General features: G+C 41.4%; 1 protein-coding gene across 50 annotated transcripts; it reads left to right on the top strand.

The window, feature by feature from the left end:
* The first annotated feature begins 16,133 nt into the window (after positions 1-16,133).
* On the top strand, positions 16,134-54,539 carry LOC106583293 (uncharacterized). Of its 50 annotated transcripts, XM_045705513.2 has the most exons (26): positions 16,134-16,253; positions 23,359-23,527; positions 24,661-24,846; positions 25,354-25,500; positions 26,101-26,227; positions 26,475-26,558; positions 30,319-30,402; positions 32,451-32,534; positions 33,102-33,185; positions 33,790-33,873; positions 34,204-34,287; positions 34,863-34,946; positions 37,683-37,766; positions 38,158-38,241; positions 39,008-39,091; positions 40,056-40,139; positions 40,695-40,778; positions 40,945-41,028; positions 41,314-41,397; positions 42,178-42,261; positions 43,959-44,042; positions 46,248-46,331; positions 48,305-48,388; positions 49,271-49,354; positions 49,827-49,945; positions 51,665-54,539. In XM_045705513.2, exons 2-26 carry the CDS (start codon positions 23,483-23,485, stop codon positions 51,836-51,838), a joined length of 2,394 nt encoding a protein of 797 aa, XP_045561469.1. In that variant the 5' UTR covers positions 16,134-16,253; positions 23,359-23,482; the 3' UTR covers positions 51,839-54,539. The 50 variants fall into 50 exon arrangements, with proteins under 50 accessions (XP_045561469.1, XP_082823651.1, XP_082823650.1 ...); XM_082967525.1 differs by lacking the exon at positions 26,475-26,558; XM_082967524.1 differs by lacking the exon at positions 33,102-33,185.
* Positions 54,540-64,508: the final 9,969 nt, after the last annotated feature.

Genomic DNA, 64,508 nt, shown 5'->3' with positions numbered 1-64,508 from the left:
CTGCACCCCCCACAGCAACTTTCCCTAGCCTCCCCCATTTCTCCTTCACCCAAATCCAGATAGCTGATGTTCTGAAAGAGCTGTAAAATCTGGACCCCTACAAATCAGCCGGGATAGACAATCTGGACCCTCTCTTTCTAAAATTATCAGCCCAAATTTTTGCAACCCCTATTACTAGCCTGTTCAACCACTCTTTCGTATAGTCTGAGATCTCCAAAGATTGGAAATCTGCCACGGTCATCCCCCTCTTCAAAGGGGGAGTCACTCTAGACCTAAACTGCTACAGACCTATATCTATCCTACCCTGCCTTTCTAAGGTCTTCAAAAGCCAAGTTAACAAATACATCACCGACCATTTCGAATCCCACCGTACCTTCTCTGCTATGCAATCTGGTTTCCGAGCTAGTCATGGGTGCACCTCAGCCACGCTCAAGGTCCTAAACGTTATAATAACTGCCATCGATAAGAGACAAAACTGTGCAGCTGTATTCATCGACCTGGCCAAGGCTTTCGACTCTGTCAATCACCACATTCTTATCGGCAGACTCAACAGCCTTGGTTTCTCAAAGAACTACTTCTCAGACAGAGTTCAGTGTGTCAAATTGGAGGGCCTGTTGTCCGGACCTCTGGCAGTCTCTATGGGGGTGCCACAGGGTTCAATTCTCGGGCCGACTCTTTTCTCTGTATACATCAATGATGTTGCTCTTGCTGCTGGTGATTCTCTGATCCACCTCTACGCAGACGACACCATTCTGTATACTTCTGGCCCTTCTTTGGACACTGTGTTAACTACCCTCCAGACGAGCTTCAATGCCACACAACTCTCCTTCCGTGGCCTCCAACTGCTCTTAAATGCAAGTAAAACTAAAAGCATACTCTTCAACCGATCGCTGCCCACACCTGCCCGCCAGTCCAGCATCACTACTCTGGACGGTTCTGACTTAGAATATGTGGACAACTACAAATACCTACAGTAGGTGTCTGGTTAGACTGTAAACTCTCCTTCCAGGCTCACATTAAGCATCTCCAATCCAAAAATAAATCTAGAATCGTCTTTCTATTTCGCAACAAAGCATCCATCACTCATGCTGCCAAACATACCCTCGTAAAACGAACTATCCTACCGATCCTTGACTACTGCGATGTCATTTACAAAATAGCCTCCAACACTCTACTCAGCAAATTGGATGCAGTCTATCACAGTGCCATCCGTTTTGTCACCAAAGCCCCATATACTACCCACCACTGCGACCTGTATGCTCTCGTTGGCTTGACCTCGCTTCATATTTGTCGCCAAACCCACTGGCTCCAGGTAATCTATAAGTCTATAAGTCTTAAAGCCCAGCCTTATCACAGCTCACTGGTCACCATAACAGCACCCACCCGTAGCGCGCACTCCAGCAGGTATATTTCACTGGTCACCCCCAAAGCCAATTCCTCCTTCGGCCACTTTTCCTTCCAGTTCTCTGCTGCCAATGACTGGAATGAACTGCAAAAAATCACTGAAGCTGGAGACTCATATCTCCCTCACTAGCTTTAAGCACCATCTGTCAGAGCAGCTCACAGATCACTACACCTGTACATAGCCCATCTGTAAATAGCCCATCCAACTACCTCATCCCCATGCTGTTATTTATTTTATTTATTTTGCTCCTTTGCACCTCAGTATCTCTACTTGCATACTCATCTTCTGCACATCTATCACTCCAGTGTTTAAATGCTATATTGTAATTATTTAGCCACCATGGCCTATTTATTGCCTTACCTCCCTTATCCTTCCTCATTTGCACACACTGTATATAGACTTTTCTATTGTATTATTGACTGTATGTTTATTTATTCCATGTGTAACTCTGTGTTGTTGTTTGTGTCGCACTGCTTTGCTTTATCTTGGCCAGGTCGCAGTTGTAAATAAGAACTTGTTCTCCACTAGCTTACCTGGTTAAATAAAGGTGAAATAAAAATACATTTAAAAAAGTACTTTGTTGAAGCACATTTGGCAGCAATTACAGCCTCGAGTCTTCTTGGATATGATGCTACAAGCTTGGCACGCCTGTATTTGGGGAGTTTCTCCCATTCTTCTCTGCAGATCCTCTCAAGCTCGGTCAGGTTGGATGGGGAGTGTTGCTGAGCAGCTATTTTCAGAGATGTTAGATCAGGTTCAAGTCCGGGCTCTGGCTGGGCCACTCAAGGACATTCAGAGACTTGTCCCGAAGCCACTCCTGCGTTGTGTTGGCTGTTTGCTTAGGGTCATTGTCCTGTTGGAATTGTGAACCTTCGCCCCAGTCTGAGGTCCTGAGCACTCTGGAGTAGGTTTTCAAGAAGGACCTCTCTGTACTTTGCTCCGTTCATCTTTCCCTTGATCCTGACAAGTCTCCCAGTCCCTGCCGCTGAAAAACATCCCCACAGTATGATGCTGTCACCACCATACTTCACCGTAGGGATAGTGCCAGGTTTCCTCCAGACGCGACGCTTGGCCAAACAGTTCAATCTTGGTTTCATCAGAGCAGAGAATCTTGCTTCTCATGGTCTGAGTCCTTTAGGTGCCTTTTGGTAAATCCAAGTGAGCTGATTGGTGGAGTGCTGCAGAGATGGTTGTCCTTCTGGAAGGTTCTCCCATCTCCACAGAGGAACTCTGGGGCTCTGTAAGAGTGACCATCGATTCTTGGTCACCTCCCTGACCAAGGTCCTTCTCCCCCGATTGTTCTGTTTGGCCGAGTGGCCAGCTCTAGGAAGAGTCTTAGTGGTTCCAAACTTCTTCCATTTAAGAATGATGGAGGCCATTGTGTTCTTGGGTACCTTTAATGCTGCAAACATTTTTTGGTACCCTTCCCCAGATCTGTGCCTCGACACAATCCTGTCTCGGAGCTCTACGGACAATTCCTTCGACCTCATGGCTTGGTTTTTGCTCTGACATGCATTGTCAATTGTGGGACCTTATGTAGACAGTTGTGTGCCTTTCCAAATCATGTCCAATCAATTGAATTTACCACAGGTGGACTCCAATCAAGTTGTAGAAACATCTCAAGGATGATCAATGGAAACAGGATGCACCTGAGCTCAATTTCGAGTCTCATAGCAAAGGGTCTGAATATTTATGTAAATACGGTATTTCTGTTTTTTATTTTTAACAAATTTGCAAAAATTTCTAACAACCTGTTTTTGCTTTTTTTTATTTCATCAGACATTTTTTATTTCATCAATAAAAAAAAAAAGGCTGTAATGTACCAAAATGTGGAAAAAGTCAAGGGGTCTGTATACTGCTAAATGACGTAAATGTAAATTTAAAAATACTTTCCGAATGCACTGTACACTGCTGCTACTGTCTATCGTGTTGCCTGGTCACTTTACCCCTACCTATATGTACAGTACATAGCTTCATAAATGACTTTGTACCCCTGTACCCCTGTACATCGACTCGGTACTGGTACTCCCTATATATAGCCATGTTATTTGTTGTTGTTATTCACTGTATTTATTCCTCATGTCATTATTTCCATTTTTAACTTTAACATTGCTGGAAAAGGACCTGTAAGTAAGGATTTCACTGTTAGTCTACCCCTGTTGTTTACGAAGCGTGTGAAATACAATTTCACATTGCACCCTGCATCACACAAGCACACAAATTGACATAATCTGCACCCAGCGAGCATTTGTTGGGGGTTAACTGCCTTGATTACAGCAGAACGTCAGATTTTTCAACCTTGCCAGCTCAGGGATTCAAACCAACGACCATTCAGTTACTGGCCCAATGCTCTTAACCACTAGGCTACCTATATGTGAGCTATATTCTGCCAGTGCAATAGCCTGGCCCTGCCACTTTTTTGTAAACTGGGGGATAGGCTGGAAAAATATAAACACTCAAATTCATAAACAGATTTATATACAGTCTAAGATTAACTAAAACAGCCTTATAGATATTCAGTTATGATAGGCAGGGTCCAACTGATTTTGCATTGCTTTTCAATGGAATGGAATTGGAATTGACCTTGATAATAGTAATAGTAGTAGTAGTAGTAGTAGTTGTAGCAGTATACACTGAGTGTACAAAAAATTAGGAACACGTGCTCTTTCCATGATATAGACTGACCAGGTGAATCCAGGGGAATGCTATGATCCCTTATTGATGTCACTTGTTAATCCACTTCAATCAGTGTAGATGAAGGGGAGGAGACAGAGTAGTAGGTTCCAGGCGCACTGGTTTGAGTGTGTCAAGAACTGCAACGCTGTTGGGTTTTTCACACTCAACAGTTTCCCGTGTGTATCAAGAATGGTCCACGACCCAAAGGACATCCAGACAACTTGACACAACTGTGGGAAGCATTGGATCCAGACAACTTGACACAACTGTGGAATGCTGTTTACCTTGCTGATATACTGTGCGTTATTTAAGCAATAAGGGACGAGGGCGTGTGGTATATGGCCAATATTCCACGGCTAAGAGCTGTTCTTTTGCACAACGCAACACAGAGATGGATACAGCCCTTAGTTGTTGTATATTGGCCATATACAACAAACCCCGAGATGCCTTATTGCTATTATAAATTACGTTGGTAACCAGTTTATAATAGCAATAAGGCTCCTCAGGGGTTTGTGATATATGGCCAATATACCACGGCTAAAGGCTGTGTCCAGGCACTCCTCATTGCGTCGTGCATAAGAACAGCCCTTAGCCATGGTATATTGGCCATGTACCACACCTCCTCTGGCCTTATTGCTTTAATATAGCATAGTGGGATTCGTAAGCCACGCCCCAGTGGGCGGAACTATGTATGTTGCTAATGCACTGGGACACATTTTATTTTTTTATACAGAGATAGGCCTCTCATTTACAATGGGTCTGCGGTGGTTCTGTGTATTTATGGTAGTATTTGAGACAAGTGTAGGCTTTTGCAGTTACTTTTGTATTTGGCGTTGCGTCGTGCATAAGAACAGCTCTTAGCCCGTGGTATATTGACCATATACCACACCCCCTCGTGCCTTAATGCTTAAATAACGTACGGTATATCAGCAAGGTAGAATTCAATGGCTATAGTTGATTCTTACATGTGCTATTGAGATGCTTTTGAAAGCAAAAGTCGAATTGAAAACATTATTGGCATTATGAACATCGAATTCAACAATAGCAAGCTAGCTGATGGGTTGGGTTATCTAAACGAGTAAATCTGCAAATCTGTTTGTTTGGTTACCCGGGCAACTACTGTAGCTATCAAACTTGCTAGCTACTTCAGTAGCTGTTGAACACATTTCTAGCAGAAAATGTGTTAAATTATATCCATGGTATAAAAGGGATAATCAACTCGGGGCTCTATTCGTCCTCTTGAAAATAATGCAACTCCGTGGAAGGTCAGTTCCACTCTGCTAGCACATAGTGGAACACACCTTCCACGTCGTTCATTATTTTCCATAGAACGCATAACGTTATCCCATATTGATTAACCCTTCCATAAAGTCTTTATCCACGGTCGCAAGTAATATCACCACATCTGTATGTGCATCTCACGGGGCGGGACAAAATCTGTCCCCCAACTCAAGGGTTCTTTTTTATCTCCAAGTCTAGGTCCAAAAGGCTTCTTGATTAACAGCTTCTAACCCCAAGCCATAAGACTCCTGAACAGCTAATCAAATGGCTACCCAGACTATTTGCATTCCCCCCCTTTACGCTGCTGCTACTCTGTGTATTATCTCTGCATAGTCACTTTAACTCTTCCTACATGTACATATTACCTCAATTACCTCGTCTGTACCATGTGTCACAAATACGATTTGATTTACTATGTAAAAAGGAATCATGTCAAGGTTCTTACCACCACCTAGTGGCTTCATTAAACAGGCAGCAGATAAGGCGTGTGCCTGGCTACAGGTCGCTATAGTATGTTACTGTTTGCTATCAGCAACATGCAGCGTTGTAAAATATAGAGCGACATCTCTAGGCAATAATTAACATCTTTGGGACTAGGACCTAGGCATAAGGCTCACAATCACCTGATAACCTACTGCATGTGCACTATTAGCCTTATAGTATAAAGTTAAACTGGTAACACTAATCCAGCCTACTGTTCTAATCATTTATAGTTTATAGACCTTTAATTACATGGCTTTTGATTGGTAAATTAATTGAATGTAACAAAACATGGAATGAACAAATTGAATACTAATATTATTCAAATTCAATGAAAGATAGGGCTGGGGAAATGTAACCAAATTTAGTTTCATAGACAGAGCTATAGATTCAAGTATTGACATATTTCATAGCCTACATTGTTTACACACTCTTGTCAACAAAAACATAGAATTCAGCCCTAGATCTTGGGTTATGATAGGATAAGGCACTTGCATAAAGCTCATAAGGCAAAACATTTTTTTTTTCAAATCTATCTATGACCATTGACGAGCAGGACTGGCTTTATTTTGGTTTATTCTGTGCAGCAGAATGTAGACTATGGTTTATTCTGTGCAGCAGAATGTAGACTATGGTTTGTTCTGAGCAGCAGAATGTAGACTATGGTTTGTTCTGAGCAGCAGAATGTAGACTATGGTTTGTTCTGAGCAGCAGAATGTAGACTATGGTTTGTTCTGAGCAGCAGAATGTAGACTATGGTTTGTTCTGAGCAGCAGAATGTAGACTATGGTTTGTTCTGAGCAGCAGAATGTAGACTATGGTTTGTTCTGAGCAGCAGAATGTAGACTATGGTTTGTTCTGAGCAGCAGAATGTAGACGATAACACATTCGATTAAACAATTATGTGTATTTTGGTTGCACTTACATTTCTGAAGTTAGACATTATTTCGTTGTTATTAAAGGCGATCGGCACTATTTGCACCTAAGTGGTCGGGGTGCACTATTGCAGACAACCTGTAATGTCCAAATGCCTTTCTCTCTCTGTCTGTAGTCAAAGCGAAGAAGTCCGATATGCTCAGACTTGAGGCACATCAATTATATCAGAGTGCAGACTTGATATACAGTTGTGGCCAAAAGTTTTGAGAATGACACGAATATTAATTTTCACAAAGTCTGCTTCCTCAGTTTGTATGATAGCAATTTGCATATACTCCAGAGTGTTATGAAGAGTGCTCAGATGAATTGCAATTAATTGCAAAGTCCCTCTTTTCCATACAAATGAACTGAATCCCCAAAAAACATTTCCACTGCATTTCAGCCCTGCCACAAAATGACCAGCTGACATCATGTCAGTGATTCTCTCGTTAACACAGGTGTGAGTGTTGACGAGGACAAGGCTGGAGATCACTCTGTCATGCTGAATGAGTTTGAATAACAAACTGGAAGCTTCAAAAGGAGGGTGGTGCTTGGAATCATTGTTCTTCCTCTGTCAAACATGGTTACCTGCAAGGAAACATGTGCCGTCATCATTTGTGCTTTGCACAAAAAGGGCTTCACAGGCAAGGATATTGCTGCCAGTAAGATTGCACCTAAATCAACCATTTATCGGATCATCAAGAACTTCAAGGAGAGAGGTTTAATTGTTGTGAAGAAGGCTTCAGGGGGCCCAAGAAAGTCCACCATGTGCAAGGACCGTCTCCTAAAGTTGATTCAGCTGCGGGATCGGGGCACCACCAGTAGAGAGCTTGATCAGGAATGACAGCAGGCAGGTGTGAGTGCATCTGCACGCACAGTGAGGTGAAGACTTTTGGAAGATGGCCTGGTATCAAGAAGGGCAGCAAAGAAGCCACTTCTCTCCAGGAAAAACATCAGGGACAGACTGATATTCTGCAAAAGGTACAGGGATTGGACTGCTGAGGACTGGGGTAAATTCATTTTCTCTGATGAATCCCCTTTCCGATTGTTTGGGGCATCCGGAAAAAAGCTTGTCCGGAGAAGACAAGGTGAGCGCTACCATCAGTCCTGTGTCATGCCAACAGTAAAGCATCCTGGGACCATTCATGTGTGGGGTTGCTTCTCAGCCAAGGGAGTGGGCTCACTCATAATTTTTCCTAAGAACACAGCCATGAATAAAGAATGGTACCAACACATTCTCCGAGAGCAACTTCTCCCAACCATCCAGGAACAGTTTGGTGACGAACAATGCCTTTTCCAGCATGATGAAGCACCTTGCCATAAGGCAAAAGTGATAATTAAGTGGCTCGGGGAACAAAACATCGATAATGTGGGTCCATGGCCAGGAAACTCCCCAGACCTTAATCCCATTGAGAACTTGTGGTCAATCCTCAAGAGGCGGGTGGACAAACAAAACCCACAAATTCTGACGAACTCCAAGCATTGATTATGCAAGAATGGGGTGCCATCAGTCAGGATGTGGCCCAGAAGTTAATTGACAGCATGCCAGGGCAGATTGCAGAGGTCTTGAAAAAGAAGGGTCAACACTGCAAATATTGACTCTCTTCATGTAATTGTCAATAAAAGCCTTTGACACTTATGAAATGCTTGTAATTATACTTCAGTATTCCATAATAACATCTGACAAAAATATCTAAAGACACTGAAGCAGCAAACTTTGTGGAAATTAATATTTGTGTCATTGTCAAAACTTTTGGCCACGACTGTACTGTAGGTCTACCCAACCCCAGAGTTTTCCCTCAGAAGCCAACTTGAGGGAGAAAAAAATCGGAATGGTTTTGATCATGGACATGTGCATGTAATTATAATTGCGCCAGAGTAGGCTGGTGGGAGGAGCTACAGGCAGACAGGCTCATTGTAATGGCTGGAATGAAGTTAATAGAACGGAGTCAAACATGTTGTTTCCATGTGTTTTTTGTGTTTGGTACCATTCCATTGATTCCATTCTAGTCATTACAATGAGCCTGTCCTCCTATAGCTCCTCCCACCAGTCTCCTCTGCACTATGCTTATTTAAGCAATAAGGCACGAGGGGGTGTGGTATATGGCTAAGGGCTGTTCTTAGACACGACGCATCTCCATGGATACAGCCATTAGCCGTGGTTATATTGGCCATACACCACAAACCCTGAGGTGCCTTATTGCTATTATAAACTGGTTACCAAAGTAATTAGATCAATGTTTTGTCATACCCATGGTATACGGTCTTGTATACAACGGCTGTCAGCCAATCAGCATTCAGGGCTGGAACCACATAGTTTATAAATACCTTTTTTAATGGCATTTTGAAGAGGAGCGGAAGTGAACTCTGGAACCCCAAATAACTTCCGGTGAGTTTGTAAACAACAGCTAGCTAGCTAGTTTAGTCTAGTTGTATTCTAAATTACCATAGTATTCACGGGCGTGAGGTCCTTACGTCCGGGGACAAATCTATTTTTGAGAACTAAAGTTTATAGATTTCCCAAAGAATTTATCAAAAATACACACACATACACAGCATATTAAATAACACAATTTAGACAAACTAAGAAGAAAAAAACACGCTGCAGCCCAGGCGTCCACTCTGGTTGTGGGGAATTATTCTTAGCAACAGTGGCAATGTATTAGGCGAGATCAGTCATGGGACAAAAGTACAACACTCATCACCAATGATTGCACAAGTGTCCCCTTGACCTGCCAAAAGATCGTCAAGAGTCTCTCTGTTTTGCAGAGCCAATTTACACAATTCTTTTAGCATTGCCAATTTTCTCTAAGTCTCTAGAGATCTCCCAAATTTGGTCTATGGCACATGCATATTGACTTTCACAGGGAAGAGAGAGAACAGGTGTTATAACAGTTTCACACTAACCTTGATTGATAAGAATGAGATTGTGGCAAGGTTAGCCCAAGCTACAATCTAGTGGCTCTCCTCAAAATTTAGGGGCATAGCTCTGTCTCTAGAAGCCTCTCCTTCCCAAATCTTTTATTAGAACTATTGATGATAAATTATCCAACCCACATTTTTAATGACAGTCCTTAGTGCTTCATGTTGGTTCTATCACTTTAATTTAAAACCCTCAACTTAGCACACACCGATACTGGCAGAATGTACATTTACATTGACATACAGTATATTCTTCTGATATTTCTAGCATTAACTATTCTCATCACTTGTGGTAATGACAGACTGGTATCTCAATGCATTCTTAGTCTAAATTACTATAAATTTCACAGTGTGCAGACCTCCACAATCAAGCTGATACCTCAAATAAACAATTTTGGATAAGCCTAAATCAATTACGGCATGGTTAACTACCCCCTCCCTCATTACACCATGTGCATTTTCAACGATTCTCTTGTCGTTACTTGCTAAACACCATATGTATCTTGCTATACATATAAATAACACCCCATATTCAAAAACACCTCGTGTTATTTGTAGTGGCTGCTCGGTAATCTTTAGTTGTTCACGTCCACATCGCAGTGCAGCAGCCCGAGAGGTACACATATCATGTTCTCAAAGAAATCTCGGTAAACTTTAGTAGGTGACTGACACTAGAGAGTCAGGCAGACCATGGGTTGCAAACACCTGGCGCAGTTCCTTGATGGTTGTTGTCACTGTGCTCATGATCCAGGCTGCATCACATCCGGATGTGATTGGGAGTCCTATAGGGCGGTGCACAATTGGCCCAGCGTCGTCCATGTTTGGCTGGGGTAGGCCATCATTATAAATAAGAATTTGTTCTTAACTGACTTGCCTAGTTAAATGAAGGTAAAATAAATACAAATAATGTGAGCCTCCAGCCACTTGGAGTGCACGTCCACCATGACAAGGAACATGGGACCCATAAAAGGGTCAAGCCACTCCTACGGATGTAGTGGCGCGGGCAGAGCCATCTTCTGGTTGATTTGACATTCAGAACAGGTTTTTACTTTGTTTTCTAAGTCTTGATCCATGTTAGGCCACCAGATGTAAGATCTGGCTAACCTTTTCATCCGGGATGCACCCGGGTGAGCCTCATGAACCTCATCCATGACTTGTGAATGGCCAGGGGGCAGGACGACCACTCTGGATCCCCAGAGTATGCAGCCATCTTGCACACTCAGCTCAGTTTTGCGCTTTGCATACAGTCTCAGTCCATCATCCACTATGACAGGAGGCCAACCATGCATAAGGAATCTTTTTACTTGGGACAGTATTTAATCTGTTTGACATTGATAGGTGAGTTTGACAATCTCTCCATTAGGAAACTTGTCTCAGGAGGCACCACTGTTTTTTGTTGTTGTTATCATTCAGAAGTGTATGCCACAACTGGGTAGGTTCCTTTTATTGCATGGTCCCGTGTGGCTCAGTTGGTAGAGCATGGGTTGTGGGTTCGATTCCCACGGGGGACCAGTACGGGAAAAAATGTATGAAATGTATGCATTCACTACTGTAAGTCGCTCTGGATAAGAGCGTCTGCTAAATGACTAAAATGTAAATGTAAAATTGCAGTGTTACTGTAATAAAGAACGTTTAGAGATAGGCCTGTAAATCATGGTTTCAGGGCAGCAATGTACTGGAAATTCACTGCAAGTTGGGTATCAATTTGAAGTGGAAAAACATACAACAAAGAGTTATAGTATCTAGATATAACAGACTGTTTTCCTCTCAGGTCTCAAGTCAATGACAGTGGTGGTCCAATAGAGAGAAACACTGTAGCACCAGCATACAGTGTCAATCACAAGAAACGTTGATATCCCATATTCCTTATATTCCTGTACATCCCCAATAGTTGCTTAGAATCTCTGGCTTCTAAGTCGACTGTTCATCAGCATCCATGGGATGGCAGACACTCAATGAATCATTGCGGTGTAATCCTGAACTTCGAAAAAATGAAATCAATTCATCTGTGCAAGTATCAAAGCTCTTCAGCCACTATTCCTCTTTCTTTTTTTTCTTCTTAATTTAATCCGACTACATCCATATTTTTTCATATTTGATTGGATAGGATAGAGAGGTAGGAAAGTTAAAAGGAGAGTACTGATTACCTACATTGACGATTCTTTGCCACCAAATGATTACAATCCCAAAGAGAATGGAGATGAGACAAGGAGTGACAACTAGGAGCACAATGAGACTAAAAGAGGGAGAGAAAGAGAGAGACAGACAGACCCAATGTTAGTCCATATAGCATGGTGTAACATGTATCTTTCCCCCCAAAATCGGCCTAACAAGTGCCTGCCCTTCACTGATTAAATAAGAACATAATCCCTAGCTCTAAAATTATTAAACTCAAAACAGCTGAGACATACACAGAACTTTGCATTGTTGTTTGTTCAACTCAATAGTACATCATTAGTTCTCAAATGAACTGACATTTAATTGTTTTTCTACTGGAAGATGGGATGTATTTGGATGAATTGGGACTGAAAAACAACACCTCTCAAAGAAATATGTGAAAACATGACCTGCAATAGGCTACGCATAGGAACAGCTGTCAGGTATTTTAAGCAGATCTACTGGAGCAGTAGAGCATCAATCTTCCTCCTTGGCCAATCCTGCATCATACTGGGCAAGTCAGAGTGGGTGTGAAATGTACATTAAATATTGTGTGGAAGAAGGACGGGCTGAATAAAGAGAAAAAAATGCACAAAAAATCCATAAATGTATCATTCTTGTGCAATTTATATAGGCTACATTGAGGTTTTTCTTTCATTATTTTAGGCTATCTGACAGTAGTGTGTAAGCCTAAACTTTAGGGCCCAAATGTACAGCGGCAAATAGCCTACAGGCCACTCGCTAAATACGTTTGTTAACGGGCAGAAAAAGTCCACGGAGGCTAACAGGACAATGTCGGAGTTGAACGGCCAGTGTACCCTACTGGCTACACCGCGCGGTGAAACACCGAATCATGCAACAAAAAAAGAAGAATACGTTTTAGATGAATGTGTTAGTTAATGTAGAGACAAACGATTATGCATATTCTTTTGTCATACAGTTAATTTACGAAAATCGCTATTTAGGCAGCTAATTGACTACCTAGCATTAGCCAGCTAATTAGCTTTATGGGCGTTGAGTAAGTTCTGACATTGTAATTCGTGTTAGTTAATGGTTTAGGGACTCCTGAGAAAACCAGCAAACCAGGCTGTCGTCTTGTGAAACAGACTGTGGATGTAAAGAATCTAGCTGGCTAAAGCATTTACTGCCTTTCTGATATTTGCCATGCAATGCAGCTGAAGTAACATAGCTAGCGGTACCTAACTATTTTCTTGCTTATTGTGTAGTGGAGCATAAAAATCCCTGCATGCCCTATGGATATGTAGCTAGCCATGTAGCTGATCTAAAACGTTTGGTAAAAATATTAGTTCAGAACAGGGGTTTTAATTGCTTCCACCAGTTAATCATTCATCCCCAAGAAATTGCAGAAAATGACTGTTAAACATGACACATGTCAATATGCAAGTCGTATATACATGTAGTTATTACCAAGCATGAGTTCCCCACATTGTAGCCTATACATTTAATATGTTCACTTATCACGTATATACGGTTCAAGTATAAATGTCAGTCATATCCAATACCAAGAGTATCAAACTCCATTATTTGAATGATGCTGTGTCTACATGTATGTATTACAATTATACACTTCAACAGTGTTTACCAATCTTGCTCCTGGGACATCAATGGCTACACATTGTAATTATGCGATAGACTAGAACACATTATTTAACTAGTTAAAGGCTGATTTGTAATTCATATATACAGAAACAGAATTTTAAAAACAGTACATTGCACTCCCTATGCATCATGTAAATACTCTAAAACAGGTTAATCAGTATCTAATTTCCTTCATCTGCGCTGATCTGAGGACACAGGATAGGTGTAGTATTTCATCAAATGAGAGACTTAATTTCAACCAGTAGATAATGTGAACCAATTCCAGAAGAGAATGTGATACACTTTATTGAAATAAGTTAATTATCCAAGTGTTATGAATACAAAAAACATGCATTATAAATTTTATAATTGTATAATTATTTTTATTTATTTTTATTTCATCTTTATTTAACCAGGTAGGCCAGTTGAGAACAAGTTCTCATTTACAACTGTGACCTGGCCAAGATACAGCAAAGCAGTGTGACAAAAACAGCAACACAGAGTTACACATTAACAAACGGACAGCCAATAACACAATAGAAAAGAAAAATAGAAAAATCTATGTTCAGTATGTGCAAATCTAGAAGAGTAGGGAGGTAGGCAATAAACAAGCCATAGGGGCGAAATAATTACAATTTAGCATTAATACTGGAGTGATAGATGTACAGATGATGATGTGCAAGTAGAGATACTGGGGCGCAAGAGGGTAATAATATGGGGATGAGGTAGTTGGGTGTGCTATTTACAGATTGGCTGTGTACAGGTACAGTGATATGTAAGCTGCTCTGACAGTTGATGCTTAAAGTTAGAAAGGGAGATATAAGCCTCCAGCTTCAGTGATTTTTGCAATTCGTTCCAGTCATTGGCAGCAGAGAACTGGAAGGAAAAGCGGCCAAAGGAAGTGATGGCTTTGGGGATGACCAGGGCAATATACCTGCTGGAGCGCGTGCTACGGGTGTTGCTATGGTGACCAGTGAGCTGAGATAAGGCAGGGCTTTACCTAGCAAAGACTTATAGATGACCTGGAGCCAGTGTGTTTGGCGACGGATATGTAGCGAGGGCCAGCCAACAAGAGCATACAGGTCGCAGTGGTGGGTAGTATATGGGGCTTTGGTGACAAAATGTGATAGACGCATATTAATGCCAAAATAACATGCAAAACAGGCAAGCTCCCCCAAAAATCTATAATTGTTTTGCTAAAAATGTGGGGCTCATAACAGGTGGGGCTCTGCCCCATCTGCCCTGAATGATGGGTCGCCACTGGTGTGATGATTGTGAGGCACAATACAAATTCGACAGTCACAATATGGGGACTTCAAATAGGTCTATCTGATTTATTTATTTCAGCATCTTGAGAGAATGCGGAGTTAGATAGAACCACAACCACCAGTGAGCTGAGATAAGGTAGGGCTTTACCTAGACTTTTAAAAATATATATATTTTTTTACCTTTATTTAACTAGGCAAGTCACTGGAGTTGGGAGGAGTGTGGAAAGTTGAGCCAAAGGGGTAAATTGAGCCACCCTTGTTTATAGGAAACCATAGCCTACACAAAGGTATCATTTGAACAAATATTTAGGAAGAGGTAATAATTTCTTGGAGTCTGTGAAGGAAGAAACCACATTGAAAAAGTGGAAAGCAAGTTAGGTAAAAAACACTGGTAGGTAAATTGAGCCAATGGGAATAAGGTAAGAGTAAGTGAATTGTGTTTGGGAAATAAAGATAGACATGGTTTTAAAAAGGTGGTCATTTTTTATTACATTTTTTTTATTTCACCTTTATTTAACCAGGTAGGCTAGATGAGAACAAGTTCTCATTTACAACTGTGACCTGGCCAAGATAAAGGAAAGCAGTGCGACACAAACAACAACACAGAGTTACACATGGAATAGACAAACATACAGTCAATAATACAATAGAAAAAGTCTATATACAGCGTGTGCAAATGAAATATAATATTTCATTCATAACAGAAATTTGTAGGCGGCTTAATTTACCCTGTCCTGCGACTCAATTTAGCCCATAACCGGGGTAAATTGTGCCAAGAGACAAGTGTTTTTTGGACAAGCTGTTTTCAAAACTGTTATGTTTACATGAATTCTGATTATTTCTAGGGATACACAACATCCTGAAATATATATAGATGTCTTTGTTAGAAAGAATACTAGAGTACTATTCAGTGATGCTGAATGTAAAAAATGTATTTACCACACTCTCCCCTAGGCTATGCATTGGTCAAAGAAAATTGTAACATTCTAAAGCCAATGCTTTTGTCATCCTCTGTAGCTCAGTTGGTAGGTGATTTCAATGACAGGTAGTGTGTTTGATTCCCTGGACTACCCCTGTGTAAATGTATGCACACATGACTGTAGTCACTTTGGACAAAAGTGTCTACTAAAGGGAATATATTATTGTAGTTATCAGTTACAAAATTGGAAATTACATGCTTTGATTCACACATCCTATTGGAACTCCAATGTTTTAGCATAGCCTAAGCCTGATGATGTTTTTGGGAAGGGCAAAGGCTGAAAATCATGTTTTTGTGGAAGAAAATCAACGTGCATGAATCCAGGCAATGTTGAGGCAAAAATAATCCCGTTCTAAACTGAAATTATCTGTAGTTGAGGCAGCTAATTGATACCAACTAAAATGGAGTAACGTTTTCACATTCACCAACATGGCAGACGTGTATACCCATTTTCTCCAATCACATAGCAGGATTCTCCTCAGGGAGCACATCCGGTGGCGTTTCCTGTGTTTGTAAACTGAAAGAAATTGGAACTCGGGTGACGAGCCACGACAGACGAGGAAAATTAAAGGTAAATAACAAAAAATTACGTTTGAATATCACCAATGTTTTGTATGTTTAGTCGTGTATCAGACGATATTTGCCAAATTCGGCCTCCGCCTCTAAGCAAAAAAGAAGTGACACGACTTGTGTTAGCGTAGACAACAGGGGAGGGGGAGAACGGTAGCTAACTACAGTACGCATCGACCATTCCCTATTTATCGCGAAATCTTGCTGTAACTGCTCAGTCTTGTGCCTCGTTTGATTGCAATCCTCGAATTGTTATTTTATGTAACTAGCTGTATTTATCCGGATCTAATCACATCGAAATTGCCTAGCGATATCATATTTCGATTTGTAGATGGATGGCAACTCAAGTTTGTACGATTTGATGTGCGTGGAGGCCAACGGTAACGCCGTTATGTTAGCCCGAAACAGCTAGCGCGTATTCGCTCTGTTTTGTTTCCGTGAGTTATGAGGAAATACTTTACATTTTTGGGTTAGTCAATTAAATATTACATCAAGTAGTATTTCTACCGTAACAGTTAACTAGCATGTTTTTCACACTACTTGATGGTCAATAACCTTGCCCCGTTAACGTTACCTCGCTGCAGTGCAGCCAGGGAAAATAGCCAGCTAACTTTACTATTTGTAATAATCTGTTATGATAATCAGCTGCTAGTGTATCAAGAGGTTGCTGATGCAGTGGTTCTGTTAGAGCACCTGCGAAATTAAATATTTATGTAGTGTTAACAATGGTTGGTAAAATATATTTTTGAGGTTTCTCTTGGATCATTAGCTTGCCGGCTATGGGTGCCATTGGTTTCATTTGTAAAATGTTTTTCAACTATCTGGCTATGGGGTCGTTCCATATGATTAAAATCACTTTCTGACTGCACCCCTTTTGATTTGAACAAAACCTTCCATATATATTTGCCCATGGTATGTGGTCAGAAAGTGACTTATTGACCCTGAATGACAAAACGTTCAGGAGATAGCGGTGCATAAATGTCCATTGCATTCGTTTTTGTCTATATCAAATATTTTTTGGGTAACGATTAAGTACCTTACTGTGATTGTCTTCAATTAAAATGTTCAAAAAGAAAAATAGCTTCTTAGCAAAGAGCAATTTCTAAAGTAATCATTTTGCTAGGATTGTCTGGGAGTGTTCTGAGTAGGGAGGGGAAAACTAGCTGTTATTGGCAGAGAGGGTTGGAACTAACTCTCTTATTGGTCTATGATCTCATTTTACCTGGCCAAAATTCCAACCAACCGACATTTCAGGCAGTCGTTTTAAGCAGCGCTTGTACTTAAAGGGCATTATTGTCATCTTCACAGTATTATTCCATCCTCATAGTTTGGAAATGTATAGACGGGTTGGCCGACAACGTCACGACAATGACGTGCCCGGGTAGGCGTGCGTTATGATTTTTGATGTTCAGATAGCTAGCAACAACGACAAGAAGCTGCCTTGTGGGGAATCTTAGGTGGCTTGTTTCAGCCCATTGTATATTTAAGCAATAAGGCCAATATACCACAGCTAAGGGCTGTTCTTATGCAACGCGGACTGCCTGGCCACAGCCCTTATGCGTATATTGGCCATACATCACAAATCCCCAAGATGCTTTATTGCTATTATAAACTGTTTACTAGCGTAATAAGAGCAGTAAAAATAACTGTTTATTTATCAACTAGGTGGTTCGAGCCCTGAATGCTGATTGGCTGACAGCCGTGGTATATCAAATCATTATTTTTTTACTGCTCAAATTACGTTGGTAACCAGTTTATAATAGCAGTAAGGCATCTCGGGGGGGTTGTGGTATATGGCCAATATACCACGTCTAAGGGCTGTATCCAGGAACTCTGTGTTGTGCTTCAGAACAGCACTTAGGTGTGGTATATTGGCCATATACCACACCCCTCAGGCCTTATTGCTTAATGATACCATGCTTTGAGGCGTTTTGACTGATGCCTGTGCTAATATGACAAATTCGCTAACTAACCCAGTAACTGTACAATGTATTTGAGACGAGTGCTCGCTGTGCAAATGTGTTGGTTTTCAATAAACATTTGGAGACCAAATATAGTTTACATGTTCTCAACAGTCTATGCCTCTGTCTGTTTTGCCCCATAGTTGCACACCTGTTGGTTTTATTGCTAAACAACCAACCCTTCTATTTAAAACGCAGAAAAATCTAGTTTTTGACCGCAATTGCCATTTAACTTTAACTCATTTTGCATATCCCACCCTACCACGAAACCCATGTCTTCATCACTGAAACGGTTGAGATTGAAATCATTTGAAAGCTTACAGACAGAATTGTCAAACTTTTGTTGTCTAATAAAATTGACATTTTAAGCTATACCGTTATCTGTTTTTTATGTGTTCATATATACTGAACTAAAATATAAATGCAACATGCAATACATTTTTTTTTAACTGAGTTACAGTTAATATAAGGAATTATTTCAATTGAAATTAATTAATTAGGCTATAATCTATGGTTTTCACATGACTGGGCAGGGGTGCAGCCATGGGTGGGTCTTGGAATGTGGTAACACCCACTGGGGAGACAGGGAGGGAGACAGGCCCAGCCTATAAGAAAGAGTTTTTACCCACAAAAGGGCTTTATTACAGACAGAAATACCCCCCCCCACCCGCAGGTGAAGAAGCCGGATGTGGAGGTCCTGGGCTGGCGGGGTTACATGTGGTCTGTGGTTGTGAGTCTGGTTGCTAAATTCTCTACAACTTATGTTGGAGGCAGCTTATGGTACAGAAATGAACATTCCATTCTCTGACAACTTCTCTGGTGCACATTCCTGCAGTCAGCACACCAATTCCACGCTTCCTTAAAACTTGAGACATCTGTGGCCTTGTGTTGTGTGAAAGAACTGCACATTATAGAGTAGCCTTTTATTGTTACCAGCACAAGGTGCACCTCTGAATGATCATGCTGTTTAATTAGCTTATTGATATGCCACACCTGTCAGGTGGATGGATTATCTAGGCAAAGGAAAAATTCTCACTAACAGGGATGTAAACACATTTGTGCACACAATTTGAGAGAAATAAGCTTTTTGTGCGTATGGAACATTTCTGGGATTTTATTTGTATCAGCTCATGAAACATGGGACCAACACTTTACGGCCCAGTACATCACCGGGGCCAAGCTTCCTACCATCCAGGACCTCTGTACCAGGCGGTGTTAGAGGAAAGCCCTAAAAATTGTCAGACTCCAGCCACCCTAGTCATAGACTGTTCTCTCTGCTACCGAACGGCAAGCGGTACCGGAGCGCTAAGTGTAGGTCCAAAAGGCTTCTTAACAGCTTCTACCCCCAAGCCGTAAGACTCCTGAACAGATAATCAAATGGCTACCCAGACTATTTGCATTCAAATCAAAGTTTATTTGTCACGTGCGCTGAATACAACAGGTGCAGACCTTACAGTGAAATGCTTACTTACAGGCTCTAACCAATAGTGCAAAAAAGGTATTTGGCTTTGGGGGTGACCAGTGAGATATACGTGCTGGAGCGCGTGCTACGGGTGGGTGCTGCTATGGTGACCAGTGAGCTGAGATAAGGCGGGGCTTTACCTAGCAAAGACTTGTAGATGACCTGGAGCCAGTGGGTTTGGCGACGAGTATGAAGCGAAGGCCAACCAACAAGTGCGTACAGGTCGCAGTGGTGGGTAGTATGTGGGGCTTTGGTGACAAAACGGATGGCACTGTGATAGACTGCATCCAATTTGTTGAGTAGAGTGTTGAAGGCTATTTTGTAAATGACATCGTCGAGGATCGGTAGGATGGTCAGTTTTACGAGGGTATGTTTGGCAGCATGAGTGAAGGATGTGTTGCGAAATAGGAAGCCGATTCTAGATTTAATTTTGGATTGGAGATGCTTAATGTGAGTCTGGAAGGAGAGTTTACAGTCTAACCAGACACCTAGGTATTTGTAGTTGTCCACATATTCTAAGTCAGAACCGGCCAGAGTAGTGATGCTAGTCGTGCGGGCAGCGATCGGTTGAGAAGCATGCATTTAGTTTGACTTGCATTAAAGAGCAGTTGGAGGCCACGGAAGGAGAGTTGTCATTGAAGCTCTTCTGGAGGGTAGTTAACAGTGTCCAAAGAAGGGCCAGAAGTATACAGAATGGTGTCGTCTGCGTAGAGGTGGATCAGAGAATCACCAGCAGTAAGAGCGACATTGATGTATACAAAGAAAATAGTCGGTCTGTGAATTTAACCCTGTGGCACCCCCATCGAGACTGCCAGAGCTCCGGACACCAGGCCCTCTGATTTGACACACTGAACTCTATCAGAGAAGTAGTTGGTGAACCAGGCGAGGCAATCGTTTGAGAAACCAAGGCTGTTGAGTCTGCCGATAAGAATGTGGTGATTGACAGAGTCGAAATCCTTGGCCAGGTCGATGAATACAGCTGCACAGTATTGTCTCTTATCGATGACGGTTATGATATCGTTTAGGACCTTGAGCGTGGCTGAGGTGTGCCCATGACCAGCTCTGAAACCAGATTGCATAGCGGAGAAGGTACGGTGGGATTCGAAATGGTTGGTAATCTGCTTGTTAACTTGGCTTTCGATGACTTTAGAAAGGCAGAGTAGGATAGATATAGGTCTGTAGCAGTTTGGGTCTAGAGTGTCTCCCCTTTGAAGAGGGGGATGACCGCGGCTGCTTTCTAATCTTTGGAAATCTCAGACAATACGAAAGAGAGGTTGAACAGGCTAGTAATAGGGGTTGCTACAATTTCGGCTGATAATTTTAGAGGGTCCAGATCTGTACCGGTACCCCCTCTTTACTGGTACCCTGTATATAGCCTCGCTATTATTTTACTGTTGATCTTTAATTATTTGTTACTTTTTATTTAAAAAAAAAATACTTAACACTTATTTTTCTTAACTGCATTGTTGGTTAAGGGCTTGTAATTAAGCATTTCACTGTAAGGTTATATTTGGCATATGTGACATAAAATTGGTTTGAAATGTTTATATTTTTGTTCAGTGTGTGTTGTAGCTAAGACCCTATATGACATAATCTGAGTTGTTTGTTGTGCCTGCCATTAGTTGAGACACAGTATACTCTTGAATACAGGGTGGGTCGGTGTCATGTTTGGGCTGATAGATTTACTCAAATGTGTATAAAGTTGACATTCCAACTTTCAAAGGAGGTCCACCCATCATAGAATGTTGACTTGAGTGGGAATATCCGTTATAAATTACATTTTTGATCTATCATAGGAAACCTATTCAAATCATAGAAATAGATAATAGAATAGACAAACCCTTTTGAAGTTCACATTCGACAGTGGGTGGAGCGGCGTCCATCTTTCTGGCACTACTTGCAAAGTTTCAAGTTTCAGTACAATTTAAATGTCAATGGTGTATCAGCTAAATTTCAGCTGTCTGAAGAGAGTGGTCCGGTTTTGGAATTCATTTCTATGTTTGCAATAACACCCACCTTGAATTCAAGAGTATACTGTCTCAACCAATGACGGGCACAACACAAACACTTAAGATGATGTCAAATAGGGTCGAAGCTACAACATTTGTGAAAATGAGAAATGTAATAAAGCTTCAATTTATAAACATTTTGTTTGTTCAAGAAATCCGACTATTTTGAAAACCCTGTTTTGTTAGCTTTGAAATGATATCAAACTCAACCGTTTATCGTTTTCAGTGATGAAGACATGGACGTATCATGGTATGGTGGGGTATGCAAAATCGGTCGACTTTGAGCACCTCGCTCAATGTTTTGGCATTGCGTTGCAAAAAGTCACTTTCTGACTACTGTTTCCACCATGGGTAAACATGTATGAAAGGTTTCGTTCAAATCAAAAGGGGTGCAGTCAGAAAGTGATTAAAATCATGTGGAGGCACCCTTTTCTCAAATCTGTTAGCTATCAGCCCTTTCTTTGTCCCAAATTTATTGTAGATTTATTGTGGTCACACTTGTTCAACAGCTAGCTAACGTTAGCTATCTTTATGTACACAATTGGTATTGTTCTGTATTGGAATTGCTTGAGAATCCCATTTTGGGTATTAGCTAGCTAGATGTGTTGTGTTGGTGTGACACTTGAGCGGCTCTTTCAAAATCTTAATTCATAGCCAAGTGACCAAAGGGTTATCCTACGAAGTAGTTATGAGAAGTTAGCGAGGTAACTTTGGTCAACTCTGAGTTTAACTCAGGATAACGCGTCATAAGAAGGTGGCTTACCTTTTTAGCCAGGTACATTTCTATGGCAACGAATCCTTCAGAACTAACCGGCTCCGGGGCAGGCTGACTCCACTTCCTGAAGTGACTGAGCCACGAGTTGAGGACCATGAAATCAGATTCCCTCCCTCTGGCAAATATTGTCATCATCCCCTTCATTTGAGGATTTAAAATATTTTATTAATCAAATGTTTGTTAAAAAATAATGTTAATATCACATTACATATTTAGTAATGACAGAATGCATTTTAAACTTAATGCACAGAAACTCGTTTGTATGACTCGATTATTTTGTCATTAGGAGTGGGGAAGGGGGCTTGTGGTTGTGCATTGATAAGCACACAAGTCGGCATTTTAACAATAAGTAGTAATAAAATAAAGACAGCACTTCTAAAAGCCTATTTCACACCATAGCCTGCTGAATTTGCAAGAACTTTTTTCTTTCATTTTGATTTCGGCACAAATGAAATTGTGGCATTGACTCGTCCATGGATTGATGTTTCAGCGTTGTATCATTTAAGATTTTGGCGTTCGACAAGCCAAGTGCTACATGCATGCGCAGTTACAAGCCTGCTAGAGTTAGCGGCAGGCGGACGAGCGATATGCACCATCGTAATACAGATGAGTCCTGAGATGGAATGTGATGCTAACTGAAGCTGGTTAGCTTTAGAAAACTCTGAGTAGATCTAGCTTGCTTTGTAGGATACCCCTTTGGTGACAAAGGCAAACAAGGAGTTAACCAAAGGACTGTCTACAGTTATTATGGCGATGCTTGTTTTTGAGTAAGAATTGGGTGTTGTGTGATTTGGAGTAGTTACAATTTGATTCACTGCAGGTTTTAGCGTTTAAACATTTTTTTCTTCATTATTATTGAATGCGTTTTCATGTTTTGTCCACATCGTCCTCTTCTTCAGTTTTAGTGCTAGATGAGTGAGGTGGGTGTGGCCTCCCACCAGACTGACCATCCTGATTGACGGATTCCTGGATGACCTTGTCCCCGCCCCCGTCCCCGCCCTCACATACACCGTTCCCACTGCAATGTCACATCTGCCCAGCAGCTCAGTCCGCGATCATATGAAATGGGTTTGTTTTCCAACAAAAAATCTAAAATTTCTACAACCAACATGCCTACTGTTAGGCTACATTTATCTTTTGTCACTCAGGATGTTGTCGTCATAAAAGGTTCTCTGTTTGAAGAAGTATTTGATATCGTTTATCATTGTGTTTCATACAGTTTCTGGTGTAGCTAACTCAGCCTCTGGAAGTGTTGAGTTTTTGTTTTCTCCTTTGTTTAGCTCCTCTCTACATCCAGACTGGTTCTGTTTATACAGTGAGCTCCGAACCTATTGGAACAGTGACACGTTGTTTTAGCTCTGTACTTCAACACAATGACTGAGGATAAAGTGCAGACTGTCGGCTTTAATTTAAGGGTATTTTCATCCATATCGGGTCAACCAGTTAGAAATCACAGCACTTTTTGTACATAGTCTCCCCCCCACCCCCCAAAGTATTGGGACAAATTCACTTGTGTATTAAAGTAGTCAAGTTTTAGTATTTGGTCCCATATTCCTAGTACTCAATGATTACATCAAGCTTGTGATTCTAAACATGTTGGATGCATTTGCTGTTTTGTTTGTTTCAGATGATTTTGTGCCTAATACATTATTTATCATAAATTTATATTGGCATTTTGGAGTCACTTTTATTATAAATAAGAATAGAATGTTTCTGAAGACTAATATAGTAATGCGGATGCTACCATGATAACAGATTGACCTGAAGAAGCGCAGAATAATGAGTGAAAGTTAGATGCACAAATATACCATACACTCACCAAAAATGAAAGCCTCCCCTGTTATTGCAATGGTGGGAGGTTAGCATGTCTTGGTGGTATTATATTTGTGCTTCTAACTTTGGGACCAAATATGAAACTTTTTACTACTTTATACACGTGAATTTGTCCCAAATACTTATGGTCCCCTAAAATGGGGAGGACTAGGTACAAAAAGTGCTGTAATTTCTAAACGGTTCACCCTAATATAGAAGAAAATGCCTTTAAAATAAAGTGGACAGTCTGCACTTTATCCTCATAGTCATTGTATTATTTCAAATCCAAAGTGTTGGAGTACAGAGCCAAAACAACAAATGAGCTCACTATGTATTTTCTAAATGTCTGATAGTGGATTTTCCTGACTCAGGCTCGGTTCTGTTCCCAGGCGGGGTTGCTTGGCTGTGAGGCTGTTCTCTCCAGTATGGCCCTGATGCAGGCCAGCTCCATGGCCGGTCCGCCCAAGAAGATGATGGCTCCGCTCGGCCATGGACCACCGCCCCAGAGGGATGGCCCAGACCGCGGTCCTCAGAGCCACATGATCCTGCCATCTGGAATGAGCTGTCCACCCCTGGTTAGGAGGTTGCCGGGGCACTGCAGAGGGGGAGGAGGGGACTTTGTTGTTTGTCATTGTCACTCGCTGAAAGAACAACAAATGAGAAATTGACATATTTCACATTGGCTAGGTCTCAGCAGTAACTTGCATTTATGTAGGTCAAGCACTTTCTTACTGTGGGCTGCTAATATACCTAAATCATAGTCTTCAGTAATGATTTAAAGAGGCTGCCAGATATGTACAGCAATTGAAAAGTAGGCATGAAGGGAGTTTACCTTCTGTTTTTTGACAAAGCTTTTTTTATTTTTACTGTTCATTATTTTTCGTTTCCCAGCATAATCCCATAAAGGATTCTAAAAAATCCTGTCCTTCACATTTTATTTTATTTTATTTAGAAAGCAAGGAATATATTCTTTATTGTTTTATTTCTGTACGGTAATTTCTATTTGTACGTTCCAGGCTATCAAAAAAAAGTCAGGTCAGGCTGACTCAAAGCCCTCTTTCCCTCTTGTCTGTGCACCCCAGCTTATCCGGAAGGAGGGCGACTTCCACACACCCCGCCTGCTGGACGAGAAGGAAATGAGGGCCAACGAAGACATGCAGCTGAAAAAGAAGAACAGGAAGTCAGGAACGCCCTGTAAAGTGAGAGAGCAAGACGGGAGGGGAGGGAAGGTCAGTGCCTCTGAATTTTTAAAGCAAAATGGACTCTTTTCTGTGTTTCAGAGGGATTGTGTTATAAAAACAGACTGAAAGTGTGTTTGTGTGCACGTCTGTGGGCGTTTGGTTCTCTGTGTGCTTCTATGTGTATAAGACTGACTTTTGTCTCTAGCTGAGTTGGTGCCTTTGAGTGCACATATTTTGTTTGTGTGGGGGGAGGAGTGGAGAGGAGATGGGGTTCTCTGGAGAGGAAAGAGGGGGGAGGGGAACACAACTGTTATTGTGTGAGAGAGGGGGAGCAGTAACATATGGGGGTGGGAGGGGTTAACCCTTCTCTAGGTTTTGGGTACTTTGTCATTTAAATGGTCAACTCTTTTTTTATTTTTTATAAGGAGCTAGAAATAATGTATTACCTTTTTAACCAGGACTATTTGGACAGTACTAGCTTTTCTCATACTGAATAAACCAATGTATCATATGTTTCCTTCTATACAAAAGTGAAGTCATACTTGTAGTGATGATTTAGTAGATGTGTATCTTTGAGTTTTTGTCTGTGTGGTGTATTTAGGCCTACATTTTTTTTGACGAGCCTCTATTCTGCCCTATCCTGCATAGGTGGTTGTTGTGGATGAGAATGGTAACTGTCCAATATCTAAAGTGCAGAAAAACTTCATCTGCAATCACTGTTATGGCGCATTTAGGAGTGGATATCACCTGAAGAGACACATCCTCATTCATACAGGTATGTGTCAAGACCACAATGGCCAGCTAACTTCTGGAGGTTCTCCATTACCAGTTAGGGAGATGTTTAAAATGCCTGGCTAATACAGTTAGAAATACATAAGGCCAGCAGAAACACCAGTTTGGATTAAGTGACTGGTGTTTTTAAGAATATGAGATGGCCTCCTTGTCTAGTGTCAGATTTTCATTCACCGTTTTTGGTGTTCTTTGTGGGGACCTTTCACTAAAACTGGTACTCTTCGATTTAGGGGAGAAGCCGTACGCTTGTGGCATATGTGACATGAGATTTATTCAGCGTTACCACCTGGAGAGACACAGCCTGATTCACACGGGTATGCGTCCTCTTACCATACCCATCTCTATCTAAACAGGCTACATCTGTAGTGCTGCACTGGAACCCCAGTATACAGGGTTTTCAGTGTTTGTCATTTGGACAGTAATTTCCAGCAAAGCTCACACTTCCTTTCACCTCAACTATATGAAGGAGAGGGGTTATCATCACAAATGTTCAAATGGTTCCCCCAACACCAGTGATAGTACAAATGAAAGGTCTGCTTGGTACAAATGTTTGTAGATTGTGCAGCCTTCTGTGGTCAAAGATCCCAGTTTTAGGACAATGCTTTGCTTTATCTAGGTGAAGGTGTTGCAAGTTACCAGTAGCTTTTTGTTTGCGGTATGAGATTTTGAATAGAATTTACAGCATGGATATCAAGAAACTATGATTTTCTGAGATATTAAGTAATATTGGTAAGTAAAGTATTTGACGAGTGGCCTGCAGCATCTCCTATATTGGAAAAGAAAACTATGCTTTCCAAGTTTGCATTTTTATTTTGAAATAAACTATTTTCTTTAGATTCTAGTCATCTTGTTTTGTGGTATTTTCATTTGATCAAAATCCAGATACATTTTGTACTTAACCTAGCTTATGATCCACATTTCTTCATCCAATTGGCGACAGATTTTCATGACATATAAAAAAATCTGCTTAAATATAATATGCACATTTTCCCAAAAGAGATGTTCCCATGTACCAAATAAAATAAATACAAGTTAAATGGGTTTCCATCGCATTTTCAACTCTACTGATGGTTTTCTCACCGAAAATGTTCCATTATATAGCGAGTGTTCCCACTCTGGTATTGGTATTTAGCAACGTATTGCCTACATCAGTGGTTCCCAAGCTTTTATAGTCCCGTACCCCTTCAAACATTCAACCTCCAGCTGCACCAGGGGCAGCGCGCTCTCACTATACGATACATTTATTAAACATAAGAATGAGTGAGTGTTTTTGTCACAACCCGGCTCGTGGGAAGTGACAAAGAGCTCTTATAGGACCAGGGCACAAATAATAATATAATAATAATCAATAATTTTGCTCTTAACCATCTTGCATATAAAACCTTATTTGTACATCGAAACCTGTGGTGAGTTATTCACAATTTAATGTGAAGGGTGTTCTTGAAAGGATGCACATAACTCTGCAATTTTGGGTTGTATTGGAAAGAGTCTGTCTTAAATCCTTTTCCACACACAGTCTGTGCCTGTATTTAGTTTTCATGCTGGTGAGGGCCGAGAATCCACTCTCCCATAGGTATGTAGTTGCAAAGGGCATCAGTGTCTTAACATTGCGATTTGCCAAGGCAGGGTGCTCTGAGTGCAGCCCAATCCAGAAATATGGCAGTGGCTTCTGATTTAAATAACATTTTCACAGAACCGCTTGTTGCAATTTCGATGAGGCTCTCTTGTTGAGATATCGGTAAGTGGACTGGAGGCAGGGCATGAAAGGGATAACGAATCCAGTTGTTTGTGTCATCCATTTCAGGAAAGTACCTGCGTAATTGCGCACCCAAATCACTCCGGTGCTTCGCTATATCACATTTGACATTGTCTGTAAACTTGTTAATTTGTACACAAAAAAATCATACAATGATGGAAACACCTGTGTGTTGTCCTTGTTAATGCAGACAGAGAAGAGCTCCAACTTCTTAATCATAGCCTCAATTTTGTCCAGCACATTGAATATAGTTACAGAGAGTCCCTATAATCCTAGATTCAGATCATTCAGGCGAGAGAACATCACCCAGATAGGCCAGTCGTGTGAGAAACTCGTCATCATGCAAGCGGTCAGGGACGTTTTGGTCAGTAAAGAGAACTTTAAGCTTGTCTCTCATAAAAAAAATAAGTGTCAATACTTTGCTCCTTGATAACCAGCGCACTGCTGTATGTTGTAAAAGTGTTACATGGTTGCTGCCCATATCATTGCATAATGCAGAAAATACATGAGAGTTCAGTGGCCTTGCTTTAATAAAGTTAACCATTTTCACTGTAGTGTCCAAAACGTTTTTCAAGCTGTCAGGCTTTCCCTTGTCAGCAAGACCCTCTCGGTGGATGCTGCAGTGTACCCAAGTGGAGTCGGGAGCAACTGCTTGCACGCGCGTTATCACACTCTGTATGTGCGGCAGGTAGCCTAGTGGTTAGTGTTGGACTAGTAACCAACATTTTGCAAAATCGAATCCCCGAGCTGACAAGGTAAAAATATGTGGTTCTGCCCCTGAACAAGGCAGTTAACCCACTGTTCCTAGGCTGTCATTGAAAATAAGAATTTGTTCTTAAATGACTTACCTAGTTAAATAAAGATAAAATAAAAAATGTCTCTCTGTCATGGCTTTTGCACCATCAGTACAGATACCAACACATCTTGACCACCAAAGTCCATTTGCTGTCACAAAGCTGTCCAGTACTTTAAAAATATCCTCTCCTGTTGTCCTGGTTTCCAACGTCTGTTGACTCATCCAGTTGTAACGCATATAATTCACTGGCCTGTGTGCGACGCAGTAATTGTTTCAGAACATCTCCTGCCATGTCACTGATGTGTCGTGAAACAGTGTTGTTTGATGAAGTCATTGTCTGTATAGTCTTTTTGGCCTTTTCCCCCAGCATTGTCCCAGCCATATCCACAGCAGCAGGAAGAATTAAGTCTTCCACAATAGTATGGGGCTTGCCTGTCCTAGCCACTCGGTAGCTCACCATATAAGACGCTTCTAGCCCCTTCTTATGGTATCTGTTGCTTTTATACATGTCTTACTACATGAAAGTCATCTTTATTCTCGCTCAAATTCCCGTGGCTTATTTTTTTCAAATTGCCATGTTTTGTTTCTAAATGTCTGCGCAAGAGTGAAGGTTTCACCGAGTTGAGAGAGAACCTTTGCACATATAAGACACTGTGGCTGAGGAAAGGCACTACTCCAATTATAAGTGAAACCCAAATCAATGTAGTTCTCATCATATTTGCGCCTCTTTGATGGTCCTGAATTAAAAATGAATTAAATTTTTTTTTTAAACAATCAACACACAACCCCATAATGAGAAATGGGTGACACTACACTACATTTACATTTTTTAATTTTTTTTTAATGTGAATCACATTTTTATTTGGAGTACCCCCAATGGTATTGTGCATACCCCAGTTTGGGCATACCTGGCCTTCACGATGATTATGGACAAAAAAGTGAGATTGACAAATAAAAATAAACGACAGCCAAGAATCGATCGTCATGTCACCAGAATAAGACCCTCTATTTATTGGAAAGGAGCATCAACTTCATCACCTTGCATTTTCACCACCCTGTGAAGTTCATCAACTTATTTCATCAAGTTTTAATGTCACATGCACAAATACAGTGAAATGCCTTTCTTGTAAACTCTAATCCCAACAATGCAGTAATCATAATTTATTTAATCTGTAGCCTAATAAACTGCATGCTTTCTCAACAAATCAAAATGGAAAGGCCGCACATGTCATCGCGTCACTCCACGTTTCCTTCAATATGATGGTTATATCAATATTTGCATATAAAAGCATGTTTCCATTAGGCCTGTTAGGATATTTATCTGACTTTACGCGAATAAAAAGGTAGGATGGAACCTGGTTAGTGTCAAGTATTGTGTGTGTTCATTTGGCCATATGTTTATCCTTGTAAATCTAAACAATCTTACTCTAATTTGAATTGACACAAATTTGCAATTGGTATAAAACCTTTTTTCATTCTGTGCAGATTGAATAGCTAATATTTTTATGCTCTGTGTGTATAGGGGTGAAGCCGTACGCTTGTTCCATGTGTGACATGAGGTTTTTCCAGCGTTACCACCTGGAGAGACACAGCCTCACTCATACGGGTATGAGTCCTCTTTCCATACCCATCTCACATAAAACAAGCGACCCATTTTACTCCTGTTTTGTCATAGAGCAGCCTCTCAGTAGAAATGTATTGAGTGTAAAATAAATATGTAAATCTTACGTGAGTCTGCCAGCCTCAGGAGCTCACGACGAGACAAATCTTTATGCTAGGACAAAAATTGTGGCATTCATATACACTACATGGCCAAAAGTATGTGTCCACCCATTGAAATTAGAGGATTATACTATTTCAGCCACACTCATTACTGACAAGTGTATCAAATCCAGCACACAGCCATGCAATCTCCATAGACGAACATTGACAGTAGAGTGATCATTACTGAAGAGCTCGGTGACGCTCAACGTGGAATCGTTATAGGATGCCACCTGTCCAATAAGGACATTTGTCAAATTCCTGCCCTTCTAGAGCTGTCCCGGTCAACTGTAAGTGTTTTTTTGTGAAGTGGAAACGCGTAGGCGCTACAATGGCTCAGCCGCGAATTGGTAGGCCATACAAGCTCACAGATCAAAACCGAAGAGTGCTGAAGCGCGTAACGCGCAACAATCATCTGTCCTTAGTTGCAACACTCATTATCGAGTTACAAACTGCCTCTGGAAGCAACGTCAGCACAAGAACTGTTAGTCGGGAGCTTCATGAAATTAGTTTCCATCACCGAGCAGCTGCACACAAGCCTAAGATCACCATGCGCAATGCCAAGTGTCGGCTGAAGTGTCGCCGCCATTGGACTCTGGAGCAGTTGAAACGCCTTCTCTGGAGTGATGAATCACTCCTCACTGTCTGACAGACGAATCTGGGTTTGGCTGATGCCAGGAAAAGGCTACCTGCCCGACTGCATAGTGCCAACTGTAAAGTTTGGTGGAGGAGGAATAATGGTCCGGGGCTGTTTTTCATGGTTCGGACTAGGCCCCTTAGTTCCAGGAAATCTTAATGCTGCCGCATACAATGTCATTCTAGACGATTCTGTGCTTCCAACTTTGTGGCAACAGTTTAGGGAAGGTTGTTTCCTGTTTCAGCATGACAATGCCACCATGCAAAAAGTGAGGTCCATACAGAAATGGTTTGTTGAGATTGTTGTGGAAGAACTTGACTGGCCTGCACAGAGCCCTGACCTCAACCCCATCGAACACCTTTGGGATGAATTGGAACGCAGACTGCGAGCCAGGCTTAATCGCCCAACATCTGTGCCCGACCTCACTAATACTATTGTGGCTGAATGCTGCGGGGACTTGCTTCCAATGTTCCAACATCTAGTGGAAATCCTTCCCAGAAGAGTGGTGGCTGTTATAGCAGCAAAGGGGCAGCAACTCTATATGTTAATGCCCATGATTTTGGAATGAGATGTTCGACAAGCAGGTTTCCACATACTTTTGGCCATGTAGTGTGGGTAGAAATGCAGACATACTATATAGTTATGTATTTGACCATTCTGACACTTAAAATGTTTGAAACTATTAGACTTATGTGGAAAAAGTCTGTCTCTTGCCCACAGAGGGAATGGTCTCTCACTCTCTCTCGATGTCTAAGCCTTGTACATGATTTACTGGTAGTTGTTCATTGGCTAGATAGCTCAAATGTAATTGATAATGGCTTGAAGTTGGTACAGATTGTGGCTGATGATTATTTTCTACGTTTTGTAGATAAAAACAAGTTCTTAGCCATATAACTTATTTTGATGTGAGCGTTAACTTCCTAATTTATAGCTAACGTTTTTGTGGTAGAATTCTGACGTTTGTTGCTGTTGAACCCAAATTGACCTTTTGGCTTTTGTTAATTGAACTTGATTGGGTATAATAACATTTTGTTTTTACCTTAAATGCATGCCTGATTGTTTGTCTCCAAAGGTTAAGACTTAATCGGGAAGTAATTGCTCACTATAGCAACAAACATTACACATCTAGCAGTATACCTAATCAGTCCTTACATTTTAATGAAATGTATGCTCGTAATTTGGGAATTGGTATGTGTTCCACTTTATATAATAAGAGCACTAGCTAATATATTGTTACTCTGCGTGTGTGTGTATAGGGGTGAAGCCGTATGCTTGCAACATGTGTGACATGAGATTCTTCCAGCGTTACCACCTGGCGAGACACAGCCTCACTCATACGGGTAGGCACCCCATCACCATAGCCCTCATAGAGTAACAGTGTAGTGCTAACCAGGTTTCCCCAATGAAGTGAGTTAACATACAGTACCAGTCAAAAGTTTGGACACCTACTCATTCAAGGTTTTTCCTTGAATTTTCTACATTGTAGAATAATCTTTTTTGGTTACTGCATGATTCCATGTGTGTTATTTCACAGTTTTTATGTCTTCACTATTATTGAACAATGTTGAAATAAAGAATAACCCTGGAATGAGTAGGTGGGTCCAAACTTTTGACTGGTACTTTACATGACCATAAACTCAAGTTTGGGTATAATTTTTTTAAATCTTGGTAGTCTCAGGCGCTTTGTACTATACTTCATGATTTTAAATCAATCTTCCATGTATTTGTCAAATTCTATTATTTAGTGTCTTCAGATAGAGTTCTGTAGCTGAAAGCCATTATACTATTATCATGCTAGAAAAGTATATTCTCTTACAAGGCTTGACATCACAGTGACAACTTGGTGGATTTTTTTTTAAACCAAGACGGCGGCGGCTAGCTAAGATATTGATGTTCTTTGTGTATAGGGGTGAAGCCATACGCTTGCAACATGTGTGACATGAGGTTCTTCCAGCGTTACCATCTGGCGAGACACAGCCTCACTCATACGGGTATGAGTCTGCACACCATGCCCTTTAAACCATTTTTTTTTTTACAATGGGCTGGAAACACTGATGCTGCGCTTAAGCACCAATTCACAGGTTCCTTATGTTCTTGCGTAGACTGGCGTGTAGCCTCAACAAACTAAAGTTTAAGAAACAATTTTTGGCTTTCAGTTAATATCTCTGGATTCACTGGATTAGTATCTTGGCAATATCGTTGTAAATTGCCCAACCAACCCTTTAGTGAGAGTGCATTAATTAGCTATATTTCTATACTGAAATGACTGAGGTATGCTCGTGATTTGTTTAAGATTGCTTTATAGCCATTTACATATTTTGAATGTATATCAACTGTGTTGAACACTTTTGTCAGTGCAAGTTTGCATGGCTGTGATGTTTAATTGCTGCCAATGTTCTGGCATGTCTGGCTTTCTTTGTGTGTGTAAAGGACTCTAGCTTATCAAAGGGCAAGATGCAGACTTTTCTGAAGTTGGTGCTCTGTGTGTGTGTATAGGGGTGTATTGACTGGTGCTCTGTGTGTGTATAGGGGTGTATTGACTGGTGCTCTGTGTGTGTATAGGGGTGTATTGACTGGTGCTCTGTGTGTGTATAGGGGTGAAGCCGTACGCTTGTTCCATGTGTGACATGAGGTTTTTCCAGCGTTACCACCTGGCAAGACACAGCCTCAAACATACGGGTATGGGTCCTCTCACCGTACCCATCTCACATATGTTGGCTACAGATGGAGACCAAGAAGTGGTTTATAGAAGTTATTTGGACAAGTTGCGCCGCTGCCACTACTTTAAAACCTCTATCTTTACTAGGCCACTGAGTTCCAACTTTTTTTATACATATATTGGTGTCTGGCACAATACAAACCTAGTTAACACATGCATGATGTTCTTAAAACAAGCCTTTCTATATTCACATGACTGGTGCAGGTACACTCTTGGTTTAGATTTATTCTAAAGTTTGGTGCTCTGTGTGTGTATAGGGGTGTATTGACTGGTGCTCTGTGTGTGTATAGGGGTGAAGCCGTACGCTTGTTCCATGTGTGACATGAGGTTCTTCCAGCGTTACCACCTGGCGAGACACGGCCTCACTCATACGGGTATGAGTCTGCTCATTTACCATCTTACTCTCAGTACTTTTTTACCGGAGCTGCTCACGCTAAATTATTCATTTATGAATATTTGTATGGTTAGACTGCTAAGTTAGACAGAAAATTCATTGTTGAATGTCCTTGTGTTGGTAAACCCTTCCTCTTCTCAATCTGTGAATGGAATAAAGAGGCTTTGTTGGAAACTACTGTCCACTAAAAAGAAAAATCCCCACGTTATCAAATATTAGAGTGATGTCATTATGTATTAAGAATGTGTTTCATTTTTTACATTTTTGGTCAGTGATCTCTAACCAAGTTCCTCATAATTGACTGTAACAAGGGGAGAGATTATCACCAGATGACATTGTTTTTTAACTTTAGAGAAAAGCATAGTATGATATGAGGAATGTAATTGCTAGTACTCTTAAGGGTAAGGACACTCTTTATCGAAGTATGGTTTTTCATTGTAAGTGATTTGTTTATACTATTTAAGATGTAAAGCAGGAAATCGAGCATGCAAATGTATAGAATAAAACTGCAACAGAAAGATGGCTAATATTTATTTGTATGCTCTGTGTGTTTAGGAGTGAAGCCGTATGCTTGTTCCATGTGTGACATGAGGTTTATTCAGCGTTATCAACTGGAGAGACACAGCCTCACTCATACCGGTATGTGACCTCACTTTGAATCCCTCCCTCTCGCTTCAATCTGGCCTCAGATGCCATGCATGAGCCCCACTGCATTGTGGTTAAATGAGTCCTCCCCCCATGTGATGTTGGGGTATAATGGAATTTAATTTATACATATTGCTGCAACAAACTCGAATTTGTATTGTTAAAGGCATTTTATTTAGAAATTAGACTGCATTTATGCTTAGCCATGTTTCCTTTCAGAACAGGTTTTCTGAGAGAAAGATGTTGAATATTGTTCTACGTAGGCAAAAGATTTCCAAGGTAGCCAGTTTAGAGGACTATGATGGATTCTTCTCCAACCCTCAAATCATTGCACAGCATTAGTTAATCAGCATCATATCATGTTTAGAAATTAGACTTGTTAGTGAAATGAACCCATTTAATCACGCCCCAGGTCTGATATAAAATCTTTAAACCCCCATGTTGGAGTTGAGCTAGGGTCTGGCTAAGAGCCAAAACTTTAGGCTGGCTACATCAGTCTTTCCAAAAATGTCCTATGGAGCCATCTTTGATGTAGGGCTGGGCGGTATACTGTATTTTACTATATACCGGTATTGATGCACGGCCCTGTTTTGGGTTTTTACTTTACCTAATATAACTATTTTTCGAAGTTTGGTTTGTTAAATGTAATACGCAACTCCCAGCGCGTGTTTACACCGTTTTGCTACTTTAGTCGTCTTTCTCCCTCCTGCTGCATTACGCTTTCCACACTAAGCCCTGCCCCCTGTCACTCGAGAGAGACCACTGAGTCACAAGCACTTTCTTGCCGTTCACTTAGCACTGCAGTCTGCATGGTTAAATGGATGAAACAAGATGTTGGTGACATGCTGCTTTCCACAAGGATTCTCTAATTTCACTTAGTAGTTTACTGACAGTAAGATAAACAAACTGTCTGCTAGTTTGTCTTTTCATAGCAAGTTGTGACTAAAATAAATCTTGTTAGCCGCTAATACTAATATAGCTAGTTAGCTGGCTGGTTCCTACCCTGTCAATAATTCCTCGCTGGTTTATTCATTCTTTGTCATGTTAATCAACAATGTATTCAAGGTGCTTCCCACTATATTCTAACTATATAATTAGAACATTCATTCTATTTCCATGATTCCAACAGTTCACCAATTAACTAGGCTTTGTTTTTTTTGCCCATATCATGCAGCCCTGCATGGCACAGTGGAAATTATAACAAAAATGCAGAAATTAAATGATTTTTATTGGATTCAACAGTACAAAACAATAAGAATAGCGAAAAGCCCATTGAAATCACGTATGCGTTTTCACCCTAGGGTCATGAACTATACTGAACAAAAATATAAACGCATCATACAACAATTTTACTGAGTTAGAGTTCGTATAAGGAAATCAGTCAATTGAAATGAATTCATTAGGCCCTAATCTATGGATTTCACATCACTGGGGAGGGGCGCAGCCATAGGTGTGCATGGGAAGGCATAGGCCCACCTGCTGGGGAGCCATGCCCAGTTCTTCCCTACAAAAGGGCTTTATTACAGACAACAGCTGTCCAGCTGTCTGGGTGGCTGGTCTCAGAAGATCCCGCAGGTAAAGAAGCCAGGTGTAGGTCCTGGGCTGGCATGGTTACTCGTGGTCTGCGGTTGTGAGGCCATTGGACGTACTACCAAATTCTCTAATACGACGTTAGAGGCGGCTTATGGTAGAGAAATGAACATTACATTTTCTGGTGGACATTCCTGCAGTCAGTATGCCAATTTCACGCTCCCTCAGCTTGACACGTCTGTGGCATTGTGTTGTGACATCTACACATTTTAGAATGGCCTTTTATTGTCCCCAGCACAAGGTGCACCTGGTTTATGATTATGCTGTTTAATCAGCTTCTTGATATGCCACACCTGTCAGGTGGATGGATTATCTTGGCAAAGGAGAAATTCTCAGTAACAGGGATGTAAACAAATTTGTGCACAAAATTTGGGAGAAATAAGCTTTGAACATATGGAACATTTCTAGGATATTTTATTTTAGCTTATGAAACATGGGACCAACACTTTACATGTTGCGTTTTATATTTTTGTTCAGTTTAGGTACTCATAAAACATTTACAATTGTTATTATTCAAAACTTAAAATGCCGTCATGTGAAAAATATATGATATTTTGGCCATATCGCCCAGCCCTACCTTTTAAGGATTTCAGGATTGTAGCATGAGAATCGGACGGCTTCAGGAGTTTGAGATGTCACAATAGCATGGCAAAAATCTCATGGTTGTGTGAATGTGTGTGATGTTTAAATATGTACCAACTGCCTAAAATTTTCACATCTAATGTTCATATGATCAGCATGACGTGAAGCCAGTATTTTCCCCAAAATTCTAACCTGACTCGGAAATTGCAATTGTTATTAGCTAAACCATTGGCAGCGAGTAGCCACGCTTAGGCTACAACAGTTGTTTTGTGGTGTATTATTGCAGTGTATTAAGGCACTACCTTTCTTAGCATTACCCTTTGAAAATAGAAATGGCCCAATATGGCCTACTCATTGGGCACTGAAATCGTGTCCCAATTTGGATTAGTAGATTGCACCTTTTTGGCCAACCACTGAAACAAGATTTTCTGTCGAAGTAAATTGTCTGGTGAACAAGACCAAAACTTTGTTAAGCTTATTGAGCTATAGTAAAGTTAAGATCGATCATTTTTGGCAGTTGACCTTTTTTATACTGAAGTTGGTGCTCTGTGTGTATAGGGGTGAAGCCATTTGGTTGCACCATGTGTGACAAGAGGTTCTTCCAGCGCTACCACCTGGCAAGACACAGCCTCACTCATATGGGTATGCACCTGCTCACTGTATCCCTGTAATTGAACCCTAGTATACAGGGTTGGCAGGTTTTATCTACAAAAAAAGATGAGCACAATTTTATTTGCAGGTTTGATATCAATCAAAGTCCATAATAAAATGTCCCTTAAGGATGAGAAGGGTTAGTTTTGCCACCAGGTGACATCATCAGCTCATGGGATGTGTTGTGGACAAAAGCTTTGAAAAACACATTTAAAAATATCTCACTTCATTGGGGGAAACATTTTTTAAAGATTTGTTAATCGCGAGTACATTATGGCAAGTATAGTGGTTAACTACCAATCAATTTAACATCCAAGTATATTCATACCTAAACCTAAAATTCGAGGCTCTGAAATGATGTATTGATGCTCTGTGGGTTTAGGTGTGAAACCTTACGCTTGCACCCTGTGTAACATGAGGTTTGTTCAGCGCTACCACCTGACAAGACACAGCCTCAAACATACGGGTACAGTCCGCTCACCGTACCTATCACACATATACAAGCTAGTAAAGGATGTTAGTAAAAATGTCACAGGCACACGTTCAATAAAGATGTAAGACTTTGCAAAAATAGCAGTTGATTTGATCAGTTATTTATGATAAATTAGTTAAAGGTTAAATAAAAAGTACAATATATTACATTTTCCAGACATGCTGGAGTAGTGATGACTAAAGGCTGGCATTTCTATACATAATGATTGTGATTTGCAGTCCTTTACAAGTTAACTCCTTTGATAAACTGTAATATTGCATCATTGCTATGTTGTACTTGCGAAGTTCCCAGTAGCACTAGGTCATAAACTGCCACTAAAACCACGTTCTTTTCGCAACTTTGTAAATTGAGCACTTTAAGAAAGCCTTGAACTGCCAGCAGATAATCTCATCAGTTCATCTACTGTGTTGTATCATTAAGTGCAGTTTCCTTCAATCTGAAGTCTGTGGATGGACGCCTTGTAAATTGTGGTTCATCATAAACGAATTATGTTTCATTGGCCAATCCTACATTTGCTCACCATACCGACACCTTTTTGATTAACCCCCAAAACCGCAAGCTTTTGAGTTGGTAGTGTAATCAGATTCTTCAGGATGAATAGCAAGGAAGTCATCGCATCGATCAACATCAGGGTTTTATAAGCTATCAATTTATGATGATGTATATGCCTGAACTTAATATTGGAACACTTCAATTTATAAAGAGTGCGGCATAAAATAATAATGTTCTGTGTGTATAGGGGTGAAGCCGTACGCTTGCACCATGTGTGACAAGAGGTTTTTCCAGCGAGACCACCTGCGGAGACACAGCGTCACTCATATGGGTATGGGTCCCTTCACCGTACCCATGTCATTAATCCACACCTGAACCTCAGTATACAGGGTTGGAAGGGTTTAGCCTATGTGCTAGCTACTGCGTGAATCAAGGATGGCCAAGAATTTGTTTATGATGAAATGACATTTTAGATTGTTGGATAAATCATGGTTCTAGGGATGTTAAGAGGGGCTACCAACTGAAAACCTTAAATTCTGCTGTTTGAAAGCAGCATGTTGATAAGAATGTTGCACTATTGATAAATTGTTGATGGTACTGAATGTGGTGTAGTTTATGGTATTAGATCATGAACTTCTCATCATCCAAGTGCAATTTCTTTCATTCTCAGCTCCGTGGATGGACGCCTTGTAAAATTGTCTCATCCTAATCGAATTATGTTTAATTGGCCATCCTTAATTTGCGCACCTTACTTTTTTGATAGACCCCAAAAATGCAAGCTATTGAGGTGGTAGTGAAATCGTATTCTTCAGGGTGAATACCCTAGAAGTTATGGTGCGTTCGAGTGCTGTTGGAAATCTGAAAATATGAGGTCCGGACTCTGAAATACCCACTTGAATGACACTCCAAATTGTTAGTTGGGAAACTTGGGCCCTAAATGTTTTGTTTTAGACCAAAATATGTTAAAACAAAGCCATTTACAATGTAGCTAGTTTGACACATTGTCAATGTAAGCAAGCTAGCAACATTGGTTCTTCGCCAACAAGCTTTAACCTCATTGGTTGAAGAATTGTGAGCGCCGACTTCAATAGCACTTGAACGCACTCATGTCATAACGACGACTTCACCAACTGGGAAATAGGAAATTCTGAGGACCAGTCAAACACACCACCATTGACATCAGTGGTTTATCAAAATCTATTTAGTATAAATGTATATGCCTAAGCTTAATTTTGGAAGACCTCAGTCAATGGAGAGTGAGACATAAAAACATTTTGTATGTTCTGTGTGTACAGCGGTGAAGCCGTTCGCTTGCACCATGTGTGACAAGAGGTTTTTTCAGCGCCACCACCTGCGGAGACACAGCATCACTCATATGGGTATGGGTCCGTTCACCGTACCCATGTCTTTAAGATCAGGCTACACCTGAACCCCAGTATACAGGGTTGGCGAGGTTTAAACACTAACTCAATAATATTTGAATTGAGCAAGTGTTACCATAATTGGTTTTCTTGCATCTCAAAGAAACACCTTTAAAAACACTCAATCCTTCTGCTTGAAATTAGCATGTTGATAACAATAACACAGCTAGGTACATATTGTTATCGTACTGTATTTGGTGTGAAGTTAATGGTAAAAGATCACAAACTTGTCATCAATTTCTTACTTTCTACATTTTATTGGCCACCCTTAATTCTTGCACCTTGTCAACACCTTTTTGATTAAAAAAACCCAAAACCGCACGCTATTGAGGTGGTGGAGTATTTAGATTCCTCAGGGTGAATACCCTGAAGGTTATTGACATCAGTGATTTTTATACGAAATCAATGTAGTATAAATGTATATGCCTGAACTTAATATTGGAAGACTTCAATCGATGGACAGTGAGACACAAAATAATCTGCTGTTGTGTGTGTGTGTGTGTGTGTGTGTAGGGGTGAAGCCGTATGCTTGCACCATGTGTGACAAGAGGTTTTTTGAGCGCCACCGCCTGCGGAGACACAGCATCACTCATATGGGTATGGGTCCGCTCACCGTACCCACATCATTAAGATCAGGCTACACCTGAACCTTAGTATACATATTCTCAAAGCTCAGAAGATCTGGTATATACCTGAACTTAATATGGAACACTTCAATCGATGGAGAGTGCAGCTTTAACATAATGCTGTTCTGTGTGTATAGGGGTGAAGCCGTTCGCTTGCACCATGTGTGACAAGAGGTTTTTTCAGCGCCACCACCTGCGGAGACACAGCATCACTCATATGGGTATGGGTCCGTTCACCGTACCCATGTCTTTAAGATCAGGCTACACCTGAACCTTAGTATACAGGGTTTGCAGGATTTATATGCAAGTCATGCACAAAGAAATGTGTAGATAAGATATATATTATATTATATTATTTGCGGATAGGTTGGATATTTCCCATAAGTTTGTATGGACAGCAGTGGCTTTTAAACAATTAATTTAGTTTAACTGAATACACATAATATTGGAAGACTTCAGTGGATGAATTCTGAGAACCAAAGTAATGAATTGTTCTGTGTGTATAGGGGTGAAGCCGTACGCTTGCACCATGTGTGACAAGAGGTTTTTTCAGCGCCACCACCTGGCGAGACACAGCGTCACACACATGGGTATGTCATTAAGGCTGTTGGTGAAATGTTTGCATGTTAGGTTTGATAATCAAAACGTCCATAATTCCATTTCTCCTAAGGACAAGGGCTTATTACTACCAGATGATGTCATCAGCTCATGTGATGTGTTTTGCTATTTTGGGGAAAACAACTACACCGACTGTTCGATAACTCGCACCTCAATAGCATGCGGATTCAGATCTCTTCCAAATTCTCTTCTGGTTTCAACCCGAGACTATTTCAATTGAGCAGGTGTTATCATCATTTTTTTCTTGTAACCTTAACAAAAAGTAGTTAAAGTAATTCTACCATCCAAAAACGGGTCCATTCTGCTGCGTGAAAGCAGCACGTTGATAACACGCTGTGTTTATTATTAGCTCTCTTGTATTCTGTGTCAAGTGGTGTTTTAGGTATGAGAGAAATCACACTTGATGACAAGTTCACGTTTACATTCTGAACCCAGTGGACGGAAAGCCCTATATTTTCTACCATTTTAAAAGTGAGTTCTGTACAGATAACGTTTTATTGCTCAGCCCCAATTCCCACGTAAAACAAAAAAAACGTGTGCTTTGTTCGACTCCAACGACCACCGCGAGTTATCGAAGTGGCGGTGTAATGACATTTTCAGTGTTAATCCTGTTATAATTGCATAGGTTTACAACAGTGATTAATAAACAATCAATTAAGTATAAAGTCATATACATGCTATTCAATAGATTCACACATCTTTGAATGATGGAGTGTGAAACAGAAAAATAATAAAACATTCTTTGTGTATAGGAGTGAAGCCGTATGGTTGCACCATGTGTGACAAGAGGTTTTATCAGCGCCACCACCTGGCGAGACACAGCGTCACACATATGGGTATGGTTCTGCTCACCGTACTTCTGCCATTAAAGGGATAGTTCACCCAAATTACAAAATGACATTGGTTTCCTTACCCTGTAAGTGGTCTACGGACAAGTTATGACAGCAGTACATGCTTTGGTTTAGTTTCCCTTGCACTGTCCAAATACTGAAGTTTAAGCATTTGTGGCATAAATCACATTAAAATCATGGTACCGATATTAGCATTTTCACGCATGTTCAAATCATCGACGTGACCGAGCTTCACAATACATTTTTGTCACTTTTGGATGATTTGGATGTGTGAAATGCTAATATCGGTACCATGACTTGAATGGGATTTGTGCTATAAATAGTAGCATTTTGCGGGCCTCACGAGTGGCGCATCGGTCTAAGCCACTGCAGTGCTTGAGGCTTTACTACAGATCTGTGTTCGATCCCGGGATGTGTTGCGACCGGGAGATCCATGAAGCAGCGCACAATTGGCCCAGCGTTGTCTGGGTTAGGGGATGGTTTGGCTGGCCGGGATGTCCTTGTCCCATAGTGCTCTAGGGGCTCCTGTGACAGGCCAGGCACATGCACACTGACAGGGTCGCCAGTTGAACGGTGTTTCCTCCGACACATGGCTTCCGGGTTAAGCGAGCAGTGTCAAGAAGCAGTGCGGCTTGGCAGGGTCATGTTTCAGGGGACGCATGGCTCTCAACCTTCGCCTCTCCTGAGTCGTCTGTATGGCAGTTGCAACGATGGAACAAAACTGTAACTACAAGTGCCAGGGAAATAAAACCAAAGCATTGGTTGCTGCTGTACCTTGTCCATAGAACGCTTACAGGGTACGGAAACCAAGGTAATTTTGCAATTTGGGTGAACCATCCCTTAAAGATCAGGACACACAAATCCTAGTATACAGGGTTGGCAGGATTTATACGCTAGTCGTGCACAAAGAAATGTATTGGTGAATATATATTATTTTGTAAGTTATGTTTATGTAATTACCCTTGAGAATGAAGCTAATGTTAGGCTAATATTACCACCAGATGACATCAGCTCATGGGATGTGTGCAAAATGTCTCCCCAAGAAATTGGCAAAATAACAAGTACATTGACCACTCCGTAACTCATGCACCAATAAGATAAAAAACTTAGTTGTGGAGATGTCTTCCAAACATTTTTGTGTTTTCAAGCCAGACAGTTATGATAATTGTTATTGGATTGGATGTTATTGGAAACTGCAGAAATGGTTAAAGCTGTCTACAATCTGAAAACACCCAATCCTGCTCAGTATTGCCAACTTGGCCACTTTGCACTAGTCACTAGATCTAGCAACATTTTGGACCCCTGAAAGTGACTAAGAGTCGGGACAAATTCAGCAATTATTTAAAGCATTCTCAAGAGCGTTTGCCTCAGCCTGTCGCAAATTTCTGAAAACTGTGATGATCACATGCCTTGAAAATTTGTGTAGTCTAATAACTTCTAGTGACAAAATGTGTAGACAATAGCTTTTTTCCTCCCAATAAGTTGGCAACACCGGCCCTGTTGCGTGAAGGCAGAATGTTGACAATAACAGCACTTAGTGCATATTGTCAGTCCAGCTGTTATTGTGCCTGATGTTTATGGTAAACCTAATATTGGAAGATTTCAATATGGAGTGTGAGGCATTACAGTAATGTATTGATATTCTTGTGTGTGTGTGTGTGTGTGTGTGTGTGTGTGTATAGGGGTGAAGCCGTACGGTTGCACCATGTGTGACAAGCGGTTTTACCAGCGTTACCTCCTGGCAAGACACAGCCTCACTCATTTGGGTATGGGTCCGCTCACCGTACCCACCTTACCCAAGATCAGGCTACACCTGAACCCCAGTATACAGGGTTGGCAGAATTTATATGCTAGTCGTGCTCAAAGGAATGTACTCATTGCCTTCAAAGTATTCATACACCTTGAATTATTCCACATTTTGTGTAACAGCCTAAATTCAAAATGGATTTATAGATTTTCTTGCCCATCTACACACAATATACCCCATAATGACAAAGTTAAAACATGTTTGCAGATTTATTCAAAATAAAATACTGATATCTAATTTATGTAAGTATTCACAACCCTGAGTCAATACTTTGTAGAAGCACCTTTGGCAGCGATTACAGCTGAGTGTTTCTGGGTAAGTCTGAGCTTTACACACCTGGATTGTGCAAATTTGTCCCTTTCTTAAAAAATTATTCTAACTCTGTCAAATTGGTTGTTAATTTCTAGACAATCATTTTCAGGTCTTGCCATAGATTTTTCAAGTAGATTTAAGTCAAAACTGTAACTCTGCCATTCACTGTCTTCTTGGTAAGCAGCACCAGTGTAGATTTGGCCTTGTTGTAGGTTATTGTCCTGCTGAAAGGTGAATTCATCGCCCAGTGTCTGGTGGAAAGCAGACAACCAGGTTTCCTGTAGGATGTTGCCTGTGCTTAGCTCCATTCTGTTTCTTTTCTATCCTAAAAAAACTCCCCATTCCTTAACTATTACAAGCATAACCATAACATGATGCAGCCACCACTATGATTGAAAATATGGAGAGTGGTACTCAGTAATATTTTATTGGATTTGTCCCAAGCAACACTTTGTATTCAGGACAAAAAGTGAATTGCTTTGCTGCATTTTTTGCAGTATTACTTTAGTGCCTTGTTGCAAACAGGATGCATTTTTTAAAGTATTTTTATTCTGTACTGGCTTCCTTTTCACTCTGTCAATTAGGTTTGTATTGTGGAGTACAATGTTGATCCATTCTCAGTTTTCTCCTATCACAGCCATTAAACTCTGGAACTGTTTAAAAGTCACCATTGGTGAAATCTCTGAGCGGTTTCCTTACACTCCGGCAGCGGAGTTAGGAAGGATGCCTGTATTTTTGTGGTGACTGGGTGCATTGTATATTATCTCTATCTTTACCAATAGGTGCCCTTCTTTGCGAGGCATTGGAAAACCTCCCTGGTCTTTTGCGGTTGTTTGAAATTCACTGCTCGACTGAGGGGCCTTACAATTATCTGTATGTGTGGGGTACTGAGAGAAGCACATTTTTACTCCTGAATGTATTTAGGCTTGCCATAACAAATCCATTTTAAATTCAGGCTGTAACACATCCAAATGTGGAGGAAGTCAAGGTGTGTGAATACTTTCTGAGTGCAATGTAGGTGAAATATATTCTCTACATGTTAGGTTTCATACCCCAAAAAGTAAATAATGTAATTTCACTTAAGGATTGGAAAGGCTAGTTTTACTACCAGATTACATCAGTTGATGAGATGTGTGGTTTATTTAAGTGATTTAAAAAAATGCATGAAACTTAATTGTCCCAAAAATGATCACTGAACACTCAGGACATCATGCCTCAATACGTTTCAAATTGGAATAACTCCCAGTTGTAGTGATGTCTTCCAAAATTGTATGTGTATTTTAAATCCAGACAGTTTATGATGTGTTAGTGTAATGGCAGTTATTGGAACCTGCAGAAACGGTTAAAGATGTCTACGATCTGAAAACACCTCCTGCTCTGTATTGCCAACTTGGCAACGTTGCCCTAGTCATTAGATCTTTTGAGTCCCCCTCATTTCCCCACCTAAGTGGCTAAGGTAAATTCAGCATTATTTAAGGATTATTTTACCTGTTAGTTTTCAAAAATGAAGTGACTTTCCTGCAGTGATTTGGCCTAGTCAGAACAGCAGCGTACACACTCACTGTGCTGATGATGATCACATGCCTTACAAATGTGTGTTTTGAAGTTATCATGGAAATCAATTGTCTACTTTATCTACAATTTTATAACATTGTGCTGCTACCAATAGCTGGTTTCTTTCTCTCAAAAAGTTGGCAACACCAGTCCTGTTGTGTGAAGGCAGAATGTTGATAACAGCACTTGGTGCATATTGTCTGTTGTGCTGTATTTGTCTGAACTTTATGGTAAACCTAATAGTGGAAGACTAACAAGAGGCACAAAGTAACGTATTGATGCCCTTGTGTGTGTATAGGGGTGAAGCCATATGGTTGCACCATGTGTGACAAGAGATTTTACCAGCGATACCACCTCTCAAGACACAGCCTCACTCATTTGGGTAGGGGTCCGCTCACCGTACCCACTGTACCCAAGATCAGGCCACACCTCAAGCCTTGCGTATAGGGTTAGCAGGATGTACAGTAGCAGTCAAAAGTTTGGACGCACCTACTCATTCCAGGGTTTTTCTTTATTTTTACTATTTTCTACGTTGTAGAATAATGGTGAAGACATCAAAACTGAAATAACATATGGAATCATGTAGTAACCACAAAAGTGTTAAACAAATCAAATTATATTTTATGAGATTCTTCAAAAAAGCCACCCTTTGCCTTGATGACAGCTTTCTCTCAACCAGCTTCATGAGTTAGTCACCTGGAATGCATTTCAATTAACAGGTGTGCCTTGTTAAAAGTTAATTTGTGGAATTTCTTTCCTTAATGTGTTTGAGCCAATCAGTTCTGTTGTGACAAGGTAGCGGCGGTATACAGAAGATAGCCCCATTTGGTAAAAGACCAAGTCCATAGTATGACAAGAACAGTTCAAATAAGCAAAGAGAAATGACACTCCATTACTTTAAGACATGAAGGTCAGTCAATCCGCATAAAGACCTTTTGAAAGTTTCTCCAAGTGCCGTCGCAAAAACCATCAAGCACTATGATGAAACTGTCTCTTGAGGACCGCCACAGGAATGGAAGACCCAGAGTTAACTGCTGTAGAGGATAAGTTCACTAGAGTTATTAGCCTCAAAATGCAGCCCAACTAAATGCTTCACAGAGTTCTAGTAACAGACACATCTCAACATCAACTGTTCAGAGGAGGCTGCGTGAATCAGGCCAAATTGCTGCAAAGAAACCACTACTAAAGAACACCAATAAGAAGAAAAGACTTGCTTGGGCCAAGAAACATGAGCAATGGACATTAGAACCGGTGAAAAACTGTCCTTTGGTCTGATGAGTCCAAATTTGAGATTTTTGGTTCCAACCGCCGTGTCTTTGTGAGACGCAGAGTAGATGAACGGATGACCGCCGCATGTGTGGTTCCCACCGTGAAACATTGAGGAGGAGGTGTGATGGTGTGGGGATGCGTTGCTGGTGACACTGTGTGTGATTTATTTAGAATTCAAGGCACACTTAACCAGCATGGCTACCACAGCATTCTGCAGCGACGCGCCATCCCATCTGGTCTGCGCTTAGTGGGATTATCATTTGTTTTTCAACAGGACAATGATCAACACACCTCCAGGCTGTGTCAGGGCTATTTGACCAAGGAGGAGAGTGATGTAGTGCTGCATCAGATGACCTGGCCTCCACAATCACCTGACCTCAACCAAATTGAGATGGTTTGGGATGAGTTGGACCGCAGAGTGAAGGAAAAGCAGCCAACAAGTGCTCAGCATATGTGGGAACTCCTTCAAGACTGTTGGAAAAGCATTCCAGGTGAAGCTGGTTGAGAGAATGCCAATAGTGTTCAAAGCTGTCATCAAGGCAAAGGGTGGCTACTTTGAAGAATCTCAACTATAAAATGTATTTTGATTTAACACATGATTCCATATGTTATTTCATAGTTTTGATGTCATCACTATTATCCTACAATGTATAAATAAAGAAAAACCGTTGAATGAGTAGGTGTCCAAACTTTTGCCTGGTACTGTATATGCTAGTCATCATGCACAAAGAAATATAGGTGGAATATATATATATATATATATATAGTTAGGTTTGATATCTAAAAAAGTCCAGAATTTCCATAAACGTTTGGATGAGAAGGGGTAGTTTTACTATTAGATTACATCATCAGCTCATGTGATGTGTTGTGGTTGTGGACTAAAGCATTGAAAAATACATTTAAAAAAATAGTTGGAGAAAACATCTCCCTGATTCTTCCACCGGAATCCCCTGTAAGTCATTGCATGAATTGAAATTGGTGGTAAAAATCTGTTTAGCGTAAATTGATATACTGTACTTAAACTTCCTATTGGACCTAAATTGGTGCGAGGCACAAAAATAATATCTCAATGCTTTGTGCATTTAGGTGTGAAACCTTACGCTTGCACCATGTGTGACATGAGGTTTGTTCAGCGCTACCACCTGACAAGACACAGCCTCACTCATACGGGTACAGTCCGCTCACCGTACCCATCACACATATACAAGCTAGTAAAGGATGTTCGTAATGGATTTTCACACACGTAATGAAGGACTGCTAGAAAATACATTTCTCATCTACATAGTTTTGTAATGATAAATTAGTAAATAGTTGATTTTAAGTTTAAAATACTGCAGCAACACAAATTAATATTTGTAATACATTCTAGTACAAGTTCCATTTTTGTTGTTTAAAGCTAGATCCCTAAATATCTTCAGCTAATTTAGCTATCATGTGGATGTTGAGATAATAAAAAAATGTATTAGAAGAATAAATCTATAACAATCTATTTCCTGCTATTCCAAACATGAATTGGCCAAGCACTTCCATAAGTAAAACAATATCATATTGGAAGCTTGTGAGAAATTGTCTGTAGCTATTGCTATAATCGTTTTAGTGAAGAATTTAGTTAAAATTTGAAACTACAACTATTCTTTACAATCTCTAATGATTATTTTTGCAGTGGAATTATACGTTCTGCGTAGGCTTTATTGACACACAATTAGATTTTGTTCTTAATACTTTTATTCGGTGCTTAGTTCACAATTAGTTCACAATTGCGTGTGTTGATTGTTGTTAATTAGCTAATAGTGTTCTATGATGGAAAAAAATAAAAGTAGTGTTCATTAGAGCTTATTAAACAAGTCAGATTGCCACGTCTTCTCATCCTTGTGATCAACAGCCCCCATCTTCAGGGTCCACATCGTGATATGACACGTAAAGCACTCTTACTGTAATTGTTACATGCTTATGGTAGCAAACAATTATCTCACAATAGTATTTGTAGTGCTAACTTGATTTTTGTGTTGTACTCTTTGGAGAGAGAGCTAATGCATTGCTCTGTGTGTATAGGGGTGAAGCCGTATGCTTGTTCCATGTGTGACATGAGGTTTATTCAGCGTAACCACCTGGAGAGACACAGCCACACTCATACGGGTATGCCCCCATTTACTGTACCCTTATCCCCAATAAAGGCTATTTTAATCAAAACAAATATACGATCACAACAAACTCGAGTTTGGATTGTCAAGTCATTTGATGAGATGTTGAACCAGCCTCAAACTATCAAAACTTTTCAGGGGCATCGAGTTGGTTTGATTTAAAAAGCAAAAAAAATATCAGTTTCCACTTTTATCTACACATAATGAGTTGATGACAAGACATCTTAAAATGTTACCACACGTTTAGTTTCTTATCCTTAATTCCTGTCCAGAAACTGGCTCATATTCAGTAGTATGTCTTAGTTTTGATGTCATAAGAACTAAAACAGTTTCCCATCACGTTAACAAACATTTGTAAATTGGTGATTGTAACCAGTAGACTTTAACCGTGTAAGAGTAAATCATATACAGTTTATGGTTCGACTCTGTGGATTTGATGTGATGAATCTGTTTGTGTGCTCTTTTAGGGGAGAAGCCGTTTGCTTGTGACATGTGTGACATGAGGTTTATCCAGCGTTACCATCTGGAGAGACACAAGCGTGTCCACAGCGGAGAGAAGCCTTATCAATGTGAGCGATGCCAGCAGGTAAAATAACTTAGACACAGAAGAGGCACAGAGAAAGAGGCGTACACACATACCCAGGCACGTACATATACACACCTGCATTGGAGAGATGCCGTCTGTGTGAGCAGTGCCAGCACGTAGAAGAACGTGCCTTGCGTGCTGGCACTGAGGAACACGTACACACTCAGACATGCTCGAAGCAAGGAGAGAGCGTCATGCCCTCTTACGTCACAAAACATCTGCCGCAGGGTGAGCAGTGACAGCACATAGGAGAATGGTGTCACAGAGGCACATGTACACGCTGATACAGACACGTAGCAAAGACATGCCCTACCAGGTTCGAATTACATTTTTTAGGGTGATCAGTGCCAGCACATAAGAGAATGTATTGCATTGATGATGCACACACACAGTGACACACCCACACGGATATACCAACATACAGATACCTGCCCACGTTAAAAATAAGTCTTCTCCTTATGAGCAGTGCCTTCAGGTAAGAGAATGTATGCACATACTCTGACATGCAGTCACGTTGGTAGCCATGAAGTGCTTTGAAAATCTGGTCATGGCTCACATCAACACCATCCCGGAAACCCTAGACCCAATTCACATACCACCCCAACAGATGACGCAATCTTAATTGCACTCCAGGCTGCCTTTTCCTACCTGGACAAAAGGAACACCTATCTGAAAATGCTTTTCATTGACTACAGCTCAGCGTTCAAGACCTGGCAGTGTGGTGCCAGGACAGCAAACTCTCCCTCAAGGAGAGCAAGACAAAGGAGATGATCGTGGACTATAGGAAAAGGAGTGCCGAACACGTCCCCATTCACGGGGCTGTAGTGGAGCGGGTCGAGAGTTTCAAGTTCCTTGCTGTCCACATCACCAACAAACTATCATGGTCCAAACACACCAAGACAGTTGTGAAGAGAGCACGACAACGCCTTTTCCCCCTCAAGAGACATTTATTTGGCATGGGTCCCCAGATCCTCAAAGTTCTACAGCTGCACCATCGAGAGCATCCTGACCGGTTGCATCACTGCCTGGTATGGCAACTGCTCGGGATTTGACCGCAAGGCGCTACAGAGGGTAGTGCGTACGGCCCAGTATATCAATGGGGCCAAGCTTCCTGCCATCCAGGACCTCTATACTAGGCAGTGTCAGAGGAAGGCCCAACAAATTATCACTCCAGTCACCCAAGTCATAGACTCTCTGCTACTGCATGGCAAGCGGTACCGGAGTGCCAAGTCTAGGTCTAAAAGGCTTCTAAACTGCTTCTACCCCCAAGCCATAAGACTCCTGAACAGCTAATAAAATGTCCACCCAGAATATTTACATTGACCCCCTTTGTTTTTACACTGCTGCTGCTCGCTGTTTATTATCTATGCATTGTCACTCTACCCCTACCTACATGTACAAATTACCTCGACTAACCTGTACCCCGCACATTGACTCGGTACTGGTACCCCTTGTATATAGCCTCATTGTTATTTTATTACTTTACCTAGAACTGCATTGTACGTTAAGAAAATATTTACTAAGAAAATAAAGTTAAGGGCTTGTAAGTAAGCATTTCACGGTAAGGTCTTCACCTGTTGTATTAGATTGGATTTGACCCACAAGCACCAGAAAAGCACATTGACCAAACGGACACAGTGGGCTTAATTGTATTGGGCATGTGTACACACTCATCTGTTTAAATGAATGCTGCATAAATCCTCCATGTATGTGTTGTAGAACTTCTCGCGGACGGACCGGCTGCTGCGACATCGGCGGCTGTGCCAGGGACGTGGTGTGGCCAAGGTGGAGAACCAGCCGTGCTGCGAGCCCCGCCCATACTCCCAGGAGCCCCCACCCGCTCCACCCACCTGGAGCCCCCTTCACCCACCCCCTGGTCGACTGGCTGTCTGACTGACATTCCCCCACCCCCCCCCCCCCCATCCTCCCTCCCTCCACACACACACACACACACACCATCTCCCAGAGAGACAGGACAGGCCACCTAGTCTCACTCAACCCTGCACTCAGTGGCGCCACACTCTGGCAAAGACTGATCCTGCATCTCGAGTCCTGAGGTTACTATGACAGCGGGACAGATGTTTTTGTCTTCTTGAGAGCGAGTTTCCTTCGATAATTGGTGGTCTATTTTGTACTTAATCTATTTTTTAAAAGTTGTTTTTTATTATTATTTAGAATTATCGTTTGTGCTGTTGGTGGTACTCTCTGGTAGGGGGGGGGTGTTAATGTTACGCCATAACAATGATGAAGTGGGATATATAACAATAAACAACACAGGACGTTTCTAGAAAATGTAGTTTGTGAAAGAAAAAAAGTTGTCAGGCAATGGTACAGGTGTCAGAAGTAAAACTAAAAAGGGGTTCCATAAAGTTTGTGATTTTAGGACGATATAGGCAAGTGGAGGATGTCCTAACCGGGCTGAAGTGAAGGGTCAGGTCAGAGGATATTGTGGTTCTTGTTGGATAGAGTTGCTGATGACTCAGGAAGTGGCACAGACAGGATGATAGCGTTAGCAAGTTCCATTACACCCTTTAACGGTGTATGTACAGAGGTCTATGGGAGCAGGTCGCAGGCTCTCTTTTACAGTCAGTTCTTATACAGATGTACATGGAAAACAACGGCACACGATGGCAGCTTCAGCAAGTCCCATTACTTTGTTTGTACAGATCCTCGTGTTGAGAGCATAGCAGGAGGTATACACAGTCTTGTGGCCTTAGAGCGTGCTTATGTTATTTGTTTAATTTGCCTTTTGTTTTTTAGTCCATGGTTTAATTATTATCAGATATGATAAAAAGGATGAGCCACTGCCTTTTTAAAAGCTGGGAATGTTTTTCCAAAGCTGTCACCCTTATAGAACACTGCTTACTACAATGGCACTATAAGGCATAGGCAAATATTCCTTCATCTGTTCGTTGAGAATTGATATAGTGCTGGTTATTATTGGTAATAATTTAACCCCGGGTTCCTGAATGATTACGTGAGGGGAGTTTGACAATTCCAGTGAGATGCTAATAGTGCTAACTTCAATTTGTCAGGCAGTGCTTTGGCCAGCTGAAGGCCATACAGATCATTTTTCTCATAGTTAAATGAACACTTGTTTCACTTTGCTACACACTAACAAATGCCTTTAACTGAGATGGGGGTAGGTGTGTATAAAGGATTTCTGTCATGTTCTTTCGGGGGTTAGCCTTAACTCGAATAAGATCTCTCTTAAATAATCATTGTAGTGTAAAATTATATTGTAATGAATGACTGTAACCTGTACTGAACTTTTGAACATGTCTGTGGTTTACCCCCTCCAAGTGTAATGGCTACAGAGCACAGAGATGCTTTAGTTAATGTCTATCTACTCTGACGTTTATCTATTTTTGTCCAGGTTAATCAGTGGGTCTATTGGTGGTGTTCCACAGCAGCCTGTCTGGGCTTGTAGAGCAGCTTAGGGAAGTATCTCTGAAACCTGGTCCTGAGGACCAGTGTGTGCTGGACTTCACTTAAACCGAGTCATTGAATTGAATGATTCTCAATGTCGCCAGGCTACTACTGTTAGTGAAACCAATGTACTTTTGTTTATTTAGTAATGCCAAATGTATATTCCAGAAATGTTGCGACGTACAGTCTGCAGTAGTTAAGATATTTAACTGTTTTAATTATGCCTGAGTGATTAGATGATGCAATCCAGCAAACAGGGGTATTCTAGTACCAGGGTTAAGAAACTGCAGCTTACTGTATGATTTGGCAACCCCTTGCCCCAAGAAATGTGGAAAGGATGCCACTTGTAACCACCGCTACCCACTAGTGAGGCCACAGGGCAAGGTTGGCTGACATTAACTGTTAAAGCCCTCTCAGTTCTGTCCTTTTAAGTATTGTTCTCAATCTCATGATGAAAATGCAATAGAATCTTTAGAGTCTGATCAGTTAACACAGTGAGGTTTATTTTCTTCAAAGGATCAGGTAAAGGATGGCGCGGTTAGAGAAGAGCTCCTTGCTCTCTGCTCTACTGTATTTCAAGATTCTGGTAATGTTTCAAAGACCTTTTTTTCGGATAATATTGTAAACACTGGAGTGATAAAAACAAAAGTAAAAAACATGAAATATGGATATTTTTCTTTTTCAAAACTGTTCTAGATTTTAGTCTTTAGACAGAGCCTCTTACTCCTCAACTTGACAGAGATGGCAGAACCATTTGGATCAGTACTGTATTGAGAGCCCAGGGCGTTTTTAGTAATTTGAAGATTAGAGGCGGTAGTACCTCAAGAAAATGACTGTTTTTATAAAGGTCCCCTTCTATTTGTAGTGAATTATATTGATAGAAATATTAGGTAAGCAACAGCATCTACATTAGCTATCACAAGTTAGTCTTTTCTTTGTCTTTATTAGTCTTGCATGCAGAGTTCTGGTCCTCAGTTAGGATCTTATATTGATTCTTCTTTTGTCTAAGCAAAATACGTGCATAAAAATAACTTCTTAAAAAAATGTTACATTTGATTATTGTAAAAATGGGGAAACTAATATGTACCCTTGTGATCCAATTAGTTTTAATTGTAAGGGGAGAGGCTTCCTACCATTATGCTGAAATAAAATACTTTATAAAAGACTTGAGTTTTGTTTCCTCTGTTTACTCCAACAGCCTTGCCTGGGGGGATAATCAGTGATATGAATATATCAAATCAAATTTTATTAGTCACAGCCGTGTTTAGCAGATGTTATTGTGCGTGTAGCGAAATGCTTGTGAAAGTGACGTTCTTTGAGGGCCGTCGTGGTATCGGCTTGGGGGGGGATATACACGGCTGGGACTATAACCAAAGAAAATTGTCTTGGGAGATAATACGGTCAGCATTTGATTGAGGTATTCTAGGTCGGGTGAACAAAAGGACTAGAGTTCCTGTATGTTATCACAATTACACCATGAGTCCTCAAGAGGGTACCAAAGTTGAGAGGAAATATGAGAAAGGCTAGTCAGTGTCATATTGTAGATTCCTGATAATCAGAGTATCAGTCTACACTATCATTCCAACTTCTCATTGTTGTGCCAAACACATTTGTCTTGACATTGAGCAATGGACTTGGTAAGAGCACGAACTGATCTGGGACTAGGCTAATATCACACCACTATCTGGCTAGAATGTATGTTCTTTGAAGGTTTATTGAAACATTGCTAAGCTACATACTCATTATTGGGACTGATAAAAAAAATCTCTAGCTGATACTAACATTTATTGGGATGACTTGTGGCGGTAATTGTCCTATACCCCAAGCAGTAGTTGATGTCAAATCAAATTGTATTTGTCACATGTGCCGAATACAAATGGTGTAGACTTTCCAGTGAAACGCTTACTTCCAAACCCTTTTCCCAACGATGCAGAGTTAAGAAAAATACGATGCATGAAACAAGAATTAAGCTATATACAGGTAGTACCAATACCATATCAATGTGCATGGGTACAAGGTCATTGAGGTAGGTATGTACATGTAGGCAGGAGTAAATTGACTAGGCATCAGGATAGAGGAGTAAAAAAACAGTTGCAGAAGTGTACTGTGTACACTGTGTGTGTGTGTGGGTTTGTATGTTATATAGTGTGGGTAGTCCTGAGTGTGCATAGGGTCAATGTAGATAGTCCAGGTAACCATTTCATTAACTATAACTGCTCCAAATCTCTTCAAATTAAACAGCCCACCTTGCATTAAATTAAACTGTGTTTGCTGTGATCCAGAAGTTTTTTGGAATGTACAGGTATTTCCCCAGAAACACTGACCTTGGTCCTTCTCTGTCCATTCCACATCCCCCTCAAACCATCAACACTTGCGGAGCAGGGCTGATCATAACGGCATGGAGGGAAGGAGGAGGGCTGATCATAACGGCATGGAGGGAAGGAGGAGAAGGACAGAATGTGGAGTTAGTCAGGGGTGTCCTCTAAGGCCTGCCTTTCTATTGTCTAGCTGCCTGTGCTTTCCCAAATGCCCTGTGAATGTTGTGTGTACAAATAGGATAAGGCACTGTTTTGCCCTGCTAATGCACCCACCACCATCCAACTGAGATGGTCTTGTGTGTATGGTGCTGTAATAAAGTATGTGTGCAGAAGGGTGTTCTGGAAAAAGTGTCCACAAATTCAGGATAGTGTTGAGTTAACCTGCAACGAAGCAGGTTAGTTGTAGAGGATTCATTCATTCTCATGGTTTCTAAGTTCATTTGAGATAAAATAAAATACTTGCTAACTCATTGATCCTGCTTTTCTTTGTTTCGATTAAACTCCACCCAAAAACGATCTTGGTATTTGTTTCATTAGTCCATTGTTGATGCAGCCGGTATGATTTGTTTCCTTTAAGCTTCATTACCTCAGATGTTTTCCTCCACACTGACTGCAATGCTATCAGACGTTTTGGGGTCTAATGAAACCATCTCACTGAGGCATCACTCATAGAGGGCTTGCTCTCTCTCCATTCCCTGGTCTCTCCCTTTCTCGAGGGGTTCAGCCATAGACTAATTTACAGCACCCTGGGGCTCCAAGCACTTAACACAGAGCCATCCTAAGTGAGGGGAGAGTATGTTTGCTGATGGGGGGGAAAGGTCACTGCTAGGGTGTGTGCATCTTTTCATAAAGTATGTGTCTGGATAGAGTTTTCAGTGTTTCTCTAGCTAGATAACGGACACCTGGTAAGGTTGCAGACAGTTTGGTTGGATACTTTGCAGTGGGGTAGATTATAGAATTCTGATAATAAAGCTTTTATTTATCACATTGATCTTTCAGATGTTTCTGAAATCAGAGAATTAAACCCTCCTTTCCTTTCTCATGGTTTGAGCCTGGATCCGTCCCTGTCATAAATCAGTACAAATGATTTAAAAGCACCCCAGACTCAGACACCCCACTCCTCCCACCATGAGGTACAGGGGTGGCCTGTCATTTAGTGGTTAATTAACAAATGAATGAGCGGCTCTGCAAATGCAGTGATTGGCCCTTGGTTATCCATCACAGGATCACCATGGTTACTGTCTGTGGTAATTAAACATGATATTTAAGGTCGCAGATACATGTCCTGGAGGGGTCTGTGGCTTCATGTCAGCATTTACACACACACACACACACACACACACACACACACACACACACACACACACACACACACACACACACACACACACACACACACACACACACACACACTAAAAAGGAAACAAAATGCTCCTCGGTCATAAGGACAGTGAGTTCCAAAAGTACTGGGGCAGTGACACATTTTTGGTTGTTTTGGCTCTCTACTCCAGCACTTTGGTTTTGTAATATAATGACTATGAGGTGCAGACTTTCAGCTTTAGGATATTTTCATCCATATCGGGTGAACCGTTTAGAAATTACACCCGTTTTTGTACATTTTAGGGGACCAAAAGTATTGGGACAAATTCACTTATATGTGTAATAAAGTAGTCAAAAGTTTAGTATTTGGTCCCATATTCCTAGCATGCAATGATTACATCAATCTTGTGACTCTACAAACTTGTTGGATGCATTTGCTGTTTGTTATAGTTTGTTTCAGAAGTTACTTTTATTGTAAATAAGAATATAATAGGTTTCTAAACACTTCTACCTTAATGTGGATGCTACCATGATTTATATTTATTTATTTAACACTTAGTTTACCAAGTAAGTTGATTGAGAACACATTCTCATTGACAGCAACGACCTGGGGAATAGTTACAGGGGCGGAGGAGGGGGGATGAATGAGCCATTTGGAAGCTGGGGATGATTAGGTGGCCGTTATGGAATGAGGGCCAGATTGGGAATTTAGACGCACACATTAAATACCCCCAAGACATGCTAACCTCTCACCATTACATTAAAAGGGAGGTTAGCATTTTGGGGGGTATGATATTTATGCCTTTTACTTTCTCATTAATCATTATTCCCAATTCATTAAGGATTATCTGTAATCATGGTAGCGTTCACATTAATGTAGAAGTGTTTAGAAACATATTATATTATCATTTACAATAAAAGTGATGCATACATTATTTACCATTAATTTATACTGGGCACAAAATAATATGAAACACAACCAAAACAAACTGCAAATGCATCCAACAAGTCATTGGGTGCTCGGAATATGGGACCAAATACTTAACTTTTTACTATTTTAATACACATATAAAGTTAACTTGTCCTAATACTTTTAGTCCCCTAAAATGGGGGACTATGTGCAAAAAGTTCTGTAACTTCGAAACGGTTCGCCATTATGGATGAAAATACCCTCAAATTAAAGCTGTCATTGTATAATTTCAAGTACAGAGCCAAAACAACAAAAAAGGTGTCACTGTGCCAATACTTTTGGTGCAATACTTTTGGTACAAAACTGTATCAACAACTAACCACTCTGTGCCTGATCTAGGAAAAAAACTGATTTCAGCTTAGTGAGTGTCAGCTTGTTTACTCTGCAGTGAGAATGGATTCTGAGAGGACCCTCTGAGTTATTTTAGAGGGAGAGTGTGCATTAGCTTCAACTTCAACCATGATTTAGACTGGTCAACACTAGTGTATGGAGGGGGATCAGATAAGTCATCTTAACAGAGAACTGGAATTTCACATGCTTTTAAAGTCTCTGTAAATTCCTAAAAAGGGAAAATGACGCACATTGCTGCTTTCCATTGGATTATGTGTTGAAGAGATAGAAAAATGACTGCCATTAACACCACCATACTGGAGAAGTACTACTATATCTATTACGTCTACTACTGTGTGCTACCACAACTATTAGTCCCATTGTGTCTGTGATGACACAACAGTAGTAAGCTTGATTACCAACGATGACAAGACAGCCTACAGGGAGGAGGTGAGGGCTCTGGGAGTGTAGAGCCTGGAAAACAATCTCTCTCTCAATGTCAACAAAACAAAGGAGATGATCGTGGACTTCAGGAAACAGCAGAGGGAGCACCCCCCTATCTACATCAACAGGACCGCAGTGGAGAAGGTGGAAAGCTTCAAGGTGTACAAATCACAGACAAACTGAAATGGACCACCCACAAAGACAATGTGGTGAAGAAGGCGCAACAGAGCCTCTTCAACCATCAGGAGGCTAAAGAAATTTGGCTTGTCACCTAAAATCCTCACTAATTTTTACAGATGCACAATTGAAAGTATCCTATTGGGCTGTATCACCGCCTGGTACGGCAACTGCACTGCCCGAAACCGCAAGGCTCTCCGGAGGATGGTGCGGTCTGCACAACGCATCACCGGGGGCAAACTACCCGCCCTCCAGGACACCTACAGTCTCCCGATGTCACAGGAAGGCCAAAAAGATCATCAAGGACATCAACCACCTGAGCCACTGCCTGTTCACCCCGCTATCATCCAGAAGGCGAGGTCAGTATAGGTAAATGACTATTGTAGCTGGAAACGGCCCATTTTTTATGGAATATCTCCAATGGCGTACAGAGGCCCATTATCTGCAACCATCACTCCTGTGTTCCAATGGCATGTTGTGTTAGCTAATCCAAGTTTTTTATTTTAAAAGGCTAATTGATCATTAGAAAACCCTTTTGCAATTATGTTAGCACAGCTGACAACTGTTGTTCTGATGAAACAAAAATAGAACTGTTTGGCCATAATGACCATCGTTATGTTTGGAGAAAAAAGGGGGACGCTTGCTAGCCGAAGAACACCAACCCAACCATGAAGCACGGGGGTGGCAGCATCATGTTGTGGGGGTGCTTTGCTGCAGGAGGGACTGGTGCACTTCACAAAATAGATGGTATCATGAGGAAAGGAAAATTATGTGGATATATTGAAGCAACATCTCAAGACATCAGTCAGGAAGTTAAAGCTTGGTCACAAATGGGTCTTCCAAACGGACAATGACCCCAAGCATACTTCCAAAGTTGTGGCAAAATGGCTTAAGGACAACAGAATCAAGGTATTGGAGTGGCCATCACAAAGCCCTGACCTCAACCCTATAGAAAATGTGTGGGCAGAACTGAAAAAGCGTGTGCGAGCAAGGAGGCCTACAAACCTGACTCAGTTACACCAGCTCTGTCAGGAGGAATGGGCCAAAATTCCCCCAACCTATTGTGGAAAGTTTGTGGAAGGCTACCCAAAACGTTTGACCCAAGTTAAACAATTTAAAGGCAATGCTACCAAATACTAATTGAGTGTATGAAAACTTCTGACCCACTGGGAATGTGATGAAAGAAATAAAAAGCTGAAATAAATCCTTCTCTCTACTATTATTCTGACATTTCACATTCTTAAAATAAAGTGGTGATCCTAACTGACCTAAGACAGGGAATTGTTACTAGGATTAAAAATGAATTATGAAAAACTGAGTTTAAATGTATTTGGCTAAGGTGTATATTAACTTCCGACTTCAACTGTATCTACAGGTGTATGTTATCTTGTGTGTGTGTGTGTGTGTGTGTGTGTGTGTGTGTGTGTGTGTGTGTGTGTGTGTGTGTGTGTGTGTGTGTGTGTGTGTGTGTGTGTGTGTGTGTGTGTGTGTGTGTGTGTGTGTGTGTGTGTGTGTGTGTGTGTGTGTGCGCATGTGTCTGTGCCAATGTTTGTGTTGCTTCACAGTCTCCGCTGTTCTATAAAGAGTTTTTTAATATATTTTTTAAATCTAATTTTACTGCTTGCGTCAGTTACTTGATGTGGAATAGAGTTCCATGTAGTCATGGCTTTATGTAGTACAGTGTGCCTCCCATAGTCTGTTCTGGACTTGGGGACTGTGAAGAGACCGCTTGCGGCATGTCTTGTGGGGTATGCATGGGTGTCCGAGCTGTGTGCTAGTAGTTTAGACAGACAGCTTGGTTCATTCAACATGTCAATACATCTCATAAATAAAAGTAGTGATGAGGTCAATCTGTCCTCCACTTTTAGCCAGGAGAGATTGACATGCATATTATTAAAATTAGCTCTCTGTGTACATCCAAGGGCCAGCCGTGCTGCCCTGTTCTGAGCCAATTGCAATTTTCCTAAATCCTTTTTTGTGGCACCTGACCACATGATTTAACAGTAGGTGCGACAAGGTGCGACAAAACTAGGGCCTGTAGGACTTGCCTTGTTGATAATGTTGTTAAGAAGGCAGAGCATCGCTTTATTATAGACAGAGTTCTCCCCATCTTAGCTACTACTGCATCAATTGTCATGATCAATGTTTTGATCATGACAGATAATCTAAGGTTACTCCAAGCAGTTTAGTCATCTCAACTTGCTCAATTTCCACATTATTTATTACAATATTTAGTTGAGATTTAAGGTTTAGTGAGTGTTTTGTTCCAAATGCAATGCTTTTAGTTTTAGAAATATTTAGGGATAACTTATTCCTGGCCACCCACCTTGGAACTAACTGCAGCTCTTTGTTGAGTGTTGCAGTCATTTCAGTCGCTGTAGTAGCTGACGTGTATAGTGTTGAGTCATCCGCATACATAGACACTCTGGCTTTACTCAAAGTCAGTGGCATGTCGTTAGTAAAAATGTAAAAAAGAAAGGGGCCTAAACAGCTACCCTGGGGAATTCCTGATTCTAACTGGATTATATTTGAGAGGCTTCCATTAAAGAACACCCTCTGTGTTCTGTTAGACAAGTAACTCTTTATCACATTATAGCAGGGTGTGTAAAGCCATAACACATACGTTTTTTCCAGCAGCAGACTATGATCGATAATGTCAAAAGCTGCACTGAAGTCTAACAAGACAGCCCCCACAATAATTGTTATCATCAATTTCTCTCAGCCAATCATCAGTCATTTGTGTAAGTGCTGTGCTTGTTGAGTGTCCTTCCCTATAAGCATGCTGAAATTCTGTTGTCAATTTGTTTACTGTGAAATAGCATTGTATCTGGTCAAACACCATTTTTCCAGAAGTTTACTAAGGGTTGGTAACAGGCTGATTGGTCGGCTATTTGAGCCAGTAAAGGGGGCTTTACTGTTCTTGGGTAGTGAAATGACTTTAGCTTCCCTCCAGGCCTGAGGGCACACCCTCTCTAGTAGGCTTAAATTGAAGATGTGGCAAATAGGAGTGGAAATATCGTCTGCTATTATCCTCAGTAATTTGACATCCAGATTGTCAGACCCCGGTGGGTTGTCATTGTTGATAGACAATAATACTTTTTTCACCTCTTCCACACTGACTTTACGGAATTCAAAAGTACAATTCTTGTCTTTCATAATTTGATCTGATATACTTGGATGTGTAGTGTCAGCATTTGTTGCTGGCATGTCATCCCTAAGTTTGCTTATCTTGCCAATGAAATAGTAATTAAAGTAGTTTGCAATATCAGTGGGTTTTGTGATGAATGAGCCATCTGATTCAATAAATGAAGGAGCCGAGTGGCTTTTTTCCCCAAAAATTTCATTTAAGGTGCCCCAAAGCTTTTTACTATCCTTGTTTATATAATTTCTTTGTTTCATAGTGTAGATTATTTTTATTTAGTTTAGTCACATGATTTCTTAATTTGCAGTACGTTTTCCAATCAGTTGTACAGCCAGACTTAATTGCCATACATTTTGCCTCTGTCACGTCCTGACCAGTAGAGGGTGTAGTTGGGTCAGGACGTGGCAGAATGGAGTGTGTGTTTTTTATTGTTTCATTGATTTTGGCCGTGTGACTTCCAATCAAGCACAGCTGTAGAGGGTTGTGGTTGATTGGGAGTCACACATAAGTTGCCTACGTTTCCTTTGTGTTTCGTGGGTAATTGTGCTTGTCAATGTGGTTGCACCTGACAGGACTGTGTTGGCTGTCAGTTTTTGTTGTTTTTGTAAATGCATAGTGTTCGTGTCATTAAATATGACGAACCCTAACTCCGCCGCATTTTGGTCCACTTCTTCCATAGACAGCCATTACAGAATTACCCACCAAACCCGGACCAAGCGGCGGAAGAGGAAGGAGCAGCAGGAGTATAGCGTTATGGACCAATGGATTTGGAAACAGATCCTGGACGGAGAGGGACCATGGACTCAGGCTGGGGAATATCGCCTCCCGCAGTGGGAGATTGAAGCGGAGAGGCGCTATTACGAGGAGAGAGAGCGCAACGAGCGCGAGAGGCAGCCCCAATAATTTTTTTGGGGGGGGCACACGGGACAGTCGGTGGAGCTGAGGTCGGAACCAGAGCCAGTCGGGATGACATTGGAGGTGAGCGAGGGATATGAGACAGAGACTGTGACGGGATTAATGGGTAAATTAGGAGAGAGAGAGATGAGAGAGCTGCTAGTATGGTGCATTAAGTACGGCATTCGCCCTAATGAGCGTGTCGTGGGAATGATGTCACCTGAGGCAGCTCTCCATACTCATCCTGAGGTGCGTGCTGGTTGTCTGGTAAAGACTGTGCCTGCGCCCAGAAACAGGCCTCCTGTATGTCTTCCCAGCCCTGCACGTCCTGTGCCTACGCCCAGAACCAAGCCTCCTGCATGTCTTCCTATCCTGGTCAAGCCCGTGTCTCCTCCACAGACCAGTCCTCCAGTGGGTCTCCCTATCTTGGTCAAGCCCGTGCCTCCTCCACGGACCAGTCCTCCAGTGGGTCTCCCTATCCTGGTCAAGCCCGTGTCTCCTCCGCAGACCAGTCCTCCAGTGGGTCTCTCCACCCTGGTCTCTCCTGTGCCACCTCCTCAAACCAGGCCTCCAGCGGGTCTTCCCAGACTGGTGAGTCCAGGGCCTGCGCCCAGAGCCAGGGCTCCGTTATGTCTCCCCAGCCTGGTTAATCCTGAGCCGGAACTGCCACAGTCGTCAGAGCTGCCCGGAACTGCCACAGTCGTCAGAGCTGCCCGCCAGTCAACAGTTGTCAGAGCTGCCCGCCAGTCAACAGTCGTCAGAGCTGCCCGCCAGTCAACAGTCGTCAGAGCTGCCCGCCAGTCAACAGTCGTCAGAGCTGCCCGCCAGTCAACAGTCGTCAGAGCTGCCCGCCAGTCAACAGTCGTCAGAGCTGCCCGCCAGACTGCCCGGAGCTGCCCGAGGTGCCTGCCTGCCAGGATCTGCCAGGGTGCCCTGCCTGCTCTCCGGCCCAGCCCGAGTGGTCTGTCTGCCAGGGTCAGCCCGAGTGGCCCGTCTGCCCGGCGCAGCTATCGGCGCCACCAAAGTGGGCGACGCCGAAGGTGGAGCGAGGTCCACGTCCTGCACCTGAGCCACCTCCAGGATAGGTGGGTTGGGGAGGGAGGGTGTAGCACAGTGCCGTCGGTGACGGCAGCCACCCTCCCTTCCCTCCCTTATTGTTTAGGTGTTCCTTTTTGTTGGGGATTTTCTTGTGTTCTTTTTTTAGGTGCATCCCGGGGTCTGCACCTTGAGGGGGGGGTACTGTCACGTCCTGACCAGTAGAGGGTGTAGTTGGGTCAGGACGTGGCCCAACTGGAGTGTGTGTTTTTTATTGTTTCATTGATTTTGGCCGTGTGACTTCCAATCAAGCACAGCTGTAGAGGGTTGTGGTTGATTGGGAGTCACACATAAGTTGCCTACGTTTCCTTTGTGTTTCGTGGGTAATTGTGCTTGTCAATGTGGTTGCACCTGACAGGACTGTGTTGGCTGTCAGTTTTTGTTGTTTTTGTAAATGCATAGTGTTCGTGACATTAAATATGACGAACCCTAACTCCGCCGCAT

The sequence above is a fragment of the Salmo salar genome, chromosome 22 (genome assembly GCF_965601325.2).
Source record: "Salmo salar chromosome 22, fSalSal1, whole genome shotgun sequence".
NCBI lineage: Eukaryota > Metazoa > Chordata > Actinopteri > Salmoniformes > Salmonidae > Salmo > Salmo salar.
Note: the sequence above shows the minus strand (reverse complement) of the source record. Positions and strands in the feature narration are given on the sequence as shown.

Bases quoted from the DNA above. Each gene is read 5' to 3' on its own strand.
- LOC106583293 (XM_045705513.2), top strand. From the start codon at position 23,483: ATGTCACATCTGCCCAGCAGCTCAGTCCGCGATCATATGAAATGG. The intron at 33,186-33,789 runs GTATGAGTCTGC...GTGTGTGTATAG, and splicing joins ACACAGCCTCACTCATACGG to GGGTGAAGCCGTACGCTTGT. The intron at 34,947-37,682 runs GTATGTGACCTC...CTGTGTGTATAG, and splicing joins ACACAGCCTCACTCATACCG to GGGTGAAGCCATTTGGTTGC.